General features: G+C 40.9%; 2 pseudogenes; both read left to right on the top strand.

Annotated features, from left to right (window-relative positions):
• The first annotated feature begins 21,185 nt into the window (after positions 1–21,185).
• LOC145391698 (store-operated calcium entry-associated regulatory factor-like) lies at positions 21,186–66,602 on the top strand (annotated as a pseudogene).
• A 528-nt stretch (positions 66,603–67,130) lies between these two features.
• On the top strand, positions 67,131–67,249 carry LOC145391786 (5S ribosomal RNA; annotated as a pseudogene).
• The last annotated feature ends 4,840 nt before the right edge of the window (positions 67,250–72,089 follow it).

Raw genomic sequence — 72,089 nt, 5'->3', positions numbered from 1 at the left:
TCCGATTGAGAGGAGATGCTAATAGCAGTGCAAGCCACAGGTGCTTGTTATTTGTGAATAAACAGTGAATAAACTGCAATACCTCGCCACTAGAACACACGGGAATTTACAGTGTTGTGCAGTGTTAAGAAATTAGAATTTAGAGTGCAGAGAATTAACTGTGGACTGCAAACTGGCGGTTCAAACCAGTCCAGGAGCCAGGGATTTGTAAGTATCCAGAATGTTTAATATTGTATAAACTCACCTCTAAAACCTAATTTTATGGTTCTTTTGCATTTATTTCAGTCTTTTATGTCCCTTATTGGTGTGATTTGCGTCTTAAATAGGTGCAGTGCATGTCCAGAGGGAGTTGTATAGGTGTTTTTCTGAGTTGGGGTCTATAAGTACAAGTCCAGGAGGCTGGGGCCCAATATCCGGACAGGATCACTATCCGGACATGCCTATGGCTCTTTTACGTCGGATATTGGAGGGATTACTTATATATATATATATATATATATATATATATATATATATATATATATATATATGCATAGAGAGAGAGAGAGAGGAATTACAGGTGAACAAGTTTTAACTCGTTATTCTTTGATCTTTTTGGAAAACAGGTATCTTTCTACAGTTAGAGATTAAGAGATTAAAAATATTTACCCATCTTACCCGAGGACGTCTTTAAAATCCAATTTTGCAATCCCCAAATCACTTTCTTCAGTTAGGAAAGTTCTCTGAAATAGCTGAATTTGTTTCAGACTTCATTAACCCCTTAAGTACGGGAGATCTTTCCCTAGTATAGCCTAATGATATCGTCTGACGGTAGTAAAATATTTTTGCGAAAAGGGATGTCAGTGTACTGAAATGCTTATGTTCACCTTGTAATTTCCATCAATTTTAACCATGTGATATGAATTAGTCGCATAAATACGCTATTGTGTGTGTGTGTGTGTGTGTGTGTGTGTGTGTGTGTGTGTATATATATATATATATATATATATATATATATATATATATATATATATAGGAAATGACGATCAGTGTTGAACGAACCACGTTTTTTACACTGGTAATGGTACAACGTATCAGTGTTTGGTTTATGTGCATTATTATAAATATCTCACAAGTCGATTGTAATGTGACTAGAGGCTGAACTAGCAATGTCCTCGGTAATTACTGGTATACTGGAAAAATTATGAATTACATATTACATTAACGTGGAATCCGGCAAAGCGTTACTGCCTCTCATCTCCTGAAATATGGTTAAGGAAATGTATCCCATATTTTATTAAGCGAAATGGAAGAAGGAGTAGTCCTTTCAATAATTCAGACATCGTCCTCTTTCCTTACAGCTATTGTAATTGCTCACCCTTGTGAAAGGGATGTGGAGAGGTTGCATTAAAACAACTAGACAATATTCAGAACAAAGCTGTTAGAATTAGTAATAAACTACCTCCCCTACAGGTAAGAAGGAATGTTGCCTCCCTTGCATTATTTTACAGATACTTTTATGGCAAATGCTCAGACAAAGTTGCATCCATTGTGTCACCTTTCCATGCCTTCCTCTGTGCTACACGGGCATTTGGTAGCGCTTATGACTTGAATGTCACATTGTCATATTGCAGAACTTCCGCCTATTAGAAATCTTTCACCGAACTGTATCTTTTTGAAACTCACTTTCCCAGAGTTGCTTCCCCCCAAACTTCAACCTACAGCTGTTCCATTTAAAATATTTTTTTGCCAATGAAGGACACCAGTAATCTGGTGTATGGATTATTTATTTTTTTTCATTTGTTTTTCCTTCCTCTGGTCTGTTACTTAAAAAAAATGGAATCCCAAGAATAAAGAAATAGAGAGAAGTGAACTATAAATGAAACAAAAACTGTATGACAAAATCAAACAAATAACATTAAAGTAAATAACCCAGGAAATAGTTTGATAAATGATGGAAAAAATAATGCATAGCTACCTGTATGATAAAACATGCAAAATCGGCTGATATCAAGCCTACACATAAGAGAATTCGGAGGAGTCTTTACATTTTAGGCTGATATGATATAAAAAATGGGGTTAGAATATTGATTGAAGGAAAATAATTCATGCAAAAAAGAGAATAATAATACAACACATAACATTGCATAAGGAGGCAAAAAAGCTTGTTAGATTTTTATATCATTATTTATAGAAGAATGGAGTCAGTAACATATCACTGACGAAGAAAGAATAGAAAAAAAAAATATGTGGGAAAATTATGTTAGATAGCTACAGTAACATGTACAATACATGCAAATTACAGAATAATTATTCAGAGAGAAAAATGCTATTTTAGAGACTAAAACAATACGAATAAATATTTATAATTCAAATATTTAGAATATAAAGGCAATGATATAAAAATGCTGGTAACACTGCATTGTGGAAAACTGAATGAAGATGGCGAAGACAATAACAATGATTATGATGATGATAATATCAATAATAATCAGAACAACAGCAACAGTAATAATAATAATAATAATAATAATAATAATCTTTTCATTCATCATCTAATCCTGTGTTGCCCCATGAGGAGCTTAGGAGCCCGGGGCTTGGCAGTTGGTCCTGACATTTATGATGTGAGTGACCAGCCTCACACATTCCTGATTGGCATCACGTGAACAATAAACACCAACCACTCCTTCGATATAAACCTACACATGCTCAATCCGACTGGAGCGCCTTAATCACCCATTAAACCACCAGGCGCCATAATTTGATTTTATGGTTACCACCGAGCGTAATGAATGGTTTCATGGAGTACAGGAAACCATATGCTTGTCATTCCACTCAGTGCAGAGTCACCAAAGCCAGTAGGATGTGGAAAAAATGAAGGAAAGAAAGACTGAAGCTGGAGTGTAATAATAATAATAATAAAATTAATAATAATAATAATAATAATAATAATAATTAGTATAATAATATAATAATAATAAAAAATAATAGTAGTAGTAGTGGTAAAAGAATGAAATAAAAAAAAACTCATTGCCTAATAAAACTAAAACATAATGCAAGATACATTTATACATATCATCTGACCTAGGTGAATCATATAAGCCTAAAAATATATTCAGATATAACTGGAAATAAGTTTACTAAGAAAAGGTTACAAAATGCCTTTAGGAAAATGACAAGTACGAAAAATGTACCTGGAAAATGGAAACTAAAACCTGCAGACAACGATGCGGTATGAAACAATCAAGTTAAGGAAGTCAGCCTGGACTAAACACCATGCAGCAGCCGAGTAATCAAATGTAATGAAAGGGTATGGTAAGAAAAAAAAAAAAAAAAAAGTCCCTAATCTGCACCAAACATTGCGTACAGAAGTGATAATATTTTAATTTTTTATTCGAGCTCTCTTCACTCCCTTGACTTACTTTTACACTATATTCCTTCTATTTACAGGTATTTCTTTCATATAAGCAAAGAATTTTTAATACTGGAGAGATTCCTAACCCTTTCAATGCAGGGTATTGCCACCTAAATCAATAACTTCGTCTGGAGGTAAAACGAATAAAACAAAAGGTGACTGGCGTGAAGAAGACTTCTATAAGATTTTTTTTTTTTTTTTTAACTATTATGCCTTCACTTACACGGCTGTCAAACACTACGCAATTAATATTTTTTTTTTTTTTAATTGACGATATACGAAAAAATGAAATTATCTTTGTCTATTGCCAGACGCCGTAATCACGTAAGGGGTGGCCACAAATAAATCGCCCCCATGTCGCACTGTCCCCTGCCATTTCTTTACCCTGCTCCCAGCTCACACACTCCTTTCTAATATACCTCTCCACTCCATCCCTCCATCTCATCCTTGGCCTCCTCCTCCCTCTCCCCCCCCCACCACCTCACTCACATACACTCTCCTCGTCAGTCTTTCGCTCTCCATCCTCTTCACATAACCAAACCACCTCAGGGTATTTATCCTAACGCTTCCTATCAGATCACGTCCACACCACAACGCTCCTTCACTTCCTCATTTGTCAGTCTGTCTCTCCATGTGACTCCACAGGCACCTCTCAAATAACTCATTTCCACTGCTCTCACTCTTGACGTCTGTTCCTCCAGCAAGGTCCAAGCTTCACTTCCATACGTTAGAGTTGGTATCACAATACTGTCATGTAGTAGCATTTTCACATCCATGCTCACTTCCCTGTTTCTTATCACTGCTTTCAAGGAACCAGCAACCTTTCTTCCTTGTTGTACCCTTTCAAGCACTTCACCCTCTAAACTTTCATCCTTACTCATCACACTACCCAAGTACTTAAACGCACTCACATTTTCCAATTCCTCCTCATCCAGCCTCACTGTACATTCAGTGACTTTACTTCTCTCGAAGACTATAACTTTACTCTTCCCTACATTCACCTTTAGATTCCGTTTCTTACACACTCTCCCTAACTCATCCACCAAGCCTTGCAGCTTCCCTTCGTCTTCACTTAACAGAACAGTATCATCTGCAAAACAACAGTACGGGGAGTTACCAAATACTGCCCTCTCTCATTAGGGCCGCTCCAACATTCACTGCCCTACCTTGTATCTCTTTCATAACCCCATCCATATACGCATTGAACAACCATGGAGACATGACACATCCTTCTTTCATTCCAACCTTCAAATTGAAAAACTCACTCAGTTCGCTATCCACATGCACTGCAGGATTATCACCTTCATACATACTCTTCACGGCCTTCAACAACTTCCCATCTACTCCATATATTCTTAATACTTTCCACAATCCTTGTCTATCCACCCTGTCATATGCTTTCTCGAAATCCATGAAGGCCACATACAACTTCTTTTGCTTCTGTAGAAACTTTTTCACTAAAGCTCTAAGAATGAATATCTGATTTACACAACCTCTTCCCTTCTTAAAACCTCCCCGTTCTTCTTCAACTGATTCCTCTGTTATTTTCCTAACTGTGTCAATAAATATCCTACCATATACTTTTCCTATTACACTAAAAAGACAAATGCCTGTATGATTACCACACACTTCTTTTTCCCCTTTTCCTTTGTACAGGGGAATAATTATACCTGACTTCCAATCCTCCGGGACTCTACCTTCCTCCCAGGCCAATTTGCACATCTTCCACATCCATTCTACTACTACCTCTCCCCCATGCTTCTGCATTTCACCACACACTCCATCAATTCCTGGGGCTTTCCCCATTTTATTGTTGTCATTACTTTCACGACTTCCATCCTGCTATTTCTTCCTGTCTTCTCACCTCCCTCCTTCTCTCAGCCATTCCCCAGCAACTTATACTTGCATTACTTTCATTCTCTGTATTCAACAATTCCTTAAAGTGTTCTCTCCATCTGCTCACTTTTTCTCCCCTCTCCATTAGTAATCTACCGTTTTGATTTTTCATTCCTCAACTAGCTTCTTTGGCGCCCTATCTAACTCTCTTTACCTCTTTCCAGAACATTTTCTTATATTCACTCCACTTTACACTCAAGTTCCTTCCAAATTCCTCATCCACTCTCTTCCTACTCTCGCTTTTAATCTTTTCACCTCTTCCGTCTCTCTGCTTCTTCTACAACCCCTGTTTCTCATCCATCATTACTGTATATGTCTCCACTGCAGCAAATTTTTATCACAAATAAAATTATCTGTAATAAAAATTTGCTGCAATGAAGACATATTAATACTATATATTGGTTCACATTCTTTATAAATACTTCTTAAGGTCTATAATTCCTTTGTATATTTCAGGCTGTGAATGAAACAGAGCATTCATACCAAATATCGTATTATTTATCATTGCTATTTTTATATGATATTATTAAGCTTATGGAGAGAAATCAGGTTGTGAAGAGGGTTAATAGAGGCTGTTTCTATCCCTGTCACAACAAACGCTACCTTCAAAACTTAACAAAATCATCTGCAGGCAGCTAGCATTAAAACGTGTCATCATACCGAAGGGGTTAAGCGAGGTTATATATTGTAACTTGTCGTCCTAATAACTCAAGGAAGTCGCAGTTCAAGCAAAGTAAAGAAAATGAAAGAGAATGGTCAGCAAACTATAGTTACTTCCACTTAACCTGGTGGAGATTTACGTCCTTATTTTAGGGTTAATCTCTTGCCACAGCCAGATGGCAGAAATACATCACTACACCTCTACTTTCTTTCCATAGCATTCTTCGTGACTAGCAACATATTCTAGTGTTAATCCCTCGGCAAAAATAATTGCAGAATAAGGCAACTCAGTCAATCGACATCTTTTCAATACTGCCTCTAAAAAGTTCAGGCAGTGAGATGCAGAAGGTGAGACAAGACTTCCGTGGTCAAATGTACGGTTATGAACATAAATACCGATCTATTCCTTAATGATAAATACCTAGGCAGTGATCAGTGTTTTTTGAGACGAAGAGAGAAGTAATTCGGGGCCCAACAAGGTTTCCAGATTTTCAAGTAAGGGTTTTGTCAACATTCATCGAAAAAATGGAACAAAAATATTGTCCGTACCATACTCTACATACTAAAAGATAAGGGTCTTTTAACTGTAGTCTGCTGAATCAAGTAACAAACTAGGCTGCTGAATCAAGTAACAAACTAGTCTGTAGAATCAAGTAAGTAGTCTATTGAATCAAGTAACTAACCAGTCTATTGAATCAAGTAAGTAACTAATCTGTTGAATCAAGTAACAAACAAGGTTGTTGAATCAAGTAACAAACTAGGCTGTTGAATCAGGCAACAAACTAGTCTGTTGAATCAAGTACCTGGTCTGTTGAATCAAGCAACAAACTAGTTTGCTCAATCAAGTAACTAATGAAAGAAAAACATTCAGGAGCCGAAGTCTAATCACCCGCCAGAATATGCTGTTGGCCAAGTCCAATATTTTGGCCATAACCTGATACCCTGAAGGTTTCATGTTGATAGCTCAAGCCGTTCATGAGGTACTATGGTGCTGAAGGTGGGCGATAAAAACTAGTTGACCTTTGGCAGCCATTTTGATAACCTTGACCTTGACCCCGAGTGCCCATTTTAGAATTCATCCAACGTTTTGGCCATATCTTGATACCCTGAAGGTTTCATGTTGATAGCTCAAGCCGTTCATGGAATATAATGGGAACACACACACACACACACACACACACACACACACACACACACACACACGCACACGCACACGCGCGCGCGCGGGCAAAAAAAACATTTTCAAGGCAGGCCATAACTAGTCTGTTGAATCAAGTAACTATCTAATCTGCTGAATCAATTAACAGACTGTTGTCGATTTACCTTAACCTGGCTCAGATTTTTGTCCGTTTGCAATTTAGTTCACATAGCTTAGTGCAAGAAGAAGACAGTGCTGCTTCTACATCTTGTCCAGCACACTTAAAAGGAACAGCATCAGAATCTAGCGCTAATCTATTGCTGCAATTGAGTACTGAGGATTCAGATATGGTAATTTTAGTCCAGGTTAAGGTAAAAAAGGTAAAGTTTGTTGAATCAGTAACTGTAATGCTAGGTGTTTTAGGATCGGCTTCCCCTCCCTCTAAAGCCTAGTGTGTAGCTGGGTTCTCTTCCTTGACCAGAGCTTAGACAAACAAGAGAGAGGCAGGACAAAAAAACTCAAGGCAATGACCTTACATGTGTTTTGCTAAATTCTACAAGTGGAATGGGTAGATGTCACAGGAGTAATTATACTGAACAATTATAAACCTTAGGCCTAGATTATTGGTGTTAGTATCACGCAGGATACTGCTTGGGACAAGGTCGGGTGAAGTGAATAGCAATCTAATCAAGAGTCTTAGGGCAGTGAGGCCAGACGCTATTACTTGGGGAAGTCTAGGTTTTGTCTATCAGGTGGAGTTTGTGGCACTGTTTTTCACTGTTGGCAGTCTAACTGGTTTGTCCGTCGTGTCGTTAAATATTGTTCTTACACTGTGGCCTCCGTATGATTTTAATGTGAGGCTATATCACTATATGGTAGCGTGTTTACTTAGACAGACGCCTATTTCACTGCCCGGCCATAATCACCATCTCACTGTTGCTTTACTTATTCCACCTTTCCTTTACACTAACACTGACGCTTTTATTTCTGACTTCCCATAATCTGATAATTCACTGTTCTGCCCTTACTTCACTGCATCACTTTCACTGTGGTTTCACAGTCATTCACCTTTGGGACTGGGTGTAGTGGCGGTCAGGTACAAGGGCAGCGGGAACAACTCAGCCTAACTACTGACGGGGATGAGTGCCGTCGGGGGCCTCCGTATTCAGGGGCTATGGGATCACGCGTAGGGGTGTCATCTCCCATCCGGGGCTGCTGGTGGTGAAGGGTCCCGCGCTCTCAGGGCTCAGGGTAGGAGTCTGGCCCTCTGGGCTGGGGCCGAATAGCTACCTGAATCTCTCGTTCAGGTGTCTGACGGAGGACGAGGGTCTAGGTGTAGGGATGTCCCATCCAGGGCTCCTGGGGGCGGTCCGGAGGTCCCATGGGCTGCAGTCTCCGGTGGTGGTAACGGGGCCTCTCCAGTAGTCCTCCAGGGTGGGGCCTCCCTCTGGGTCGTAGTCCTGTGTAGGGGAGTCAGCACCCGACGGAGGAGTGGCTACTGGCCTTCTCCTGCCATAGGGCCCGGCTACTGGCCGTGGCCTTCTAGGGGCACGGCTATCGGCTGTTGCAATGGTCCAGCTACTGGCCATGGCCTGGGGAAGGAAGCGGCTACAGGCCGACTCGAGGGCACCTTCAGAGCAGCTACCAGCCATCTCCTGATGAAGGCGGGAGTGGCTATCGGCCATCTCCTGGTTACCTCAGGAGCGGCTACCAGCCGTCTCCTGCAGGAGGGTCCAGCGACTACAGGCCGTCTCTGTTAGGGCACCTTCGAAGCGGCTACCGGCCGTCTCCTTATTACCTCCAGAGTGGCTACCGGCAGTCTCCTGACGAAGGCGGGAGCGGCTACTGGCCGTCTCCTGTAGGAGGATCGAGCGGCCACAGACCATCTCTTTAAGGGCACCTTCAGAGTGGCCTCTGGCTGTCTCCTAACGAAGGCAGGAGCGGCTACAGGCTGTCTCCTTATTACCTCCAGAGTGGTTGCAGGCCGTTTCCTGAAGGAAGGTAGAGTGGCTATCGGCTGTCTTAGGAGTGCTGACTGTAGCTAGAGTAATAGCCCCATCCCATGGTTGTTGGTGGTCGGCTCGCCCGGAAGGTAGTCTCGCTTTCCTGCTATGGTGGTGGCGGGTGAGCTCCGGGTCATAGGGGCACGCGGCCCGGGCGGACTTATGTCCCTGTCGCCCAGAGTCAGGTCGCGCTCTATCTGCCCCTCCGTAGGCTCTTCCTAGGGGTGTTGGGCTGTCTTCTGTGAGACTATACTGGCTTTCAGTAACTATGTTCTCTGTTGAATCAAGTGACTAACTAGTTGGCTGACTAAAATAACTAGCTAATCTATTGAAGCAAATAATTAACTAGTCTGTTGATTCAAATACATATCTAGCAAAAATGTAGACAGCTGGAGCATGTTTTTTCTGTAGCAGCACAAAAAGTATGGACGATTTATCAATCTCCCCCCCTTTCCTTTCCCTCCCCTAACTCTCCTCCCCCCTCTGTCTCTCTCTGTTGTCGAAAATGCAGGGTGCCGAATATTTGCCTCATAATCATAAGTCTGTCAGGAAAAAAAAAAAAAAAATCCCACCAGTGACACACACACATACACACACACTATATTTTTTTTCCCTCTGTCTGTCTGTCTGTCTGTCTCTCTCTCTCTGTCTCTCTCTCTCTCTCTCTCTCTCTCTCTCTCTCTCTCTCTCTCTCTCTCTCTCTCTCTCAATGCAATGTCCATGGCCTCCATATTTTTTATGGAAAAAATTCATCATTGTGCGTGATTCATCGTTAGGTTATGCTTAACGTGACTGCTGTTCCCGTAGTGTTTAATACACAGGGGGTCATTTTAGTGTTCCGGCTGAAGGAATGGCCTGAAACAAATGTGTTAGTTAATAAATGAACACACTGGTACACGGGTTTTAATGAATCACAAGCACATAAGCAAAGGCCCAAAAAACTATACTGGCGTAATTGGCACCGTAGGCTATCTGTGATATTTCAGTCAGACATATCACATTGCAACACGATATGTCATAGCAGAATATGATTAATTTATGGTACCAATAATGTTTCTAGTTAATAGATATACTGCTGGTACTACAGAATTATACATGAATTATACAGGAAGAGCAGATAACAGGAATATTTTTGCCATGTAACCAGGGTATATGCAAGGCATATTATGGCATGTTTTTGTAATGGGCAAGTAAGCACTGTGTACTATTTTTTTCATGGATTCGACTCCAGACATGGCTAGGAAGCACGTTCGCGCAGTCCAACTGCCCACGTACAACAAACCAACAGGGAGATGAACCTTGTAGCCATCACACATCACTGAGCACCGTAGTGTGCTATGCCACGATATGGCACATTCAGATCTAGTGTTAAGGTACTAGTTGGGGTGTTTTCATGCTGTGTCGGTGCAGCTAAATGAAGGACCAGTGAACATGATAATATTATCGAACGCGCATCCACAAACACTTACCTATAACAAGCTGCAGTGCAACCTGTAATCAACCAGCCCACCACTCCATCCACTTCGCCACCACCTCCTCTAATATTCTCGCCATAAATTTTAAATGGTTGCACTGACCCATCACTGAAGAAGTGAATGTGGTGTCCATATGTATATTAGCCCTTTCAGTCCAGTTATTTATTCCCTATTGGTTAATTTATACTGCCTGTAGACCATTTTCTTCATCTTAGCAAACATTTTTACAGCATAAACAGTGTAACCTATGTTGAGCTCCCTTCATTAAAGAAAATTATCTTGGAATAGAAAAAAAAAAAACACAAAGAACGTCGCCGAATTCACTTAGGTAATTATCAGCACAAAATGAAGAGATTCTCAGAATACCTTTCAGTAATTGTATTTGTAGGAAAATATCAGGAAGCGACTGAGTCTGATGTAGTGTTTATTCATCTCATTCCTATTTCAGCTTTCGCCCAAGTTGAATCAAAATAATCTGGTGGTAAGGAAATCAAAATGAACAAGTGGTGCCAGGCACAACAAACCTCGCCCAAAGGCAGTTGTCATATTTTAAACCGTTTTCAAGTTATAACCCTCTGAAAATCTGTACTCTTGCATCTGACCTTTCAAGATAATTCAAGTTCAAAAGTCATGGTGCCAAATGAAAATCCATATGAAATTTCTAATATCTTGATAATATACCTTTTCACATACTTTGACTCCCTTACTTCTACGATGGAACACATTCTATCCATTTCTCCTTCCTCTGAAATCTCCATTCTAGGAGATTTCAATGTTAACCACCACCTTTGGCTCTCTTCTCCTTTCACAGATCCTCCTGGTGAACAAGCCTACATCTTTTCTATCCTTAATGACCTCGAGCTGCATGTACAGCATCCTACCCGTATCCCTGACTGCCTTGGAGAGAGCTCCAACATACTTGACCTTTTCCTTACAACTAATCCTTCTGCTTATTCTGTTAATCTTTTCTCTCAGTTGGGTTCCTCTGATCACAACCTTATCACCTAAACCTACCCTATCGTTCCAGTACGGCCTGTGGACCCTCCAAACAAACGTTGTCTGTGGCACTTTGGACCTGCGGATTGGGAGGCCCTCAGGCAGTACTTCTTTGATTTTCCCTGGATGATTATTGCATCAACGGCCGGGAGCCATCTGAATGTGCCTTGCGCATTGCACAGGTTATTCTCTCGGGCATGGAAGCATACATTCCTTTCTCATATCCTTTGACTAATGCAAAAAAGCCTTGGTTTAATCACGCTTGTTCTAATGCTGTCCGCAACAAGGAGAGGGCCTATAAAAGGTACTGGAGCCAACCCACCCTTGAATCACATCTTTTATATGTTTCTGCCCAGAATCGTGCTAAGTCTGTTCGCTCTGCTGAAAATAATTTCATCTGCACTAAATGTTCTCAACTCTCCAACTCGAATTCTTCCCTTTCCTTCAGGCACCTTGACAAAAACCTTTCTAACAACTTTACCTCATCATACTTCCCTCCTCTTCTCTACTCTGATGGCTCTGTAACTATGTCTTCTACTGATAAAGAGGATCTCTTCGCTTAGACTTTCTCCTCCAATTCCACCTCAGACGATTCCGGTGCTGTTCCTCCATCACTTCCCCCCTCTGACTTCCTCATGGCTGACATTAAAATTTTTTCAGCTGATGTATTTTCTGCCATCACAGGCTTCGATATTAATAAGGCTTATGGGCCTAATGGAATCCCTCCAGTTGTTCTCAAGAACTGTGCTTCTGTGCTTACACCCTGCCTAGGCAAACTCTTTTGCCTTTATCTATCAAGTTGTGCCTTTCCTTCTTGCTGGAAGTTTGTTCTCATTTAGCCAGTCCCAAAGAAGGGTGACCATTCCCAACCCTCTAACTATCGTCCAATTGCTTTAACATCCATTATCTCAAAAAGTTTTCGAGTCAGTTCTTAAAAGCAAAAATTTAAATCATCTTTCCTATCACAACCTTCTTTCTGATCATCAGTATGGGTTCCGTCAGGGACGCTCCACTGGCGATCTTCTCACCTATCTTTCAGACTCCTGGTCATCCTCCTTTCGGGACTTTGGCAAAAGCTTTGCCATTGCACTTGACATATCAAAGGCTTTTGATCGAGTCTGGCAAAAATCTTTAATTTCCAAACTGCCCTCTTACGGTTTCTATCCTTTTATCTGTGCCTTCATCTCTAGCTTCCTTTCTGGTCGTTCGATAGCTGCTGTTGTAGACGGCCATCATTCTTCTCCTAGATCTATTAACAGTGGTGTTTCTCAGGGCTCAGTCCTATCACCAACTCTCTTCCTTTTATTCATCAATGACCTTTGAACTGTACATCTAACCCTATCCACTCATACGCTGATGACTCCACCCTTCACCTTTCCATTTGGTTCCCGCAACTTCCATCTCAACAGTTACTTCAGCAAACAAGGAATGAGGCTATGACACACCTAATGTCTGACTTGGCTCGTATCTCTGACTGGGGTAAAAATAATCTGGTTGTTTTTAACCCGCCGAGTCCCGGAGACGTGAATTCACTGTCCTCACATGATGTGCACTCATATGCCGGGGACGTGAATTAACGCGGCAACATTGCAAGGTACCTAATTTGCACAATTTTCAATTTTTGTGAGTGATTTTTGGCATGTATACACGGGACACCTTCCTCAATTCCTCTACAAGATGCCAAGCAGGGACAATGCCTTACACCGCATAACCTTTCCCCCCCCCCGTGCACGCCATTGTCTCAGCAATTCACCTGTTACAGGTGACCTTGCCAATAAAGACATTCAGGGCCAGAGTGATTCCCCGATCGATGACAATGTGGAGGACAAAGTTTACATAGCATTAGATGAAGAAACAGTCAGAAATGATGATCAGGTAATGTGGGAAAAAAAGGTCATGAATGGTGATGAGTTAGTGAGTGAAACAATGCTTATAATGCCTATATTATTGTATGAAAACCAATATACTCTTGTACTATATATAAATTCATACCAAGTAAATAAATAAATACTGTTTATGAGTGGATAAAATGGTTGCCCTCCCATAGAACTCGTTTTCTTTGGTGCCAGCCTGTTAGAAAACCCAGTCAGGTAAGGAGGTACTCGTACCTAGATCGAGTATTTTAAACCTCAGGTGAGCGATTTCTCTATGAATTTTCGATGTTTCTCACCAAAAGCGGATGTTTGAGCCCAAAAAAAAAAAGGTCCAAAAATGTCGGGACTGGGACGTACCACTGCCCAGAAAACGTCGAGATGGGGCGGGTTAATGCATCAAAGACTCAGTTTTTACACCTATCAACCCGACAAAATCTTCCACAGGTATACCCACTAATGTTTAATAATATTCAGCTAAATCCTGCATCATCCTTGAACATGCTTGGGGTTTCATTTACTCTGGACTTATCCTGGAAAGATCATGTTACATCTTTTGTAACATCTTTTATAAAATCTGCTTCCAAGAGATTAGGTGTGCTAAGCCGACTCCGTTCCTTCTTTACCCCTGCACAATTGTTGACTCTATACAGGGGATTTACCCGCTCCTGTGTGGAGTACAACTCTCATGTGTGGGGAGGCTCCCCACATACAGCTCTTCTCAATAGGGTGGTGTCAAAGGCTTTTCATCTCAATAACTCTCTTTCTCATACTGACCCCCTTCAACCTCTGTCTCTTTGCCGAACTGTTGCATCTTTATCTCTTTTCTATCGCTAATTCAATGGTCACTGCTCCTCTGAACTGTCTGCATGCATTCCTCCATCTCTGCGATGGGCGCGTAGCACCCGTCTAGCAGCAAACTCTCATCTCTTTTCTGTCCAACTCTCTAATGCAAGAATTAACTGTTACTCCCAGTCCTTCATTTATGCAACAGGTCAACTCTGGAACTGTCTCCCTCTGTCTGTATTTCCTGCTTCCTGTGATCTCCAGTCTTTCAAACGCAGTGTGTCCATGCATCTCGAAATGATCGGATCTTGAATTTGGCTCTCTCTTGTATTTTGTTTTTCTCTTGGCAGGAACAATTTTGCGGGCTTGCGGCCTTTGGTTCCTTTTTCCTCACAAAAATAAAAACTTGTTGAGATATAGTTGTATACCTACATGACATACCTCAAAACTGAATGAGAGAACATTTATCGAGTGACACTCTCACATATCTATTCTAACAACCTAACAAAAATGACTGACATATGTTATGAGATTGAACGAATTAAACACCACACCGACTGTCTGCTTAATGTTTGAGATTGTACATGCTGCAGGTTGACACATTACACACTATCCATTCTTGTATTGTCACTGTCAATTTATTCAGTGCTTAGTCAATTATTATATGATCAAATCATCTGTCAAACCATTTTGTTACAGCATCACTTCAGTGCAGGGGAATGTCAAAAGATGGAATAACATGTCTTGAATTTCGTTGACCTGTCTGAAGTGTTATGTGAAATGGTGTTGTATATATTTCTATCTTCAACCAGTTTCGCGTTATAGTCCCCTGAATATCCGTAGCCTTGAGTTTGGTGATTCAAGGTCACAGGTCTTGGTGCCAAATGAAAGCCCATATGGGAGTTCCTTAATACTGATGATGGTAAATATCTCCATCTTCAACCGGCTTCAAGTTATAGCCTTCTGAAAATCTATGACTTTTATTTTGACCTTTCAGGGGTCACTCGATTGTCTCCGAATTGTAATCACTTTTCGGGGGGACCAGTACCCACATATCCTGTATGTTTCATGTAATTTCTTTTAGCCGTTTTTCCATAATGCTGCTAATAAACAAAGAAATTAAGAAACAAAGAAACTACTAATAACAATACCTCGTCGGACTCCGTCAGGGCGAGGTAAAAATACGTTCTTTTACCGATTGGTTGAAATTAAAGAAAAGATACTGAAACACCGGACTTACTGAACAAGTATTATCTTCTCGGTAATTAAGTGATTACCTTCGATGCCCAAATATTCGTCTGTTCTAGCTCACACATACCCGTAGAAATAAGGAAAAATCATTATCATCATCATCATCCTATCTGTTTCGAACTATTACATGTTGCGGGTGACATACTCGTAGAAAAATAAGGAAAAATCATTATCATCATCATCATCATCATCATCCGCTCTCAATCGAACTATTACGTGTAGCGGGTGAGAGTAACAAAACGAGAAAATAGAGTAAATAAACGCTGAAGTAAATAAACGAAATTAATTACTGAATAGAAATGCTGAATACTTCATGCAAGATAGATATAACCTCTGTCATCAATCGCGTATTATCTAGTACAATATTCCTGTTTGTGCAAGATGATTTTATTCAGCCAAGAGTAAGTTAAAGAAACCTGAGAGAGAGAGAGAGAGAGAGAGAGAGAGAGAGAGAGAGAGAGAGACAGAGACAGACAGACAGACAGACAGACAGAGAGTAATGTCCGGGATGAAAAGACAAGGAAATGCATGATGGAAAGGAATTTTGATAAGGTTGTTGCTGGAGAGGAAAATCATGAGACAAGCGCTGCAAAACAATCAAAACAGGAAGATAATTGAAAACATAAAAATAAAAACCACAAGGGAAATAGACGTGATGTTGAGAAGGAAAGGAAAAAAACAAAAGTGGATGCTGTAAATGACAATGGAAAATACTCAGATGCAGAAATAGAAAGAGGAAAAAAGGGAGAGGAATCCCGGCAACTGAAACAGAATTGTTAGATCTTGAAAGAAATATTGAGATGGTTGCGGAAAGGAATTAGAAATAAATAAATTAATGGAATGCTGAAAGAAATGAAAAATGAGACAGGAAGCTGGAAAAATATATGTGGACATGGAAATGGAAAAATAGGGGCAATGGAAAGGAAATAAAGATCGTACGAAGATTAAAAAAAAAGGGATTTGTGGAAAGAAAACAAAAACATAAAGAAGTTTATGCTGAAAAGGAAAGAGAAATAGAAGTAAGTGGTGGAAAGGAAAAGAAATATCAGTTGATGCTGGAGAGGAGAGGAAAAAATACAGAAGGTGGAATGAGTAAATGAATGAATGAACGAAAATGTGACATGACGGCGCAACAGCAGAGGTCATAGACGCCGAACATAAACATTAAAAGGTAGTTAGAATAAATAAGAAAAAAACGATAAAAAACAAAGAGAAACGATGCATAAAACAAACTAACAGTATAAAAGAAACAACCAAAACTCAAAACATGGTGGAAAGATAGAGGTTAAAACTAGAACATTGTCATTAAAACACAAACTAAAACATGGTAAAGCCCTACAGCTTGTGGAGAAGGCCAGAACTTAACACAAAGGAAAAGGTGCCTCCATTCATAGCACAGGCCTCTTCCCCAAGCATCAACGAGAGAAGGTATGATCCGTTGCTGGCTCGGCACCCGGAAAGGTACCGCCGACGAAGGTCCCCAAGACTGGGGCATTCAACAAGGAGATGCCACACAGTCAACGGAACCAGACAGTCATCACAATAGGAAGGGGGTGCCCTCTCCATTAAAAAACCATGAGTCAGCCTCGTGTGGCCAATCCGATGATGGACCAAAGCTGTTTCCCACTGTTGGGACAGCCCCACGTACCCCCCATCGCCCAGGTTCCAACAAATGCTGTGGAGTTTGTTCACCCCTGCTGCATCCCACCTCCTCTGCCAGCAGAAACGGACAGCCTCCACAGTGGCAGTACATAAATCCTTGGATGGAACACGGTAATGAGGAGAGGAAGGGCGAGAGGCAGCAGCTCTAGCCAGAGTCTGCATGCTCATTGCCCATGCCCCCTTATGTGCAGGGACCCAACACAGTTGTAAAGAGTATCCTCGCCTACATAATAAGAAAAGCCACTCCAAGACAGACAGGACTAGGGGATGTGATGGGGAGCCAAGAGACAAAGCTTGTAGAGCACTGGCTGAGTCGCTAAAAATTGTAAAAGAAGCTGAAGGAAAACTAAACATCAATTCAACCGCGACTAAAATGGCAGTAAGTTCAGCAGTAAAAACATATGCAGAAGGAGGGAGACTCTCACCATCGCTAAAATCACGAAAAGTGACACCAAAGCCTGTCCCCATGCAGGATTTAGAGCCATCAGTATTTACGGGGATCGAGTCACTGCGAGCAGAGGCATGTTCTTAAAAATAATACAAAGCTGCCTGTGAGGAAAGAGAGGCCTTCCTCTCCTGCAAGTAAACACATGTTTGTACCTCTTGGAGAAGCCAAGGAGCCACTCGAGGGACACGCATCGGGCAAACGGAGAGGACTGGACACCCAACTCCCCGATGGCAGCCTTTGCTCTGTACCCAAATAGGGTGTGGATTGCGAGGGTGGGTGTTATAAAAGGGGAGAAAAGCGACCTAAGAGAATCCTTACAGCTCAGTGAGGCCGGAAGACAGTGAAGGTGGTGCCAATACTGCATCATCAAGGACTACCAGTGGAGATCCAGTGGAAGTTAGTTCACATCAATCAACAGACTTTCAATCGAGGAAGACCAGAAAGCCCCAGCTGACAAATGAATCCCAGGATGATGAAATAAATTTAGTGGCTTCAACCGTGCCTCAGTAGCAGAAGAGTATACCACATACCCATAGTCCAATTTGCTCCTTACTAAGGCACGGTAAAGTCAGAGCAGGATGGTTCTGTCAGCGCCCCAAGACAAGTGAGATAGGGTCTGTAGGAGAGATAGGGCATGGAGGCAAGATAGTCGTAATGAATGGCTATGAGGTACCCACATCAGTCTCCTGTCAAAAACAAGGCCAAGAAACCTTGTCTTGTCCACACATCACACCCTGCGGCCATATAACTGAAGGTCTGGGTCAGAGTGAACTCCTCCCAAGCTGCAGAAATGCAAGACCACTTGTTGGGGAGAAATGGAAGCCATGCATGGTGGCCCACCGAGAGACCCTGTCTAGAGCAAGCTGCATGTGATGTTCAGCCATGGACACTCAGGAAGCAGCATACCATAGAGCCAAATCATCGCCATACAGTGAGGCCAACACCCCCTCTGGAATAGAGGACACAATACTGCCCAGTGCTATAGCAAAACGAGTCACACTGAGGACACTTCATTGAGGCACACATTCCTCCTGAGAGTATGAAGGAGACAGGGTGAAACCAACCCTGACCCTGAATGAACAGTCACGCAGAAAATTTAATATAAATAGGGGTAGCTTGCCACGTACGCCAAAAAAATGGAGCTGTTGGAAGATATCATATCGCCATGTAGTATCATATGCTTTTTCAAGGTCAAAGAAAACAAACACCAGATGCTGCTGTCTAGCAAAAGCATCACATGCTGCAGCCTCAAGATGGACAAGTGTATCTGTTGTTGAGCGACATTTTCGAAAACCAGACTGACACAGAGAGACATTCATTCCTTTCAAGGAAATATATTAGGCACATGTTGATCATTTTCTCAAATAATTTGCACAAGCAAGATGTTAAGACAATTGTCCGATACTCCAGGGGACTGTAACCTGCTTTCCCCAGCTTTTGGAATGGCAGGACAGTAGCCTAACACCAAGATGTGGAAAGAGAAGATTCCCTACAGATTCTGTTAAAAAAGGCTGAGGAGATAAGACAGTGCATCATCATCCAGGTGTCAAATCATTGCGCAGGGAATATCATCCAGCCGTGGTGAGGTGTCATGACAGAGGGAAAGGGCAGACTGGAGTTCGTGATATGAGAAAGGAAGGTTGTAGTACTCCACATTCCCTAAACAGAAGTCCAGCACCCTTGCCTCCTCTATCCCCCGCTGTCTGGTAAAAATTGGTGAGCTAGTATCTCTATGACTACCACCGCAAAGGCTGATGTTCAGCCACAGCTGCAGGGTCACCAATAGGCTCACCATTGGACATCAGCACGGGGGACCTGACTTGAGTGAATTTTCCTGAGACCTTTCGCACCCTCTTCCACACCTGAGACACTGGCGTCTTTGAGTTTACAGATGACACATAGGCCATCCAAGAGTCCCTCTTAGCTTGTTTGAGTACCTGACGAGACTTAGTCCGCACCCTTCTGAACCCGACAAGATAATGCTCAGTCCTGCATCTTCGACAGTGGGAGGATGCTAAGTTCTTATTACATACAGCAGCACTGCAACTCTTATTCTACCATGGGACAGGCCGATAGTGATATGTGTCAGAGGTTTTAAGAACAGCCTGAAGTCCAGCAGAATACAGAATGGATGTAAATAACGAAACAGCATCATCAATATGCGGAAAGGCTTCAACTGAGACATCAAAAGAAATCAGAGAAGAGGAAAGGGACCAGTCTGCCTTATCCAATCTCCACCTCAGTAGATGGGAACAGGGACTAAATGCTGCTGCAGTAAGGAGGATGGGAAAATGATCACTTCTGTGGAGAGCTTCCATAACCTCCCAGGTAAAGTCTAGGAGATAGTCAGGAGACCAGACAGAGAGGTCAATTGCTGAACCAGTTTGGGGGTGAAAATGGGTAAACGCCCCAGTATTGAATATGGCAAGTTTCTCGTCCTCTAATAAGGATGACAACGAACTCCCACAATGGTTAATAAGAGAGTCGCCAGAGAAAGGGTGGCAACCATTAAAGTCCCCCCCAAAGAAGAAATTGCATAGGTAACTGACCAAGAAGGTTCTCAAGTTCCACCCTTCCGACTGCTGTGTTGGGCGGTAAATAGACGGAACAAACTGTATACCAGCAGCGGGCATACAACCGCACAACAACACACTGGAGGCCAGACTGAAGGCGGGCTGGCTGATGAGGGATGTTAGCTCTCACCATAACAGCACTACCTCTAACAGGACCCTGGGTTTGTGCTGAAGGAAAAGCATTGTACCCAGGTGGTGCATGAGGAGTGGCAAACCCTACAAGAGTTTCCTGGAGACACACGCACAGAGGGGAATAAGAGTGTCCATAGCTCCTCCCAATTACCACGCAGCCCTCGACAATTCCATTGCAGTATACTGGCTGAGAACGCCATAGTACCCACAGTGAAGGAATAATCAGTTTAAGGAACGAGACAGTTTTGCCCCTGACAAGCAACCAGATTTAGATTGCTGCTTAGAACTGCCCTTAGAAAAGGACTACTTGGCACCGTTATGGTGTATAATGTGCCGCCCAGCTGAAGATAACCTGAAGCAAGAAGATGAGGACCAGACAATACTCTTCTTGTGTGGTGGAGCAAGAGATGGCTTGGCAGGGGCACTGCAAGCTGCCCTAGCCACAATACAGCCGGCAGTGCCACCACGAGAAGGAGACCGATCTGCAGCACATCCCACACTACTGGAACCCTGAGAGAGCAAGGCCTCATGCAGCTGAGCAGGAGCATCGACAACCTGGGTATCACCGTCTGGTGGTGGCTGGGTTGTCAGCGAAACACGATCACCAGCCTGCACTCGCCCCAACCCCTGAGCATCCCGAGCTGGAGGAATAGTGGGCTCCACTGCTGAGATCTTTGGTAGCAATGTTTTGATCTGAGCACTCTGAGGAGCCACAGCGATGCTTAACATGCACGGGAGGGACATCGGGAGTTTTGGATGTGTCAAAGCAAGGTGCAGCATTGACACGGGTGTTTGTCACAGGGGAAACTGGAGGAACTGGGATGGGAGAGGCACTCCCAGATGCATGAAGCATCACCCCAGAGGGGACACCCTCAGAGATAGGAGACACCTCCCCAGAGGATGCACAGCCGCTCACAAGCTGCACTCCTGCAGTGGAACCCCCTGGCCAAGAAGGCCGGGAAGTAGAACCTAAGAGTTTGATGGGGCATTGTGTGATAGCAGGGGCATCTGCTGGGTAGCTTTAGGGAGAGACAAGGCAGCAGCAAAGGTAACCCCAGGGCGAAAGAACCTCTCTCTTGACCTGGCCTTTGCATCAGGAAAGGAAATTTTTCCTTCGTTCAGACAGAAATATTCCCATACTCAAACTAGTTTACTCTGCAATCCCTTGAGGAGCTCCTCCACAGTTCAAACATTTAGAGGGTTGAAAACAATCAACTATACCATGAGAAACTCCACCACAATTTCCAAAGATCTTAGGAAGGCCAGATGCTTCCCGCCTGCAAGAACGGCAAACATGATCAAACCTTTGACAATAATAGCACCTTCTAGGTCGGTGAATACAAGTTTTAACCTTAAGTTTCCACCATGAAGCAGTGACAACCTCCGGCAAAGTAAGGCGATCAAACATCAAGGTAAGAGTGGGCATTGGGGTTAAAACCCCACCGACTTTCTTCATAATTCTCTGTACTGCTACAACTCCCTGAGAAGCCAGCCCTTCCAGGAGGGAAGAATCAGAATATGAGACCAAGTACGAAAGTACACAACCCCACGGGACTGATTTAGGACCAAGTGACAAGAGATAGATACTGAATAACCGGCAACCATAGTAAGAGACTGGATATGTGAACTCTCCTCTTCATTCCTGGCTTCTAGCAATAGAGAACCATCGCCCTGTAAGGAGACCTTAGGGATAAATCCACATGCTGGAACTAGCCCACTGTGAATATGAAAACAGTTCAGGTTCCAGAAGGAAGTACCATCAGCTGTTTTGAGTACTATGTACTTTGTATAAGAGTGTTTCACAAAGACACCAGGTAACAGCTCGACAGAAGGGACATCTGAATTCGCAGTTTGGGCAGATAACCTAGGAGGTACAGGGTTGTCAGCCAGAGAGTGACCAGGTGATGCTGACTAGTGTGGCTGATCACCAACCACACGAGTGGTTGTAGATGTGTTTGACGTATCCATATGTATATTAGTGAGAGATAAAATGGCACCGGGAGCCAAGGGAAACCACCTACCAGGGAGCACGGTCTGATGGGAGCGGGGTACCTCGTCCTTACAGGGTGACCCAAAAAGGACACCCTGTGATGTGAAAGTTCACTCCCTCCAGTGCAAAGACCCCCATCTCCAACACCCCCAGCCCAGACACCCAACCATCCAACTCAGGACATCACAAAGGTGACCCCTGTGGCAGGCGGCACCGATGACCCATACAGGTAACTTATGTTTCGGGCAGCACTTAGTCAGACCCATCATCCACAACCCCACCCGCACGGGAGACCCTGCCAGATGTCGTTACATCCATGGGATCACTGGGGCATGCAAGCCCCACTACCACGACAAGGTGGCTGCCCACAGGGGGAAGGTGGTGGAAAAGCTGTCTTCCTAGGAAACAAAGAAATAGGAAAACTAGAATTAAAAAAAAAAAAGGAGATGGACAAGGATGCTGGATGGGGAAAAAAAATGGGGAGGATTGGTGGAAAAGAGGAGACAATACTGATGGTAAAAAATAAAAAAAAAGAAAAAGAAAAAAGAAAGGGAAAGAATGGGTTCTAAACGAAAGAAATGAAAAAACAAAAAAAGATGGCATGGGTTGGAAAGTAATTAAAAAGATGTGGACGCTGCAAAGGAAAAGAAAAAAAAGATTGTGGCTAGATAGTGGAAGAAAGGTGGTAGCTGTATGGAAGAAGAAGAAGCAGAAGAAGAAAAGAAGATGGATGCTAGAATAGAAAAAATAAAGAATATAAAACAGAAGAAAAAAAAAAAGGTACTGTAGACGATGAAGAACTGGTAAATAATGGAAAAAATATAAAAAAGTTATCACTTCCGAAAATGAGAGAGAAAAAAAAAATCTCCTCAAATGTGCAATCCTTAACCCGTCACGTCCCGAGGTTTTCTGCACCTATGACATCCCCCAGTCCCGAGCCTTTTTGGAAAAAAATTTTTTATGCTAAAACTTCCGTTTAGGTCGAGAAACGAAGGAAAATCACAAAGAGAGTGGTTCCCGCGGTCTATAAGTGGTCCGTACATGCGCGGTTCCCCCCCGCAGGCATGGTGTTCTGTAATGGGCTGGATATGCGTTTACGTTTTCTATGGTAAGGAATAATGGGAGAAACAACACACAACACCTCTATATTTATTGAATTTGAACTAATAAACAATAACAGTAACAATATAATGGATTTCAGACATATATATATATATATATATATATATATATATATATATATATATATATATATATATATATATATATATATGAAGAATAAGCATTGTACCATCGCACGAGCATAGCGAGTTTGGTCCGAGTCGTAACATGCTATATGCTAAGTGTCTGGTATGAGTCAACCTATCATTTTTTCTACTTGTATATTTCTGTTTCAATGACATTTTACCAATTACAACTGTTTGTAAGTGTTTTCAGATGTTTTCATTCATTATGATGACATGCAGCATAAGTATAGCGCACATCAGCTTAGTAAGCGCACTCGCTATGACTCGTATTTCAACATACCAAATTGTTTTATCACTTTCCAATTATTTTCCCCTTTACATAGAACCTTTCCTCCACCACTGTAAAGGTTTTCAATTATTTTCATTCATTACGAGGGCATTTAGCGATATGCTAGCGCATATTCACGTAGCAACCACGATCTCAAACACTCGTGTTTCATCATCTACTTTATTTATTCACTCCACTTATAATTTCCCACTTACATTACACACGTTTACACCCCTATAATGCACTGTACGTACTTACTGCCATTATTTATTCAAGTGAGCGTGAGAATATCGCCTGAAAATACCCTCGCAAGGAATGTTTCGACACACATAATACTCACACACTTATATACTAATTCATTCACACACTTATATACTAATTATTCACTTTATCACTTGCTGACTTTTATTTTGACCAATACGTGCCTTATTCATTCAACTGAGCGTCAGGAAATCGCATCTCTATACACACGCTGTGAATATTTGACTTAGAATATATATCATCACTTACAATAATTTGAACTTATATTATACCAGTAAGAATTTCCCATAATAATAATTATATAATTACGGGCCGTATTTATTGCACTGAGCGACAGAATATCGCATCATAAAACCCTCGCTATGTAAGTTTCAACTTAGAGCAGATTTATATACTTACATACAATGTTTCCACTTATGTTCTACCTGTATGCACTTTATACTAATATTTGGAGATCAACATGACTGATAATTTCACTGAGCGTCTGTCTGTCGCATTTACCTCATAATTTCAGCGTCCTTTCGGATTCACACCGTACTAAAATTGCATCAACGTGTGATATTCACTAAAACATGGGTGAATACAGAGACCCACGTCACACTGCACGCACTCATAGCGGGTGTCCTTCCTCTGTGTCGTGAGTCTCACCTGGGAATTACTGCACACGTGACACCTGCGTTGGGGCCTAGGTCTGTTTGGCTGGGGAGGGATAGGAGTGGGAAAATGGCGGCCGGATATTCTCTGGGGAGTTTGGGCAATATGGGCAGTGCGGGTGCGATGTTGGGGCCTTTCAACAGCATACTTTACAAAGATTTCTCTCGTGAGCTCCCTCACAAACCCTTCAAATGTTTCCTGAACTCCTGTGGTCATGGCGTGAAGGTAGTGGCAATTCAGAGCAGTGATATCTAGCAAGTGAAAGAACAGTTTTTTATACCACTTCATCGTGGTCCTGGCACACTCTACCGTCGATATCATGGAGTCTGACTGGTCCACGAGGCGCATGTTTATATTGTAATCCATAACACACCCAGGTTTCCAAACACGACACCTGCTCTCGCTACGGTAATCTACTGAATCAGTACGGTGCATCAAGGGGCGGTGAACCGTGGACAAGAGGCTTACTTCTCTGTTGTGGTTCCACATTGTTGCAAGGATGTTGTTGGCTTTGAAGAAGACAACCTCATTCCTTGCAAGTTTCTGCCCTACCTTGGTCATGTGACGCCGGTTCACCTTTACGGTTCCACAGACTCCCGTTTCATGTGTGTGAAGATAACGAGCGAGAAGAGGGCTAGTGTACCAATTGTCGAGGTAGAGAACGTGACCACGATGAAGGTAGTCTTCTATCATCGTCTTTATCACTGCTCCCGACAGTCCAATACTCCGATCTTCTATTATGTCTGTCTGTGCACCGGTGTACAAGACTATGTCTTGCACGTATCCAGTCCTACAGTCACACATAACAAAGATCTTGAACCCAAAACGGTGCCTTTTGCTGGGTATATACTGTCTGAATGAAATATTGCCTCTCCACAACACGAGACTCTCGTCTATGACGAGGTCTCTATAGGGATAGAATGAGGAACGAAAGGTTTGCCTGAGGTGATCAAAGACCAACCTAATTCGCCTCATTTTATCAGTGTTGTTTGCATTTGCAGGGTCATGAGCATCATAGAAATGGAGGCGACTTAGAATTTGTTGAAACCGATTACGGCTCATCACTTGACCAAATATGGGGGTAAACATAACAGGGTCCCTAGTCCAGTAAGCAGGAATTCTATTCTTTCTTATAATACCCATCAAAAGGACCAGGGCAACAAATAAGAACATTTCTGGAAGGGAGACAGGGTAATCATAGATCATAGAATGCCTACTCCTTGTTCCCAGTCTTTCACTCTCTAGGCGCTGGGCGCTTGCAAACAGGTTTGTTTGGTATACAATCTGATCAACAAATGCCTCACTGAAAAACAGGTGGAAAAAATCCAACCTGGTGGAATTACGGTGAATTCCTGGTGCAATGCAGCAAGATCGCCCCTGCTCAGTGAAGGGGTGAATGAGGGGAGAAAAATCGCTCCCATCCTCCCAATCCCACGACACAAATCCCTCGTCCCCATCAGCCCCATCACCGCCTTCGTCTGGGTGGGGAGGAGATCCTGGTTGGGGAGGTGGGGGAGAAGGAGTGTGGAGGGCTTCCCCACTGTCACTCCTCTTCCCTCTGCCTTTACCCTTTCCCTTTCCCTTACCCTTACGGTCTTGAGGAACATTAGGGGGCTGTGGGGATGAAATAGGGGAATATTGGGGAGCAGAAGACGTGCTGGAGAGTGGTTCCTCCCCACCTTCCCCCTCCATTACAACACCACGTGCTTTCTCACGCACCCTAGCTCGACCACGTGTTAGGGGATATTGGGGAGCATAAGATGTGCTGGGGAGTGGTTCCTCCCCACCTTCCCCCTCCATTACAACACCACGTGCTCTTTCACGCAACCTAGCTCGACCACGTGTTAGGGGATATTGGGGAGCATAAGACGTGCTTTGGAGTGGTTCCTCCCCACCTTCCCCCTCCCTCACAACCCCACGTGATAAGGAACGCACCCGCACTGGCCCACGTGATCCACTACGCCACCTCACACTACGTATGGAGAGCAATGACTCACTCACGTCACTCTCACTTTCCCTAATCCTCCCTGGACTTTCCCTTTCACTCCCCACTCCCTCCACTTGACTTCCTAGCTCCCCAAACAAAATGCTAGGCCCATACCTGCTCACACGACGTGGCGTGCGTTCTGGGCCACGATGTGTAATCACCTACCGTCCATACCAGGTGGCAGCACGTCCCACGGCTCCATCCTCATCCTCGTCTTCGAATTCTGGTTCCAAATCACGCTGCGGATAGGGATAGGATATTGCACGTGCCTTCTTTGCCTCCTGCCCCTCTCTAGCAGCACGGTAAGTCATGTACTGCCGCTTCCTGGGAGACGGAACTTCCTCGTCACTGCTGGTGGTTTCTTCCTCCTCTGGCTGCACATAATCCTTGTCAATATCCTCGTCATCCAGTGGGGAATCACTGTCGCCGGTAAAGGTGTCCAGGGCGACTTGAATTTCGCTGTCTGAGAGACCTCTCTTAGCCATGTCTGAGCAGGACCGTGGCTACCAGGTGAGTGGACGAGTGGTGGGCTAGCGCGGGTCGCGCGGGGCTGCCGAGTGTCCCCGCCTGGTGGCAGGTAGAGGAAAGTCATGCGAGGGTACGTACCGCAAATGAAGCGCGAATTTTGAAAATTGTCGAAATTATGCAAATTGCAATTGCACGACGTACTGGTACGTCGCCGGGACTGGCAAATGCAAATCGTTGCAACGTACCCATACGTCGACTGGACGGGGCGGGTTAAACAAGAGCGTATTTTGTACTTTTTTGGATGACATTACTGAGGCACAAAGGGAATACAGAAAACTGACTGGACCAAAAATAAAACATAACTAGGAAGGGAAAACAGTAATGAATAAAAAGGGAGAAGGAGGAACGGAATGAGCCTGTCAGAAACTTCTACGATAGTTGGACAAAATACAGAATGTAGTAAGGAACTTAACTGGATAAGACATAACACACTAAGAATAAAGATGATAATACTACACACAGGAAAGGAAAGGAAAGGAAAGGAAAAATTAGAAAATAAAAACAGAAAAAGAGAAAACTAAAACGAGCAAAAAGTATGACAAAACATAAATAGTAAATAGTCCAGGGAATAATTAGATAAACAATGAAAATATTATGCAGAGCTATGGTAAACACACAAAACTGCCTGATATCAAACCTAAACATAAACAGAAATCGGAAGGGAAATGGACCTTTATAGTTTTGGATGATATTAAATAGAAAAAAAAATAGTTAAAATCTTGATGATGATAATAATAATAATAATAATAATCTTCATCATCATCATCATCATACTACTACTACTAGTAGTAGTAGTAGTAGTAGTAGTAGTAGTGGTGGTAATAAGGTAATGAAATAAAATAATTATATACAATAATTTGACAATGAAAATAAAAGATAATGAAACAAGGATTACTGTATGTTCATACTTAATATCGAACCTAACTGCAGTATATAAGCAATAATTCTTTGTCTCTCTCTCTCTCTATACATACTACATATATATATATATATATATATATATATATATATATATATATATATATCGATCATCTAATGCAACATTGCACCATGAGGAGCATAGGAGCCTGGGGCTAGGCAAGTTGGTCCTAACATTTAAGATGAAAATGAACAACCTCACTTATCCCTGAGTGGCATTACGTTAGCAATAAACCTCAACCACCCCTTGGATATACGTAAGCTCAGGCGATTCTATGCAGATCTGCATGGACTTTTGTTTTTTTTTAAGTTTCATGGGACATGACGCGCCAGCTTTTCTCTCCTCCCCCACTGCCTGCCTCATGCTCCAAAAATGTGTATTCTCGGCTTATTTTCACTGCCCAGTCATATTTATTTTGTCACAAAACCCACAGATTCCTATTTGTCGATGTTTTTTCAACATGATAAGCAAAAACACACACACAAAAAAACACACAATACGTACGTTAGGGCCGTGTGAATAAACTTTCAAGAGCATACATTTCACTTTCCAACATCAGAAGTCGAATGTTTACTAATCAATCTCTACACGTTATACATCATTGGAAAGAGAATTTTATTAGCTTTCGAATGCCAGAGGTCCCAGTTTGATACAAGGTATGGTGTTCGAGTAATAAGTGAAAAAGTAAAACCCATTTCCGACGGACAACAGATTTTTTTATTCAGGGAGCTCTAGTGAAAAACTTCTTTTGCCATTGTCATGTTTTTATTTTATCATCCTATGCAGAATTTAATTGACTTTTATTTGAGCCCACAACATTGATCCTAGGCCTCATGGTTTTCAAGAAAAATGCAAAAAATTACGGTGCACCCATGGCGTGTTGTGACCGTAGGACAGTTTCCTGCCTTCCTCTAGGCTACTGCACATATTTCACCTTTTTTTTTTACACTAGATATGCACACTCTATTTACATGATTCACTGTCACTATTATTATAGCTGAATACTCACATTTGGTGCAGGTTAGAGGCAGTATAGTTGATTAGAAACAGAAGCACAATCTTCATTGGGCCAGTGGCTGATAATGACCAAGATTGCTTCACAAACACCAAGTTTCCTATTGCAAACACCAAATCTAATCACAACAGTGCCCAAACACTATACGCAAGCACTACTGGTATTGTGAAATGTGTTGCACAGCCAGGACAGAGGTAAGAGTGGAAATTTAAAGGGACAGAGCAGTGCAGTACCTTCCCCACTCACAGCTCATTTGGTACTGAACAACCTGTCCGCTCTCTTGCTGGTATTGGGACCCACAGTTGCCAACTCATTACTTTTGACGAGGACCAGGGAAGCTGTGACGCCTCCAAAAATGATGCTGATCGGCCGAAAACTTTTCCTCTGACGAAAGTTTTTATGCTATAATGACGCCAAAAGTGTCAACGAGTATAGTCGCAGCCACACCCATATGATGACAAACGCATCATCGTGCACGGAGGGGTTAATCAATCAAACAATGAAACCCTGGGAAGAATTAAGTATAAGTATGTTCAATCCATATTATGTGTATAGCCCAGCTTCAGTTGTCTTAATAATCTTCTCCATTGTATGTAGTATATTTCTATTGGCTATGCACAGAATGCAACGAAGGAGTGCAAATTTGGAATAAGTATTTACGGGAGGATCAATAATCACTCCAGTGAGACCCGCTGAGTAAAATGTTTATGCTATGTAAATATTGTAATTATATGTACAAAGAAAAAAAAACTAGGAAAATTATGGGATAACGGATTATATAATATTAATCTAACTATGCATAAATGATAAACTGATATACATATATCCATTTTATATAACAATATTAATATGTCTCATATATACATAGATATATATATATATATATATATATATATATATATATATATATATTAATAGGTACATTACATTATAAATGATTCTTACTATAGTCTTGGGATGGTACTGCCATACCATTACCATTGTATAATTGCATATAAGTATACATTATCACTACAATGCAATGTTCTGTGTTCAGTTTTTTACTACTATGTACTTACTCCATATAGTGTTGTATGGTTCTACAATATTATTGTGTTTATTCTATTTTGTGATGCATACCATTTATTAATAGGTTATGACAGGGCATGTATATACATTGTTAATACCTGCTGTTGAAGGTAAATCAGCTGGGCGTGACTGAGTGATGTCAGGACACTAAAATATCATAACACACTACATAATAGCTATTAATGTATATACTGTTAATATGTACTATAAAGGTTGGAAGAAAGTCGTGCCCAAGCTCGAGAGATCTGGAGGAAACAGCAATGCATATTCTAGATAGGGAATTTCGCACACAGCACAGTATGACACCGGATGAGAAACTTCCACAGTCGTGGAAAGTTCCTTGACACATGCCCTCGTGCATGACCCAATCAGTCATATACAGGGAAAATTGGAGAGACAGGACAGAAGGGGTTAGGAGAAAGAAGAGGCATGGTGGGAAAACCAGGAGGAAAGGGCACGGAGTTAGTAAGCATAAACCACTCTCGCTCAGTACTGCTCTTGTGAAGATACTTCATCTGGAGAATAAAACTGCAGTCAAACCCCAGACTCATCTTTATCTTTCTCCTGCCATCCACGACAAGAACAACGTGAACATTCTATCCTAAATCTCTACAATCTAACACATTTTTGGAAACGCTCGGGAATGGCTAAGATATAATAATAATAATAATAATAATAATGGTATTAATAATAGTAATAATAATAATGATGATGATGTTTGAGGTGGTGATGATGATGCTGTTGCTGTTGATGATGTTGATATAAATGCTATTATCGTACTGACAAAAAAAAATATGAAAAGAATTTTACTTACATGTAGGAGTACGTGAAAAAAAAAAAAAAAGTTCCTAGTTTTAGAAAACATGGGTGGTAATATCCTCTAAAATGTGTGACGTGAAAGTGTAGAAAAAAACGAGAGAGAGAGAGAGAGAGAGAGAGAGAGTACGAAAAAAAAAAAAGAAAAAAAAAGAGAGGAGGATGGTGAATGAGACAAAGTGGGCAGAAGACGGCGTTAATAGAAATAGGAGGGAATAAAAAATTGAGGTAATGTTAAATATATCACAATGAAGTTGGACATGTGTGAGAATGACAAAGGAAGATGCAGAAAGACGGAGACAGGCGAGAAAACTGAAAAGAGGAGGAGGAAAGACGAAGGGTGATAAGGAATGATGAAAAAAAAAAAGGCGAAAGAGAAAGACGGAAGGTGGAATATAGTGGAAAAAAAATAAGTATGAGGAAATATAACAGATAAGGAGAACATTAAAGAGAGTGAAGGAGAAAAAAGAGGAAGATTGTAGGGAAAAGCAGATGGAAAGAATAAATAACAGCGAGAAATTGAATAATAATAAGAAAACGAAGTTGCAAATACTTGATAGACTATAAAGGGGATTGGAAAAGAAATACAGGAAAAAATGAAGATGAGAAAGAAATTGAAACTAAATGGAAAAGGGGTAATGACAATTATACCATAAAGCTTTAAAGGGAGAACAAAAGGAACGGGGAGAAAGTGAGAAAGAGAAAGATATGTAGTAGGAGAAGAATTAAGAAGGGGTATGAAAGAGAGGAGACGAGGATGAAAACATATGCCCATAGAGTAATAGTTGGCGTTATGTAGTCGAAACGATCAATGTAAGAAATGAGAAAAAAAAAAAATCATGAAATCAGGAATAGGATATGGGTAAGTTTAATGGAGTCGTTGTGGCAGCAGTCCTATTACATTCTAGGAGTAAATTAACTACCAAGGCCACTATAACTTCGTTCATCAAATTGTAACTTCTTTTGTTATAGAAATGCCATCAGTAATAATTGTACTGTCTGGGAGGCCTTTGGGATGTTGTTATACTCGTTTAATTTGGCTCAGACTTTTGTCTCATTGTAGTTTATTCACTTACCTCAATTGCAGTATAAGACAATACTGCTGCTTTACATCCTTTCTCTAGCTTTTTATCATAATTTGTACCATCTTCTAGTGTTAATCTCCTGTTAGATCTCAGCATTTAAGATAGCGAGGTGTCAACTTACGGGTATGACATTAAATACTGTACACAGTACCATTAACGTCCCACTCTTCTCAGTGTCTCCTGTCTTAATCAAGTATAACATGATCACTTGCAATAAAGTTGAAACAAGGCACATTATTAGGGGTCATTGCATCAAAACAATACATAATCACAAAACTAAAAATCTTATACTTCCTACTGTTAAGAAGCGAGATTTGCCAGTAAGGTAGTCATGGAGCATCTCGACGTTTCTCGACGTTTACAGTTGTTTCGGTACGAGTCAGTGTTGCCAGTCTTCCTGCTGTTTGTAAGCGTAGTTATTTCGTAAGTTATGCATTAATTTCTTTGTGCTCCTTTTCTCAATAATGTTTTATTTATGGGGTTGACAGAACACTTGGCAAAAAAATCTAAACTATTTGGAGTTAAGACTTGAAACTTCCCAGATGAATAAGCACTTATATTACCTACACTGTGAGTGAACACGAACGATATACATATACATATATGAATACATATACGCATATACATATACTGAATCTTTACATTTCGTACCGGGATTAATACTCAACCAATTCTCTTCATTATTTGGCTGCGAATAGTCATTTGATATCTTTATCACAATATGCAAAAGTTCTATAAAAAATTTCCCATACATCATGGAATGACGCCATGTCATATTTCATGTGTGCTGAACGGAATGTAAAATCCGGGTTTTTGGTGACTTTCTTCCCCTACTGTACTTAAATCCTTCACATTTTCGATAATGTCTTAACATAGGTGGCTAGCTCCTATCAAAACTAATATTCCCTGGTAGTCCCAAGTAAATCTGATTGATTTTCGAATTTCTGTGATTTTTTTTTTTTTTGACAAAATTTATTACACGGAGATATGGCCTTTTAAATTTTGAAATGGTTGTGTGTCTTACTTCTTTCCTGATATGAATGATATTTGCATGTCTTACTTATTAACATACAGAGATAATGTACGCTACAAATCATCTAAATATTCTAATAATAAGTAGTATGAATATTCTAATAATAAGTGCTATATACTGTAGGAATACTTACAATATGCATCACAAATGTGGCACCATCCAAAAAATCTGTTTTTGCACCTTTGACTTTTTTTTTTTTTGTTTAAATCAAACCTCGCTGCTGGGGGTCCTCAGAGTGCCTAAATCATTGGAAAGAGGTTTATTTTAACCAGCAGTGGGTGCCTTCTCTTTCCTCATTAGACATCCCTCACCATTATGTCCAGGATGTAATGGTGCACCTCCTGCCTCATACGTCCTACCTTCTGCTCGCTTCTTTCTCTCTTCTTCCTGTATAGCCTTGATCCTTTTCTTTTGTTGATTTCTTGAATAACATTTTGATACTTATAGTAGGTTTTATGATGCTTCATCTTCACATTCAATGCCTTACAGAACTTCTCAACAGCCACAAATCCATCACCACAATGCATGCATGCACCACCACCCTATGATGCACCTCATATCCTTCTTTCCCTCTACTAGCAGAAGTGCACCATGTACTTTTTTCAGAGCACATTTCGTATTTTACTTCAAATATCTTTGCCATTCCACATTCACTTTTCACTTTCACTGTCATCATTTCACCACACTCGCATTGGGCAAAGGAATTTATCCACTGCAAAAAGCTGTTTTTCTCTACCAGCATGAATTCACATTGATTTCCACATTCACTGTGTTCCATTTGGGCACTGATATTCAGGTTTCTTCCTGAAGCTGTCATAGATGAGGAGCTGCTGGTAGAAATGTGTGGTGGTGAAGTTGTGATTTGTGGTGGTGATGTCGGTGGTACTGGGAGTGGGGAAGTGTCAGCTGATGGTTGTGGCGGTGGTGTATGTTTATTTTTCCCTTTCAGTTCCTTCAATTGTTACTTTCTTGTTTAATGAATGTAGTGGTAACACACAAAGGGTGAAAACAACACGGACGGTATAACAAAGCTGGTAAAGCAAGCCAGACTCAGGAAATAGACAAGCGTACTTACACTCTGAACGTTCGTCCGCACTGAGTACGGCCGCGTGGTTGCTCATTTTATTTGGCTAGAGTTGCTAAAGGCTATCATGAACACAGAATAAAAACAACACATCTGGTGCGAGAATTCAGTGAAAATTTGCCTTAATTATCTGTGTACACTTGGTCCATTTACTCCACATGCTTCCAACCTTTGTCTCTTTAAACTCTCACCCGGGCATTTAAATTTGGTGCCGGAGGGGAAATACTGGTCGGGTAATATGTAATGATAGTTTAGGAACATTTTGAGATAGGTTTTGTAATATTTATATGAATTTTATAATATGTTATTCTTATGACCCCATGACCCCCCCCCCAGGGGTCGCATACCCCCTTATGTGACTGCTTGTTAAATTATGTAATTTAATGTAAGTTTGTATGCTAAATAATATACAGTGTTATGTAATGTAAGAAAACTCTGGCATGTTTTGATGTCTCTTAGTTGGTAATTGTTAACTGTTGCCTCATCAAGTCTGTGCTAGAAGTTTCTCAAGCAATGCAAGCTTATATAAGGATGGATAAGAGATTAGAATGGGTTCAGTCGGTTTTCAGTTCAGTTTGAGTGTAGTGAAGTGTCAGTGAAGTGAAGTTTGTATATTTTCGGTACTTGTAAGAACAGTGAATGGCTACTGAAGTTTCTATAGCATCGGTACTTGTAAAAATAGTGAAGTGTTGTCAAACATTAAGTGCAATTGAAGTTCGTAAAGTTTGTTTAGCTCCAATGCTTATGAGAACAGTGAAATGAAGCTGGAAAACATAAGTGTAATTACTTGGAAAGTAAAGACAGTGAATTTAAGAAGCCAGTGTTTATTTTTGCCTCAGCTGATTTTGTGTGCTGTACACCGAAAGGCTGACCAAACCAAGAGCAACTCAGTGGGCAACGTCCTTCCTATATTGTACTACTGCTGTTGGAGCCTGTGGCAGTGTGGGGTGCGGACATAACACTGGTGTCAGGAGTGTGGATTCTTCAGGGCTGCAGTGAGTCTAACCTTCATGAAGGTATTGGAAGCACGAAGTGTCCAACTACAGGCACTTACTGAAGGACAGAAAGAACTCAAAGAACTATTACAGGCATGAACTGTAATATTGAGGGCACATAGGGAACAACTAGAGGCACAATGTGAAGAACAAAAAGGACGATATGAGCAATATCAAGAGGTATCAGAGGAGCAACAGAGGGAATTACAACTGAGGATACAAGGACAGCTAGATGCTTTCATGGGGGAAATGAAGGAAGAACAAAAGCTTGAGGAGGAAGTAGATGCCAAGCTAGAGCAGCAGAATTATGAGAGGGCAATGCAGCTTACTACTAGCCTCTAGGGTGCTGCATTGGAAATGGGCCAGATGTCAGTAAAGTAGAGAATGCAAAGGGAGGATGCAGATTTACAACCATTGCTAGAGTGGCTGCAGCTGAATACAGTGCAACCATCTTGGGAAGAAGTTTCCAGGTTAAGCCCTGTGACCAAGAGCTACTGGAGTCAGTGGGACCTTCTTCATTGCAACGGATTACTGGAGCGTCAGTGGGAGACAGCCGATGGCCTCTGCAAGCATTGGCAACTGGTGGTTCCGAAGAAGATGAGGTCCAAGATCTTGGATGAGTCCTATAACCAGATCACTAGTGGGCACCTGAGAGTGAAGAAAACTCTAAGCCGGCTGCAACACAGGTTCTACTGGATTGGCATGCATCAGGATGTTGAAGAGTGGTGTTGGGTCTGTGATGCGTGTTGTGCCAAGTAGGGACCCAAGAAACGTGGTTGCGTCTCTCTTCAGCAGTACCAAGTGGGTGCACTGATGGAAAGAGTCATAGTGGACATTGCTGGACCTCTGCCACTCACTGAGAGAGGAAACCGGTATATATGTGTTGTCACTGACTACTTCACAAAATGACCCTAAGCCTATGCTATCCGTGATGAAAAGGCTGCGATGGTTGCTCAGGTGTTAGTTGATCAATTTTTCTGTCGTTTTGGGATGCCACATGAGTTACACTCAGACCAGAATAGAAACTTCAAGTCTGCTGTGTTCCGTGAATGCTGCAAGTTACTGGGGATCAAGAAGAATAGGACGACCCCACTAAGGCCACAGGCAGATGGGATGGTGGAGAATTTCAACTGGATCCTAGGTCAAAAACTGGCCAAGTACTGCATAGCTGGACAAACAGAATGGGACCAAAAATTATCTGCATTGCTGATGACATATCGGTCTTCATCCTGTGAGTCTATATGAGGCTACCGGCTACACTCCTGCAAAACTGATGTTGGGCCATGTGTTATGCATACCTGTTGACTTGTTAATGGGAAGACCACCTGGTGAAGAGCTGCCTACAGACACAACTGGCTATGCGAAGCACCTTCAGGAAAGGCTGGCTGAGGTACATCTTCAAGTGTGAGGAGCCCTCAAGTTTTCAGGAGAGGTGATGAAGTGCAAGTATGATGCCAAGGCAAGTGAGGTGAGCTTCCAGGATGGTGGACAAGTTTGGTTATACAATCCTCAGCGAAAGAAGGGACAGTCACTGAAGCTGCAGAGCCCATGGGACAGGCCTTACACTGTGTTGGACCACCAATCAGATGTAACATATTGGATTCGGGGAGGCAGCAAGTCTCATCCAAAGATGGTACACGTGAACCGTCTGTGGCAGTACCATGGGCCAGGACAGCATAGCTGGGACATCTCCGAGGGATCATGCTCTCCTGCAGCCTAGGATGTTGAGGAGGACCAAGGAACTGAAGTGCAAGAGGATGGTGACAGTTTCGCAAGAGAAGAAGCGAATCAAGAAGAGGACCAAGACATTCCTGGAGAAGTGGACTGTGTGGAGGAGCAAGGACGCCATCGGAAATGGAATAGAGGAAGACCTGATAAGTTGAAGGAATATTTTGTGTATAGTTAGAGGTTTCTTTAGGATTAAGGTTTATGTTTGTATAGGATATACTGTGTAGCTTTGTTGGGATAACAAAAACTAGGAAGGGGGTAGTGTCAAGAAGCGAGATTTGCCAGTTAGGTAGTCGAGGAGGATCTCGAGGTTTCTCGACGTTTACAGTAGTTTCAGTATGAGTCAGTGTTGCCAGTTTGCCTGCTGTTTGTGAGCGTAGTTACTTCGTAATTTATGCATTAATTTTGTGTGCTCTTTTTCTCAATAATGTTATATTTAAGTGATTTCTTGCTTTAAGATGTGAAATTTAATCTAAGTTTGGATGCTAAATAATTTATAGTGTTATGTAATGTAAAAAAAAATCTGGCATGTTTTGATGTCTCTTAGTTGGTAACTGTTAACTGTTGCCTCAAGTTTGTGCTATAAGTTTCTCAAGCAATGCAACCATTGCTAGAGTGAACTTAAGAAGCCAGGGTGTTATTAAACAGCACCAACAAACTTAAAGAATAAATCCCTTATTGAAAAACAAAATCACGTTATTCTATAATGATATCCAAAAAAAATGAGCCAATGATAAGATGCAGGACGTGAACTGAAAACAGTGAGTGCTGTCCTAAGCTGAGCCTAGGGATACTCTGTACCAATCCAAATACTGGCGCCTCCTCCTTCACCCCGTCTCCCCCTCCCCTTTCCTCTTGTTATATCCTAAGTCTACTAATACCAAGTTGGTTCACTTTCCATCAGCACGCAGGGAGGCGTGGCTTGTGTGTCGTCAGCTGGCTTAAATAACAGAAAATGTATTAAACAGCAGACTCAAATTAAACATTTATGATAAGGGAAAATGAAGAAGGGGAAGAAGTGTGGACTCGTTTAACCCTATAATATAGCAGTAGATTCCCTCACACCCCTACACTTTCCCTTACACATTTCAGTCCCTTCCCTCACTTCTCCGGACTGAAAATATGTCATTGATAAGTGGAGCAAGTATACACTCACCCTCATGGTCAGGAGTCAACTGAACACTGGGGTTTCATGCCAGAGCCAGTCGACGTCACTCCGATGCTTCGCCCCCTGCGTGAGCTTGGAGTTGTTTTAGAAGGAAGTGATCTGACTTGGTATTAGTAGACTTAGGTTATATTGGCGTACTGTCCATAGGTATGGTCGAATGATGATAATACTGTACATAATGTTTATGGTGGTGTATAAGAAATGAAACATTGTGTCCTTGAACAGTTTATTTAATACTGTAAAACATTAATTACATGGCCATTAAAATGATTGTAATAAATCTTGGTATAGTATACAGCACACAGTTATGACCCAGTCACCGATGCAGATATGCTATAATTTCCACATTAACTCTAAGCTTTCTGATATCAGCATAACATTCAGTATGGTAGCAAAATAAATGGATTATGATTATGAAAAATAACAGTCGGTGCTTCTTGCAGTCTCAGTATCTGTCACTGAGGAATGATTTTGTTAACTGTATCATAATGTACGACATCAGGGTAATTTAACAATCCAAAACAGACTCATGTACATATATTACAACAGGTGTTCCACCTGTATTCCTCCACCTTCAGTACATACACGGCATCACCGAATCATAGACTGCCGCACACGCTCAAATGCACGTGGTGAGGTATGTACACGATCGCATGTAGCCTGTATTCGTGGGAGTAGTTCATCCATGGTGTCAACAGACGTTTCATAAACTCTGATGTTAGTGGCCCCACAGGTTAAAATCATTGGGAATTAGGTCAGGGGACCGTGCTGGCCAGGAAATGGGACAGCCATTTCCTCTCCACCTGTTGCGATACTGGACATCGAGGTATTCCCGTACAGTCATGCTGAAATGCAAAGGTGCACCGCCGTGCATGTATCACATCCTCCTGCGCCTTACCGTAATGACGGTAAATCATGCTCTAAGAAATCACAATACATAGGGCCTCTTAGGCGATCAGGAAGTACATGTGGACCTCTGATACAATCACTAATTATGCTGCACTATTCAATTATAGAAAAGCGATGCTGATATCCTCTCCGCCATGTAATATGGAGATTGGCCTCATCCCAAGCATGCATGTTGTGATTGTTAAACATCCCTGTTCTTGTGAAAGATGCCTCATCTGTGAACAGCATCATGCTAGAAAAATCTGGAGCGAGTGCTGTTTGGTCTAAAAACCACTCATAGAAGTTTGAGCGTGTGAACAGCATCATGCTAGAAAAATCAGCATCATGCTAGAAAAATCTGGATCGAGTGGGATTTGGTTAGAAACCACTCACCGAAGTTTGAGCGTCGTGGAAAGTTCTCTGGGAGTAAATGCTGAACTCTCTGTAAGTGGTAGGGGTGAAGGAGCTGTTCGTGAAGTACATTCCCTACGGTAAAATGACTGACCCCCACATCACTTGCCACACCGTGAGTGCTTGCTTGTGGATTCGTTGCAACTGCCTCAAGGATCCTCTCTTCAAGCTGGGGTGTGCGAACAAAGCGTTGTAGTCATGTTTCTGACAGATTGCACCTAAAGTTTCCTGTCTCCCTCAGCCTTCTGTCTATGGATGGGATTGTAGTGTGATGTTGATGCTGCCACTGGGGGGATCATTCTGCATAAAGACGGGCAGCTTCCCTACCATTTCCGTGAGCAGAACCATAGGTCAGGTGCATATTTGCCAGCTCCATATACGAGTACTGCTGCATCCTGTTAACCTGGGGGAACCATGATAATCCGATCAGCAAGACAACGTAAAGAAGAATATTGTATCTTTAGCTCTCACGCAATGGACAGATTTTGCAGCTGTAATAAAATAGTGCTGCGTTATCAGCTCGAAGTTTTGGCATTAGTGAAGAAAAGCCAGAATAATCATCTGGCTTCAAGGCTTTATCACACGCGATAAAATAGGTCGGCCAGTTATGTGAATAAGAGTTGCTTTATTGTTACCGTTCTTGATAGTGGGTTACGTTTACAATAGTGCACACGTGTAACATGCTGGTTAAAGGTAAAATTCTCAACGTTATGACCTAAATCAGCTGAATGATAGTGTAGTGCATTGTAAAATGTACACATACATCAAACCTTACATGCACATAGCACACTGATATATGAATGATCAAGAAGGCTTTAGCCAAGTTTGCTGGCATTCGTTACCATATACTCGTGTGGATACAAATCTCGTTAACACACACACACACACACACACACACACACACACACACACACACTCTGATACACCAAGACCGACACACATACACACCACCTCCCCACACACCCATAGTAACAACCCCAGCACACACACACACACACACACACACACACACACACACACACACAATGATACGCCAAAACCGACACGCATACACACCACCTCCCCACACACCCATAGTAACAACCCCAGCACACACACACACACACACACACACACACACACACACACACCTCCCCAGTCACCCCTATAATCACAACCCTATATCAACCATACACACTCACACAATTTTACTCACACCCTAATATAGACACCGACTCATAAATTTTAATATACATGTCATACCCGATACGTCTTACCAGTTTACGCTGTGTTATTGTATTATTGCATATTCCCTTCAAAGTAGTTTCTGTGTGGGTAGACTTATGTTTCAGTGCTTCAGTTTCTGGTCGAATCCGCTCGAATGTCTAAGGACTGTATGTCTTTGGTTCGTATTATTGCAAGTGTGTGAACAACAGTATGTGTATTTATTTGTGCAAAATCGTACTTGAACGAGCAACACCTGAATGAAAACTACAGCTGCTCAACCATGCTCCATGACCAATCGACCGACAACCTGCAGTGTTCGGACACCTGACACAGACTTTGCCTTCAGTAATACGATCAGTGAACAGTGTTGCAAATGATCGACATTGTCTCTCGCTGCGTTCGCTCAGGCACGTGGTAAATTCCTGCTAAACGTATTATATCAGCAACATATCGTAACACACATGCATAAAATGATTCAGAACATGGAAATAGGTACTCATGATACCACTACTGTGTATTATTTCACAGTGCAACTGTTACGTCATGTGTTTGATGGTTAGCGCTGTCATGGCTACTCTGTTGCGCTATATTTATTATTAGACGTCTCTCTCCGTAATTAGGCATTTCTAGTGAAAAGGGTATAGAATAATATTATACTATTTTCCACCATACAACTGATCCTCAAAGTTTGTCTGTGCCGTTCAGTAACACCTTGTATAAGGGTGGATAAGAGACTAGAACGGGTTTAGTCGGTTTTCAGTTCAGTTTGAGTGTAGTGCAGTGTCAGTGCAGTGAAGTTTGTATATTTTTGGAACTTGTGAGAACAGTGAAGGGTTACTGAAGTGTGTATATCATCGGTACTTGTGAAAATAATGAAGTGTTGTCAAGCATTAAATGCAATTGCAGCTAGTAAAGTTTGAATAGCTCCAGTGCTTGTGAGAACAGTGAAGTTAAAAAACATAAGTGTAATTAATTTCTTGGAAAATAAAGACAGCGAACTTAAGAAGCCAGTGTTTATCTTCGCCTCAGCTGATCTTGTGTGCTGTACACCGAGAGGTTGACCATAGGAAGAGCAACTCACTGGGTAACATCCTTCCTACACTGTAGCCTACTACTGCTGTTGGAGCCTGTGGCAGTGTGGGGTGCGGACGTAACACTATACTGTTTTGGCTTGACTGTACGTGTATCAGTATTTGTCTTACCATGCCACCAACTGTACAGTGGAGTCACAAAGTATCGGTGCACGGGAGGTCCAATGCCTACCAAAATTATTCGAACAACTTCTGGTGTTTACCAACGTCTCATTGTGTCTGAACAATGTTTATATAAACATAACATTTAGCTATATGTTTGCAAGAGGATATTGCTAGTTGGCGATATATGACAACTCCCAACATCGTGGCTACCAACGTGCGGTAGGTCGGACACTAATACAGTATTTCAGTGACCTTCGTTCTGTGTCCCAAATGTTTCGAGCATGTTGGTCACCGATACTTTTGTGACTCATAGCAAGATAAAGAGAAGAGTATACTGAGACGTAAGTACAGCACCCCCGAGCCGCGCAGATTCTGTGACGTCAAAGTTTATAAGAGAGAGAGAGAGAGAGAGAGAGAGAGAGAGGTGGGGGTGGTGGAAGAAAACGGGAGCGTGACAGAAAATCATCTGTATGTATGGTATGCTTTTGTATTATGAATGTTCACACGGGTCGCTACTCAACACACTCACAACTTATGTATATTCCTCACGTCATCATTATCTGGGACATGTGACTGGAGGAGAATTACGAAAATTTTGTTTCATTGATCTATAATTATAATAGGTAAACTACATAATGATGATATATCAAAAGGGATAGCAAGTAAATACAGCTTGAGCAGGAAGATGATTATGGAAAACATCCAGAGTTGAAAGTTACACAAGAACCTGGAAGCAGAATTGGAGCCCAATCCTGAGGAGACACCTGAAGGCTTTGCAAGAATGTTTTCATTTTTTTCCCTTTGTGATTTCCCTTTAGGCTATAGGGAGACTTAAGATTCCCACCTCAAGTGCGGCTGTTACTTGTAACCCTTAATTATATACCTTAACTGTTGGGTGGAGATAGTACACTTGCATCTCTCACAAGCTTACATTCAGCAAAACATACCAATATCATTTTTTGCCTTGCAATCAGTTAAGGGGAAAAATATAAGTAATTCACATAATGTCTTATTCTTTATTTACAATACTTGTATCCCTTACCTGACATGCTTTCTTAGTTTGGATTTCAATTTTTTACTCTTCTAAACCTCTCTATTCAGAATCCTTATTCTAAAATATAATCTGCATCTAACAAAGTAGTGTACAACATCTTCAGGCAAATTAACATGTTTACATATTAATCTGGTTAAGTTTTTCATGCATTTCCTTCCAGATCTAAGTGATTTCTTCCCATGATAACATTCAAATATTTTTTCCATTATTTTCAGCTGTTCAAACAATTCATTTGATGGTGTCAGCAGCTTGCCTTTATTCCTACAAACCTCTCCTATCCAGGTCCTATCATCAAGTTTAACATTTGTTCCAAGGTATGAATATATTTGAAATTTGTGGGCAATAAACCCACCAACATACCTTAGGTCTTCAGTTTTTATGCATTCCTCTAATTCCCCTTTTTGGACAGTGGAGGATACTGTACTATCATTCTTGCCTCCAATATCACAAGCTGTTTCCATGGCTTTATCAGTCCTCTAATCATGGCACATTGGACACTACGTTTTGGGGCAAATAAAGTGTCATTTCCAATGTCATATGACCAATCCTGAGCAACTGCAGTCTCATCAAAAGGAAGAACACATAGTCGCTCATACTCAGACATAGTAGAAGCTTGATGATGCAAAAAGTTAATTACAGAAAACAAAATTCTCGGCTTCACAGCAAATTTGGACACCCACCGACTGATTGTGGCAGAAGAAGGCAGAGGAAATTTCCACTGTTCCCTTAAAAAACGATAGGCTTTAGGACTTAAGGTTCTTAGAGTCAGAGCTTTACTAATGGCCTCTTCCTGCCACTTTCCTACGTGGTTAGATGATAAAAAATACTGAGTCTGATTTGATGTAAAAGTTCTACTTAAAGCTTTGGAAACATCTTGTTGGCATTGGCTTTTAACATTCTCTAATTCATTCCTTAAGGAAACTAACAATTCTTGATATTTAATGTTTAAGGCACGTAAATAGTCTCTCTCTTTAGTGACTGACCTAAGTTTTTTTTATGAAGATCATTATTATAGGAAGACATGCGTTGAATGAACTTAAGCAACTTGTTTTCCTGGGGTACAGAGGGTGCGCCTGCACCTTGATAATGTGGCTCATCCCCAGGAGGGAGTGTCTGTGTTGTCCCTGGCCGCTCGTCACTTGCTGGCTGAGAGGAAGCTGCAAAATTAAAGACACAATAGTTAATTAACATTTTATTAAGATAAAACCTTACATGTGTATTTGTTATCATGTAGTGTTCGAAAGTCACTGGATTATTGAGTAAAGGAAACTGCTTTGACATGGTTTGTGTATATGGAAAGATTAAATGGAGGACGAATCGTTAACTTGATATATTCATTCATTCATTCATTGCCAGACGCCATGTATCCCGGACGGGGTAGCCAAGGGCTTAGAGTTAATTGTTTTACAGGGAGGGGCACTAATCCTCCACCAACCCCACTTGACGTAGGGATGCTGTGAGGGTTTATTATTTACCTTTGACACCTGTAGGTCCAGCGATGGGGGGAGTCAACGCACCTTGATTAAGTGGCTCATCCTCAGGAGGGAGTGTCTATGTTGCCCCTGGCCGCTCGTCACTTGCTGGCTGAGATGAAGCTGCAGAATTCATGGAACATTATTTATATATCTGAGTGGGTACACAAAGCACATGATATTTCAATCCTGAATTTTCCTTATTTAACAGTTGTGTTATAGATAGCCTTCACTTGATCTAAAAAATACACATTTACAATGTCCCATGATATATATATAGATATATATATATATATATATATATATATATATATATATATATATATATATGAGAGAGAGAGAGAGAGAGAGAGAGAGAGAGAGAGAGAGAGAGAGAGAGAGAGAACTGGATAAGCATGTCACAATTAAGGATCAATTCAATATTTTACTTTTGCTTTATTTAAATATCGAAATCGACTTCAGCAACACCTAACTACACACGTAATTATTTCAGTAGTTTTTATACTCTAGGGTCTCTCTTCATCCTAATTATTGACAAGAAAGAATGTTAATAATTTCTCTTGTTGCATTTATACAATATTGGTACACAAGACATCTTTATGCATATTAATTCATAAACCACAAAGAGGACTGGATACCTTTTGGTATATGTTTGGTATATGTGTGGAGAAGGCAGTAAAGGAGATAAAAACAGGGAAAGCTGCAGGTATGGATGGGTGTGCTGTGGAATGCCTGAAAGGTGGTGGAGTGACCATTGTTGACTGGTTAGTAAGATTGTTGAATGTGTGCTTTGTGAAAGGTATGGTGCCAATTGACTGGGCAAGTGCTTGTGTGGTCCAGTTGTATAAAGGCAAGGGTGATAAGTATGAATGTACTAGCTTTAGGGGTATAAGTCTGTTGAGTGTTGTAGTTAAGGTTTATGGTAGAGTGTTAATTATGAGAGTTAGAGAGGGTACAGAGGGAGTGATTGGTGAAGAGCAGTGTGGCTTTAGGAGAGGGATGGGATGTGTGGATCAGGTCTTTGCTGTGAGACAAGTGTGTGAAAAGTATTTAGCGAAAGGCAAGGATGTGTTTTGGGCATTCATGGATTTAGAGAATGCGTATGATAGAATTGATAGGGAGGCTTTGTGGACTGTTTTAGGATTGTATGGACTTGATGGTAGGTTACTAAAAGGGGTGAAAAGTTTTTATGTAAATAGTAGAGCGTGTGTAAGAGTGGGAAATGCTGTGAGTGACTGGTTTCCTGTGAGAGTGGGGCTGCGACAGGGATGTGTGATGTCGCCTTGGTTGTTTAATATTTACATGGATGGTGCTGTAAGGGAGGTGAATGCAAGAGTTTTAGGTGGAGGTCTGAGTCTGGTGAATGTTGATGGTGGTGAGTGGAATCTGAAGCAGCTGCTGTTTGCAGATGATACTGCACTGGTGGCTGATTCAGAGGAGAGATTGAGACAGTTGGTAGAGGAGTTTGGAAGGGTGTGTGAAAGGAGGAAATTGAAAGTAAATGAGGATAAGAGTAAAGTGAAGTGTATGAGGTTGGTAGATGGTAGGGGGATGAATATATCTTTGAATGGCGAGTTGCTTGAGGAGGTAGAGTGTTTTAAATATCTAGGGTCACATGTTGCTGATGATGGAAGAATAGATGCAGAAGTGAAGTTTAGAATAAATGAAGTAGGAAAGGTGCTGGGAGGAATTAAAAAAGTGTTTAGATGTCGTTCACTTAGAATGGATGTAAAGAGAAGGTTGTATGAGGGTGTTGTGGTACCGACTGCATTATATGGGGCTGAAACATGGAATATGGGTGTAGCAGAGAGGAAAAGTTTGAATGTAATGGAAATGAGGTGTCTGAGGAGTATGTGTGGAGTGACGCGCATGGATCGAGTGCGAAATGATGAAGTGCGAAGGAGAACTGGAGTTGTTCGGGAGATAAGTAGAGTTGAGCAGAGGGTGTTGCGATGGTTTGGGCATATGGAGAGAATGGATAATGAGCGATTGGTGAAAAAGATAACTAGATCTGATGTGAGAGGTGTAAGGCTGAGAGGAAGACCACGAATAGGATGGATGAACAGTGTGAAGAGAGCACTGGATGCGAGAGGGATGTCTGTTGAGCAAGGAAGAGTGGCTGTGCGTGACAGAAATAAATGGAGAGAAATTGTGAATGAATAAGTGATGACGCAGCCCTGAGGGGATATTCTCCCGCATTTGGTCTGATCAGCTAGTCAGGTCAGATGCGGGTAAGGGGATGGGTCTGTTATGATGTGGCAGGGGTAAACCAGCTCTATTGTCGGGCCCTGCTGCGGATGTCACTGATTGCATTGCGCAGTTGACCCTTGAGCGGTGTGGTGTGGTGAGGATCTGTCCGTTCTCCCCTTGGGGCTAAGATGCGAATGAACGTGTTTGAATGGATGAGTAAATGGGGAGTGTGTCGTCCTGTCTCGGCTAGCTCCCTTTCCTTGGGGGAAGCAGCCTAGGTATATAGATAGAAGATACTGTAATAACAACATTTGTTTTATGACACAAGTGCGAGTGCTTGGTGCATAAAAGTATCATATACAAGTTGTAAGACAATACTAAAAAATTAAAAACAAATGAAAAAAAATGTTGTGTTGATATTAAAAACTAATATCATATAATAAAGTTCTTGCTCTACAAAACACACATGTTAAATGGCAACACTTGACCTCCATATTTTACTTGTTACACAGTAAAGGAACTTACTTGTAAAACTCGGTAGTTGAAGAGTAGGCACTGCTCCTTTCTTGAATTTCCTTTGTCCTGGAGGCACTGGTAAACCAAGCAATTCATACTTAAGGTTGCGTTCAAAGGCAGTACTCTCAAAATGACGGCTGCATACAAAACCAGATGACCGATTTTTCTTTGTGTCACATAATTCAATCCATTTTTTTCTAAGTTCTTCATCTTTCGGCAGTGCATGAAAATGTATTCACTTGTCACCTTTCACATGAATGGATTTGCATCCACGAACTATACAAATTGTTGGCATGTTCACAAAATTATCTGTATTGCCATAGCCACCCCTAAAAAAAGAAAACGGAGTACCTATCCACAGGCAGGTGTGTGTGTGACTGACGTGTGTTGAGCACGATGAGCTGCAGTCTGTATTAACTATGACGTCATCGCAGACCGAGACGCATTTTAGCTCCCCCTCATCCCCCCATGAAACTACCTTTCATTCTCTTTACCTTGACTCATAGTACAGTTGGATCAATACGAGTACATGGATCATGGGAATATATTTCGTAACTGAGTTATTATAATTGGAAAAAAAAAAAAAAAAAAAAAAACTACTGATACACTTTTCTTCAGCAAAGTAGTGTAAGAACATTAAATTCCTTCCAGTTCATAATACATCATTGTAGGTAGTTTATATGAAACAAAAGCCTAAATTGTCACTAGAAACTTTTCCATTATTACGAATAAATACATTACTGTGTTATTGTGTATATTTTGATAGATGATTGGTAGTAATTAAACTGAACATTTATTATCTCGGCAGCAAAATTTAATATGAAGTAATAATCCATCTATCCGTCTATCTATCTAACTATCTATCTATCTATACATATACACATGTATAAAATAAACGGAAGTGGCCAGGTCATGAGTACCAATAAAGGATAACCGATGGAGCGAGAAGCTGACTGACTGGACTTCAGTGATCTTCGTTCTGTGGTCTCAAATGTTTCGAGCACATTGTGCACCGATACTTTTGTGGCCCATAGTACATTTGGGTCATAGCATGAATCATGGAAATATAATTCGTAACTGAGTTATTATAGCTAAAAAAATTACTGATACACGTACTTCATTGGCTAAGTATTGTAAGAACATTTCCTTCCAATTTGATTACCCTAGGTCTTTTTTATTCAAAAAAAGCCTGAACTCTCACTAAAACCTTTTCCATTATTACAAATAGTTCAATTACTGTGTAATTTTGTATAATCTGATAAGTGATTGGCAGGAATTAAATGGAACATTTTCTATCCCGGTAGCAAATTTCATTTGAAGTAATAAGCTCTATAAGTCTATCTGCCTATACATATATACATGTATAAAATAAATGGAGGGAAGGTCATGAGTACAAATAAGGGATAACTGATGGAGCATGAGGCTGATTGACGGGACTCCAAGAGACTACAAGCGTAGCAGAACAAGGCCAGACAGGAGGTTGAGAGATGGGATGGGGAAGTTTGCGGGCATAACCTGGCAGAAATTGGCTCAGTCATACAATTCGTGGAAGAGGCTGGGCAAGCCCTTTGTTCATCAGTGACTTGCAATGGTCGAATATATATATATATATATATATATATATATATATATATATATATATATATATATATATATATATATATACATGTATCTACATATATCTATCTATATCTGTCTATCTATCTATCAATCTATCCATCCATCTATCCATCTATCTATCTATCTATCTATCTATCTAGAGAGAGGGAGAGTCTCCCTAAAATACAGTTTCCCTCCTGGAAGACAGAAAATGCGAACATTTAACACAAGAAGGCAAAAGTATAATATTTTATTCAAGTAGGAATAATCTGGCTTCTCCGCTGTCTTGCCATAATGCCTCATGAGAAAGTGTGTTGTCTTGGTAATGATCGGGGTTTGAAGGTTGGTGGGAGGAATGGCCTCTGTATCGTTACACAAGATTTATGCTTATGTGCATCTTGCAAGCACTGGCTTTTTTCATTCATTCCCTCTGTCAGTCTTTGTTTTGTCATGCACTCTCTAACGACACCGAAGGCGTAGCAATTGGGACTAAGTCGGTTTCTAGATAGTCAAAGGTCAAACGTACGTTAATGAGTTAAGGTCAAAGTTCTGGATCTCCAATTATCTGGCAAATGCCTGACCGGAATTGCATAAATATTCGCAAACATAATCTATGTGGGGCTGGGAAGAAATGATGTGATTTTTTTCTTTTATCAAAGGTCAGGATCACAAGACAATATTTTGGTTCAACGTCTGGACAGTCTTCCTTCCCTCCCTCTCTGCCTCCATCCGTCCATTCTTCTTTTCAATTCCTTTCTCTTTTTCTTGCTTTATCATCTATCCCATACACTATTTCCTTCCTCCCGTTGAATTTTCTTCCTTCTTCACTTCTTCTACCTCCCCCACCCTCCCTCTTTGGTACGCACTCATACATGGTCTGTATATCTTTACACAAGAAAGTTGATCAAGGGCACCTCTCTCGCACCGTTTTTACTTCTTCCATCCTTTATTTTATTATTATTATTGTTTTTAGACAGTTTCATTCCTAGCATCTTCCATCTTTCATTTCTTTTGTTTGTTTTCTTCTTTCCATCCCTTCATCCTTCCTTCCATCTTTTCTTTTAATTCTTCTCTCCCCCCTGCATATTTATTTCCCTAATTTCGTCCTTTTTTCCATCCTTTCTTTCTCATTTTTCCATTCATCCCTCCAGCCACAACTCTCCTACCAACTTTCGTCTCTAATTTCACTTCCGCTACCACTGTCCGTCAAGAAGCTTACTGTTCCTATCTCCTAACAAGATGAGAAAAGAAAAACTTCGGCTTACAAAACTAGATGATTGTATCTAGAAGTTTCAGTTATGATATAATGAACCCAATTACCTTAAAAAAAAAAAAAAGGAGAAATATACATGCTCGCATATTCCCGCTCCCTTATGAAGCAGATGACTGACAAACACACAGAGACAAAACTCTTGGTCTGTAATGAGAAAATATAGTTTCTCACTCCACAAACATAACACAGCCAGCAGTGAAGATATTTTGGTGTATCCGTTTTGAAAGAGAGAGAGAGAGAGAGAGAGAGAGAGAGAGAGAGAGAGAGAGAGAATGGGAGAGAATAGAGGACCGGAAGGATATAATGAAAAGGTGAAGGAGAAAAAGGGTTTAGGAGGAGGGGAAGTGGAAAGGAGGGCAACTTTGGACATCAGCAGGTAGCTGAGGGAGTTAGAACTGTGAAAGTGGAGTGGTGGGCTAACTTAAAGCCAACTTTATGTCCTGCTCGATGGACTAAATTTGACTCAAGTTTACCGGAAGTGATTTATAGATATTAAGCTGCAAAATGACCAGCACTAACGTTACCAATATGATCATCTTCTTTATTCATTACCACAATACCACCACTACCACTACTATCACTCCCAGGACCAGCACACTATCACAAACACCAGAAAAGTGCGCTTTGTGGGCACGTGACAAACGAGCAAACGTTTGTACATAAGCCTTTCATCGTAATTTCATCTTGATGTTAACTTTCAACATTTCTGGTGAGGTAATCGTAGACTGTAGCATAGAGGAGTTGACTATAGCACCAGTCGAGCAGGGCAGTACTCCCAAGGTGGATGGAAAGCTGATGACAAGGAGAGATGGAGCTCCTGTTTTATCAGCCCTCAGGACTAGTTCCTCACCATCCCCCTTTGCTGAACTTTTTCAGTGTTTCAGTAACACAGAGTAGGCCAGCATGCTCTCCAGTACAAGTTTCTCTAACTGTCAACACCAATCTACATGCACAGTGGACACTACACATCCTTTTCAAAATTATAAAAAAAAGAGAAATGGAGCACCAAAACCATCCCTCGGAGTCCCGGGGGGGGGGGAAGGGGACCATAAATGCCCCCATCATCTGCCCCTCTCCAGGTGATGACTCTATGAGCTGCCTGGAACCACTGTCTGACTCACTTTTTCATTTCTACAACATTCGCGGTCTTTCCTCTAGCTTTCTCTCTGTTGAACACCACCTCTCCTCCTCTAAACCTCACCTTCTTTTACTTACTGAGACTCAGTTGTCTGAGGTAACTGACAGCAAACTCTTTTCTCTATCCTCTTACTTTCTCTATACTCATTTTAAAGCCAAAGGTGGCTGTTGTGTATATGTATGCAACGACCTATCTTGCTCTCGTGTTCCTTAACTCAAGTCTTCTGAATTTTCTACTCTCTGGCTTCGGCTTTCCTGTCATACTCTGACTAAATATATCTGCGTTGTTTACTTATCCCCTTAATCTGCTGCCTATCAAAAATTCTTTGACTGTCTTACTTCTTTGATGGAACATACAGGTATTCTATCCATGTCTCCTTTGTCTGAAATCTCCATTCTAGGAGATTTCAATGCTCACCACCACCTTTGGCTCTCCTCTCCTTTCACTGAAACACCTGTTGAACAAGTTTACATCTTTTCTGTCCTTAATGGCCTAGAGCAGCTTGTACAGCACCCTACCCGTATCCCTGACCGTCTTGGAGAGAGCTCCAACATACTTGATCTCTTCCTTACAACTAATCCTTCAGCGTAAGCTGTTAATCTTTTCTCTCAGTTGGGCTCCTCTGATCATAATTTTATTACCTGTCCTATCGCTCTGGTACAGCCTGTGGACCCTCCAAAGAAACGTCATCTGTGGCACTTTGGAGCTGCAGATTGGGAGGCCCTCAGGCAGTACTTCTTTGATTTTCCATGGAATGATTATTGCATCCACGGCCGGGAGCCATCTGAGTGTGCCTTGCTCATTGCGGAGGTTATTCTCTCGGGCATGGAAGCATACATTCCTTTCTCATATCCTTTGACTAATACAAGAAAGCCTTGGTTTAACCATGCTTGTTCTAATGCTGTCTGCAACAAGGAGAGGACCTACAAAAGGTACCGGAGCCAACCCACCCTTGAATCACATTTTTTTTATTTTCCTGCCCAGAATTGTGCTAAGTCTGTTCTTCGCTCTGCTAAAAATAATTTAATCCGTACTAAATGCTCTCAACTTTCCAACTCGAATTCTTCCCACCCCTTCTGGCACCTTGACAAAAACCTTTCTAACAACTTTACCTCATCATACTTCCCTCCTCTTTTCTACTCTGATGGCTCTGTAACTATGTCTTCTACTGATAAAGCGGATCTGTTCGCTCAGACTTTCTCCTCCAATTCCACCTTAGATGATACCACTGCTGTTCCTCCATCACTTCCTCCCTCTGACTTCCTCATGGCTAACAATAAAATTTCTTCAGGTGATGCATTTTTTGCCATTAATGGGCTCAATACTAACAAGGCATATGGGCCTGATGGAGTCTCTCCTGTTGTCCTTAAGAAATGTGCTTCTGTGCTTACATCCTGCCTAGGTAAACTCTTTCACCTCTGTCTTTCAATTAGTACCTCTCCTGCTTGGTGGAAGTTTACTCTCATTCAGCCAGTCCCAAAGAAGGGTGACCGTTCCCAATCCTCTGACTATTGTCCAATTGCTTTAACACCCTGTGTCTCAAAAGTTATCGAGTCTATTCTTAGCTGAAAAATTTTAAAGGATCTTTCCTCTCACAACCTTCTTTCTAATCGGCAGTATGGGTTCCATCAGGGACGCTCCATTGGCGATCTTCTCACCTACCTATCAGCCTCCTGGTCATCCTCCTTTCGGAACTTTGGCGAATGCTTTGTCATTACACTTGACATCCCAAAGGCTTTCAATCGAGGCTGGCATAAAATCTTTAATTTCCAAACTGCCCTCTTATGGTTTCCGTCCTTCTACCTGTGCCTTCATATGTAGTTTCCTTTCTGATTGTTCTATAGCTGCTGTTGTAGACCACCATCGTTCTTCTCCTAGATCTATTACCAGTGGTGTTCCTCAGGGCTCTGTCCTATCACCAACTCTGTACACCTAACCCTATCCACTTGTACACTGATGATTCCACTATTCACTTCCCCATTCGGTTTCCGTAACGTCCATCTCAGCAGTTACTTCAACAAGCAAGGGATGAGGCTATGGCACACCTGATGTCTGACTTGGCTCGTTTCTCTTACTAGAGTAAAAATAATCTTGTTGTTTTTAATACATCAAAGACACAATTTTTACACCCATCAACCTGTCAAAGTCTTCCACAGGAGTACCCACTACTATTTCATAATATCCAGCTCAAACCTGCATCGTCCTTGAAGAATGCTTAGGGTTTCATTCACTCGGGACTTATCTTGGAAAGATCATATTGCATCTCTGGTAAAAGCTGCTTCCAAGTGATTGGGTGTGCTGAGCCGATTCTGTGCCTTCTTTACCCCTGCACAGTTGTTGACTTTATAGACGGGTTTTATTCGCCCCTGTTTAGAGTACAACTCTCATGTGTGAGGAGGCTCCCCACATACAGCTCTTCTCAATAGGGTGGAATCAAAAGCTTTCCGTCTCATCAAGTCTTCTCCCCTTACTGACTCTCTTCAATCTCTGTCTCTTCGCCGCAGTGTTGATTCTTTGTCTCTTTTCTGTCGCTACTTCAATGGTCACTGTTCCTCTGAGCTGTCTCCTTGCATCCCTCCACCTCTACGACGGGTGCATAGCACCCGTCTAGGAACAAACTCTTATCTCTTTTCTGTCCAACTCTCTAATGCAAGAGTTAACTATTACTTCCAGTCCTTCATTTAGCAACAGGTCAACTCTGGAACTGTCTCCCTCTGTCTGTATTTCCTACTTCCTATGATCTCCAGTCTTTCAAATGCAGTGTGTCCAAGGATCTCGAAATGAATGGATCTTGAATTTGGCTCTGTTTTGTGTATATATATATATATATATATATATATATATATATATATATATATATATATATATATATATATATATATATATATATATATATATATATATATATATATATATATATATATATATATATATATATATATATATATATATATATATATATATATATATATATATATATATATATATATATATATATATATATATATATATATATATATATATATATATAATTTCCTTGGAAGGAACTGTTTTGCGGGTTCCTTCTTCCTCGCATAAAAACAAGCAAAAAAAAAAATAACTGAGTCATATTTTCTTTCTCGTTTCTGTCTGTCTGTCTGTCTGTCTGTCTCTCTGTCTCTCTCTCTGTCTCTCTCTCTGTCTCTCTCTCTCTCTCTCTCTCTCTCTCTCTTTCACACGCACACACACACACACACACACACACACACACACACACACACACACACACACACACACACATACGCACACACACGCATGCACGTACGCGCGCGAGCGTAATCATCATATGGAAATCAGAAACAATTCATACCTCGCATATGTCACTTTCATAATGTTTTAAATCGATTTCATAGTGGAGCATGTCATTTGAAGCCCTCGGTACATTCCCTTGGAAAGCTGGGATTCCAGGGGGTTTCTTTGGTCTCATGAGTAAATATACAGCTAAAAACAAATTTTATTGAAAGTATCTACTACGTACTGACAGAAGCTCTTCTTTATCTCACATAACAGAAAAGTTATTAGCCACCGAAGACCATATCAGTCAGGCCGCGTCGCGTCGGGCCTGGCCTTGCCACTCATTTCTTAGCTGATGGTAGAGTATACATGGCTGCGCTTGCTAGCTCGTATCCATCATTATAACTATGGAAAAGAGTACCAACATCCCCACTCCCATCATCATCATCATCATCATCATCATCATCATCATCATCGTTGTTGTTGTTGTTGTACTGGGGATTAAACGTCGTTAGGCTTTATGTTTTGATTTATAGACCTTCAGCAGCAAGCTAATTGCTACCATCACCTGTTCTAATCCATGTACAACCATAACCATTGTCAGATTATTGCATTCAGCTTGGATAAGTTTATTCGAACCGGGGAGATTTAATATTCGGTACGATACGGTACTTGCTTCACATTAACTTGAATTAAAATTGTCATCTATTCTTGTTTAATGCTGAGATGAAACAATTAATTAGCACTAGAATATGGCGAAATTCATGAAGTGCTACAAAGATGTAGAGCCATAGCATCGAGTTTTTATGTCACTGAGCTAAGTGAATTAAGCTTCCAAAAGATGCAGATCCGTTTCATGTTAGGGTGAAAAGGGCATTGGGAGGAATTCCACACTGATGGAAAATAGTTTTGTGGTGGCAGAAAATAGAAGACGTCACCATGCAGGAGACATACTTGTTAGTTTCTTTTTTTACAATATGTAATATTTCAGTCCTCAAAGAACATACAGAACACCACCATAACTCTTTTCACCTTAACTTGGTTCCAGTATTCGTCCTTTCTGCAGCTTATTTGACGTAAATTTTTTGCAGATAAAGACAAAACTACAGCTTTACATTCTTTCCAATAGAGTCATTCGCCTACCTTCGTATTGTTGTGTTGTTACAGTATGTTGCTGCTACTCATCATTCAAGATGAACAGATGGAAGTTTAATGTCAAGTCAGTTACCAGTTTGTACCATACTCTCTTGCTATGGGTACTGGAGTATATAGTTTTCATAATATTTTGACTGTAATGCAAATGTAAGTCATGTTCTAGGAGTGTGTGAAGGGAAAAAAATCAGATATATTTGTTCTACCCCAGACTATCGCCACAGATAATGACAGGAAGAGAAGATGGCATGATTTTCGCAATGTGTAAATTTTATAGACAGTAAATAATCTTTCCAGTGCAACACGTCGTCAATTCCTTTTTGCAGAATAGCTCCAAAAAGTTTAACTCTGCAAATGATAAACTTTTCAACCTGGGGGGAGGGGTTACGTACTGAGTTCATCTCTTCGCAACAGGATGTCTCTTCTAAGTCTTAAAGAGAGAGAGAGAGAGAGAGAGAGAGAGAGAGAGAGAGAGAGAGATGGTAGTAATGAAGGTTGAAAAATGTCATGTTTGCCATGGGTTGATATTATATATTTTATTTTTTTCCTTTAAACGCGTGACCATTGCAATACGGACAGAATTACTATTTACGCCACTCACAACGATTACGTACTTTTACTTTATTATATCAGTTTTATTTACTTTATAGGGAGACTTCTTGTGACAAAAGGGGTTAATGAAGCCTGTGTCTAAACCCGTCGCTACCACACTTGGTGGTGGAGTGGGACACCTTCATGTGAGGACACAGATATACCCGGATGCTGGAGCTGCCTGATTAAACAAATGTCCCTCACCTCCCCCCTTATCCACTAACACTGGAGGATAATGGACTGCTAGAGAAAGACAACCCCATAATCAGGTAAAACTATAGTTTCTACAACAACAACAACAACAACTACTACTACTACTACTACTACTACTACTACCACCGCCGGCAGTCACTCACAATCTGAGCCATATCGTCTGCAGGTAACCGGGAAAGATAGGGTTAAAACTTATAAATTAATGTCTGATAAGGTCCATAATATCACCTGATGGCGTAGGAAGCCGAGGCAAAGCTAACGTACACTTCAATATGAGAGGTGTAGAGAAACACGAGTCTGTGACAGAAGTTTCTTCCTGACTAGTTTCGCACAGCGGCTTCTTCAGACTCGTGTTTCTCTACACCACTCATATACATCAGTCATAATGTCTCAAGAGCAGACTTGAATATATCTCTCAACCGGTATATGAATATCTGTTTCATGACACAATTGCTTTAATGGGTGACCAAACAAATTGATCCACTGGCATTTCTGTTCCACCTCAGTAACGTACCCTCTTCCTGACAGAATCCTACCCTTGCATAATCTCGTACTCTCTCCATCTCGTTTCTGGTCTCCTTCTCCCCAAAACCTCATATTTATAGTCTACAAAACTAATTCAACTTGTCCTAAAATCGATATCATATTACACTGAAGATATGAATAGTTGAGTATGTGCAAGTCATGAAAAGGGTGTTACGACAGATGCCGAGCTGTAGTGTTGTCTTATTCTGGCAATGAGCTAAGGGAAGAAAACATCAAGTGAAAGACAGAAAAGTGGCGAGACGTATGAATGGAATGGAATGGAAGTACAGTAGTTAAATGAAAGAATGAATACATAAATGAACAACTACAGCATTACTGTCTTCACGATACACAAAATTCGAGAATATATGTAGCCGAAAATAAACCTAAAAATATAATACAGTACCATAACACTTAGAAAGGGTTAATGAAGGCTGTAATTTATCACTGAATAATATAGAACATTCAGTCTAATCTGACAATGGGCCTGTACTCGTTTCAGCTCAATTGAAACCCAAGTGTAATCACAATGAAGAGTTGATCTGATTAGTAACCAAGGAGACCCATTTCAACGTTATACTAAGGTTCATCGAAGTTTGTACACCCACAAGTCAGTCATCACGGGGTGGAAGTGACACGTTGCCTCGCATGGGAACAAACCGGCTGTACCAGACGAATTTATTCCTCAGGGTAACAGGCATATAGACAGCCTCTACTAATCCCTTCACCCCGATGATATACACTGCATTTCACCACCCAATATATATGCCATTTTTGATTCAGTCTGTCTGATAAATGTTTTAAATAAATTTCTTGCAGTGAAGGGTTAGTGAAGGCTGCCCTTAACTCCTCAAGTCCAAATATTCTCTCTGGTCGTGAATAAAATTGATTTCAGATGCAAAGAACAAATAAAAAATGCACCATCTCGATTTCTCTTTTGCAGCAAATTACGAACTTCTTGCCTTATTCTGACTCCCCCTAGACGATTTACCTGGCTCAGGAAAACCCACATCACTAATGTGCTCAAAGACTATAACTGTAGGTTCACCCTCAGGCTGCTCACAATTACTCTAATTTTTTATTGACTGGCAACATGATATTTTTAGCTCAGAAAAACTACGTGCAGTTTGAGGGTTCACATTAAGCATCCTTGAGAAAAATAAAACTCAACTTCAACCGAACACTTGCAGAGATGGCAACAACGATTGTCTCTCAAAGTATAGTTCTTTCACCCTAACTTGGTAAGATTTTCTTCCTGTTGCAGCCTATTTAACGTAGCCCAGTGGTAGAATATGGTAAAACTATATCTTTAAATCCATTCAGTAGCACTTCAAGACTCATAATTAAAAAAAAAAAAAAAATCTAGGTTACCTTTCATTCAAGACGGAGAGATTGCAATTTTAGGCTATGAAGAAATGGAGAGTTTAGGAGCCATATCCTCGTTGATTAGGAGCCTCCCCCTTGCACCTGTTCCATACCAGTTTATATATTAATACTGTACGGTACATTACAGCAATATTGAATATATATATATATATATATATATATATATATATATATATATATATATATATATATATATATATATATATATATATATATTTTGTTGCCTTAGCACATGCAGAACATACAAGAGTACATATATTGAGATGTAATAAGTAAAATTAATTAGAAAGAAATACAATAGTGCTACTGGAGGCGATGAAAATGAAGGTTTTTCTCTATTCTAGTTGACATGGTGAAGAAAGTAAACCCGCAGTGTTGGCATCAATATCAAACTTCACGATGGAATGCAAAGCTAGACATCAAGACCTCACAACATTTTATGTTATGTAGAGTGAGATGTTAATTTAACCATTTCGTGTCCTCACTGGTGTTTTATAATTGACAACAGTGAAGGAAAGGCTTGCCGACACTATCATGTACTCCGTTTTAATTTTCTGATTCTGCGGCTTTAAGATAGTAATGTCACACTGCCAAGGGACTCAATCCCAACAACAAGTAAGTGAGCTTCCCCTCCAGAGTGAAAGTGGATGAACACAAAACGTGATTGAGGAAGGGAGGGAGGAAGCAAAACCTCGGAAGGGAGGAAGAAAACCTCGGGAGGGAGGGTGTTAAACACGGTAGAATAAGGGAAATGGGGGTAGGGAGAAATTAAGACTCGCAGGAAGGGAGGGAAGGAATCAATGAAAACGCAGGAGAGAGAGAGAGAGAGAGAGAGAGAGAGAGAGAGAGAGAGAAGAATAGGTAAGTGTAAGGATTAAGAGACAAAGAAAACAAGAAAGGAGAAAAGAGAAAGAGAACAACGTACACGACAAGTGAGGTGAAGAGGGAAAAAAAAGACAGTGATGAAGGCAAGATGTGAAACTGAAAAAATGGGTGCGAGGGGAGGGAGACAAATACTAAGAATGCAAGGACGGGAAGGAAAGGAAACGCAACAATTACTCAGTTCACGTAAGTACAGTATTCCCTTTCTCTCTCTTTCTGTGTGTGTGTGATATATATATATATATATATATATATATATATATATATATATATATATATATATATATATATATATATATATATATATATATACATATATATATATATATATATATATATATATATATATATATATATATATATATATATATATATATATAGTGTATATCATCGTCATCCTGACCTCCTTTCCCACCGGAGGGGCGGGGGAGGAGTAGCAATGTCCAGACAGCCCAGATTTGTCCAATCCAAAGGACCACGCTTCCATTCACTAATCATCCAAGCCCCCGGAATCATAGCTCTATCCAAACGCCAAAAACATTCACCACGTTCTGTAGCTTTACATAATCGTATCTGATAGTCTATATATATATATATATATATATATATATATATATATATATATATATATATATATATTGTTACATAGCCTATGATTTCATCATCCTTTGTGTAATTCTAACGTACAGTGTGCTGCCTGTTTGATCACGAGCGTGTTCTGCCTCAGTCCCCCCCTTCTACCGTTATAGTAGAGTAAGTCGTCCTTTCTGTTGTTCAGAGCGGGATTGTCAACTCTTTGTCCCCATGGCTTCATTTGCGCGTCCTTCTTACAAGTTGTATCAAGCTCTGCTGGCCCCTATATAATGAGCTCAGTCTTTGCATCATTGCCACTTAGATCTGCTCCTCATTTTGTTCACATCTCTGTCCTCCCCTGTACATTTATTGTTGTGAGTGCTCAGGAAGTCTCCAACCATCTAGCAGCTGTGTAATTTGAGTATAACTGTTGTTGCATTTTTTCTTGTACTGTGTAGCATAAGGTTAGTTCTTAGGCCTAGTAAGGTTTTTGTAATTTATGTAAAGTTCTTATTCTCAGCCATTTTTGATAATATTTTGTATCTGTAATAATTTATCTTGCATTAACTGAGCATTACCCAGTGTATTTTCATTTTATCAGGGCTGACTTAGATAAATTTACTCATGCTAATTTCGTGTTAATAGAGGCTATTTGCAGTTATCCATATATTTAACCTGTTTTTTTGCCATTACATTATCCTTATGAGTCCTGAATGTTTTGTTGTTAGTTTGAGCATTAAACTTTAAATTGTAATTTTACCTAACTCTTTTGTTTTGAACCTGGAACTTTACGGGACAGTAGTGACTTTTAGTATTCTCACTTAAAGTGTACATTATCTTTCTCTGTTCCGTAACATAAATTTGGCGACCTCATATCAGGATATTCAGGATATTACCATAAGGATATTGCTTGATATTTTGTGACTGTGATTTATTCATGATGTCTACTATTACTACACTTGATGAAGCCAAAGATTTTTTGTCAAATGTGCAAACAGTGTGTGATGTAGAAAACAGAACAAAGAATGAGCTTAAGCTTGTTGCTCAACAATTGGGAATTGCTGTTCGCTCTCATCATTTTGAAGATCAAATTGTTGACATGATTAATGAAAGCTTGTTTAATGTAACTCCTCCAAATGAGCAAACGCAGATTGAATTAGCTAAGTTACAGCTAGCCCTGCAGGAGGCTCGTGTGAAGGAAGCTGAATTTCAAGCACGTGCTAAGGAGACTGAGTCTCAGGCTAAGGAGGCTTGTGTTAAGGAGGCTGAATTTCAAGCAAATGCTAAGGAGGCTGAATCTCAGGCTCGGTTTCAGGAGGCACAGATACAGGCTCAGGCACAAATTGAACTTGCCAGGATTCAGGCAGACCATGAGTATCGCATGAAACAAGGTGGAACTGGATCATCTAGCTCTGATGATTTTGATGTGGCTAAAAATGTTAAACTTGTCCCTCCTTTTAATGAATCTGATTTAACAAAGTATTTTCAGTTGTTTGAGAGGGTAGCTACAGGTTTTAATTGGCCCAAAAAGTATTGGCCAGTACTCCTTCAAACTGTTCTCACCGGTAAAGCTCAAGTAACTTATGCATCTTTGCCTCAGGATCAATGTGATAATTATGATGTAGTTAAGAGCTTGATTCTTAAGGCCTATGAGCTTGTTCCTGAAGCCTATAGAGTAAAATTTAGGACAACTTACAAGCAAGATAAGCAATCCCATGTTGAGTATGCAAAAATCAAAGTAGATCTGTTAGAGCAGTGGTTAAATTCTAAGAATGTGGATTCTGATTTCGGTAAATTTAAGCAGATGATTTTCCTGGAGGACTTCAAGAGGTGCATTTATAAAGATGTAAGCCTATATCTTGATGAGAGAAGAATAGATAATTTGTCTGATGCTGCAGTTTTAGCTGATGAATATGTTCTCACTCACAAGAGATATTCTAGAGAAAAAAGGAAAGCTGAGAGTAAGTACGTTGCCTCTACTCAGAGTACAGGTAACAGGAAAGAGAATAAAGATGATGTTTCTCAGGAAGTAAATACCAGCTTCACCTCTAGATTTCAGAAAAGTAAATGTACTTATTGTAGTAAGCTTGGTCATACTACGGAGAAATGTTTCAGGAGACAGCGTGATGTAAACAAAAAGGAGTCTTTAAATATTCAGTCAATTGGTCTAGTGTCCACTCTTGAGAGTTCCCAGAATTCTTTAACTGAGTTAACTGAACCTGCTTTGAGGGGTAACTTAAATTCTCATGTTGGAGCTCCTCTTTTGAGCAGTAACGTGGGTGACACTCTCAAGAGTTCATGTGCTAATTTCCTGTCTGATGGTTTTCTCAGTCCTCTGGACAGTAATGACAGGAAATCAGTTAAAATATATCGTGACACAGGTGCTTGCCAATCTCTTATGCTGACCAGTGTTCTAGGCTCTAATGTTAATTCCTCTGATGAAACTGTAATCTTACAAGGTGTAGGGAATAATTACTTCTCTGTCCGTCTGTGCAGAGTGAATTTAGAGTCTGGTTTTGTTAATGGTTCCGTTATGGTTGGGTTGGTTGAGACACTCCCAATGTCAGGTGTAACTTTCTTACTTGGAAATGATATTGGTGGAAGTCAAGTGTGTCCAGCTCCTCAGTTGTCTAGTGAGCCAGTGGCTGCGGCCCAGGATTGTGATGTCCCTGATGTGTTTCCTGCATGTGCTGTCACTAGGGCTAAGCCTAAAGTTACTGGTGACTTAGAGGATAATGATGATGATGATGTTATCCTAGCTGACACTTTTCTTGCTAATTTGGACCACTCACCAGATGAGGCAGTAACCCGTGGTGTTGATAATTTGTCTCGTCAAGAGTTGGTTGAGTTGCAGGTTGCTGACCCTGAGTTGAAAGGTCTAGCTAACTCTGCTTGCAGTGAGGAGGAGTCAGCTGGTGCTTCTACTTGTTATTATATAAAGTCAGGAGTACTTATGAGGAAGTGGAGACCCCCAACAGTATCAGCCGACTGTGAATGGGAGGTTATACATCAAGTTGTCATCCCTCGTGTTTGTAGGCAGGATATCATTAGAGTGGCTCATGATTCCAGTTTGGCAGGACACCTTGGAGTGAGGAAGACTGTGGTACTCATTTTGAAACACTTCTACTGGCCAGGTATCTTCAGGGATGTTTCCTTGTATTGTAAGTCTTGTCACACCTGTCAATTTGTGGGGAAGTGTAATCAGACCGAAAAGGTTGCACCTCTAGTTCCCATTCCTCCTTTTGAGGCGCCTTTCACCCGTGTGTTGGTGGATATTGTGGGCCCTCTTCCTAAGACTTCTTCAGGATTTTCTTATGTGTTGACCCTGATTGATATGGCTACTCGTTATCCTGAAACCATTCCACTTAGAAATATCTCAGCAAAGAACGTGGTTAAGGAAATGCTAGGGTTCTTCACAAAGTTTGGTCTGCCCAAGGAGGTACAGTCAGACCGAGGAAGTAATTTCATGTCAAATGTTTTCAAGCAGTCTCTGAAAGAGTTGGGCATCACCTAGATCACGTCTTCAGCTTACCATCCCCAGACCCAAGGAGCGTTGGAGAGATATCATCAAACACTCAAATCGATGCTCAAGAAATACTGTTTGGAACATCAGAAAGACTGGGATAAAGGTCTTCCATTTGTTGTATTTGCCGCAAGAGAATCTCCAAATGAATCACTGGGCTTCTCACCTTTTGAACTACTGTTTGGCCATGAAGTAAGAGGACCCCTTAAGTTACTCAAGGAATGCTGGCTGTCGGAGGAAGATGACGTCAACCTGCTGGAGTATGTGATGAAGTTCAAAGAACGGCTGTCCACTGCTTTACAGCTGGCGAGAGAGAATTTAGGAGCTGCTCAGGAGAAGATGAAGACTTGGTATGATAAGAAGTCCAGGTTACGCCACTTTCAGCCAAGAAATCAGGTTTTGATTCTGCTATCAGTTCATGGGCAACCTCTTCAAGCCAAGTTTAGTGGTCCTTATTTCGTGGAGAAGAAACTCAGTGATGTCAACTATGTCATCACCACACCAGATCGTAGAAAGAGCAAGCAACTATGTCACATCAACATGCTAAAGTTGTATCACAGGCGGGACGAAAATAATCCAGTCTGCACTGTAGCTGTTCCACCCGAGTCTGCAAGTGAAGCTCTCCCATGCAGTATGAGCCTGAGTGATAGTTTGGGGAAGAATCCTGATATCATGAATGATCTCCAGACTAAGCTTTCTCATCTACCTCCCGAGGAAAGGCAGGAGTTTTCGGCATTACTGCAGGAGTACCCGCAAGTGTTCCGTGCCACTCCAGGAAGAACCACTGTGTTGATGCATGATGTCGATGTTGGAGATGCAAAGCCAATTAAATTGCCTCCTTACCGTGTGAACCCGGTGAAAGTTCCTCTCATCCAGAAGGAGCTTGGCTACCTGTTGGACCACAAGATGATTGAGCCCTGTCAGAGCGAGTGGAGTTCTCCTGTCACTCTAGTCCCTAAGCCAGGGGGGTCACAGCGGCTTTGCATTGACTACAGACGTGTTAATCAGATAACTAAAACAGACACTTACCCTCTCCCTCGTGTGGAAGATTGCATAGACAAGATCGGAAAGGCTAGGTACATAAGTAAGTTTGATTTGTTAAAGGGATACTGGCAAGTACCTATGACTGAACGTGCTAGGGAGATCTCATGTTTTGTAACACTAGGAAAGACTTTTGCATGTTCCGTAATGCCATATGGTATGAAGAATGCACCAGCCACATTTCAGAAGCTCATGAATGTTGTAACAGAGGGTTTGGCAGGGTGTGTTGTTTATATTGATGATGTATTACTCTTCAGTGACAACTGGAAAGATCACCTATGCCATGTCAGTAAATTTCTTGAGCGTTTATTTCAGGCTAATCTTGTAGCTAATTTATCAAAGTGTGAGTTTGGTCAAGCTAAAGTTCAGTACCTTGGGTATGTAATTGGTGATGGACATGTTGCACCACCAGGAGCTAAGGTTCAGGTTATAAGTGATCTTCCCAGACCTAAAAGTAGGAAAGAGCTACAAAGATTTTTGGGAATGGTAGGTTATTACAGGAGATTTGTTCTTAACTTTTCTATTCTTGTATCACCACTTACAGACCTACTGAAAAAGGGAGTTAAATTTGTCTGGACCGATAACTGTGAATCCTCTTTCAACAAACTTAAAGCTATTCTATTAAATCAGCCAGTGCTCGCTACTCCAAATTTTGCTAAGCCTTTTAAGATGGCTGTTGATGCAAGTGATACAGGAGCTGGGGCTGTTTTGCTGCAAGAGGATGATCAGGGTATTGAACATCCTGTATCTTATTACAGTAAGAAGTTCACTCCACCTCAAAAGAACTACTCAACTAGTGAGAAAGAGCTTTTGGCCTTGATTTTGGGTTTACAGCATTTTTCATTTTATTTGTGTTCTGGTTTTGACCCCATAGTCATTTATGCCGATCATAACCCACTGAAATTCCTTAGTAAGTTTAAAGATAAAAATCAGAGATTGACATGATGGAGTCTACATCTTCAGGAGTATTCATTAGACATACAACATGTCAAGGGGAAAGAAAATGTTATTGCAGATTGCTTATCTAGACTTTAGACAGATTGTTTTTGAGTAATAAGAAATTTCCTTTGTTAATTTCTTTTTCTTTGTGGGGAGGTGTTGCATAGCCTATGATTTCATCATCCTTTGTGTAATTCTAACGTACAGTGTGCTGCCTGTTTGATCACGAGCGTGTTCTGCCTCAGTCCCCCCCTTCTACCGTTATAGTAGAGTAAGTCGTCATTTCTGTTGTTCAGAGCGGGATTGTCATCTCTTTGTCCCCATGGCTTCATTTGCGCGTCCTTCTTACAAGTTGTATCAGGCTCTGCTGGCCCCTATATAATGAGCTCAGTCTCTGCATCATTGCTACTAAGATCTGCTCCTCATTTTGTTCACATCTCTGTCCTCCCCTGTACAGTTATTGTTGTGAGTGCTCAGGAAGTCTCCAACCATCTAGCAGCTGTGTAATTTGAGTATAACTGTTGTTGCATTTTTTCTTGTACTGTGTAGCATAAGGTTAGTTCTTAGGCCTAGTAAGGTTTTTGTAATTTATGTAAAGTTGTTATTGTCAGTCATTTTTGATAATATTTTGTATCTGTAATAATTTACCATGTAGTGCCTTCCAACCCCGTGTGGTTCAGTGCTACAACAGAGGCTGGGACGGCAGTGATGTGCAGTGGGAATGTAAGACAGACATGCCTAGAGATTATAGGTTTGGAGAGATTGATGTGTCATGTGAAGGGTACAACTACCGTGTGGACCCCTATGTGTTGAAGGGCTCATGTGGCTTAAGGTACTCCATAGACTACACCGAAGAAGGCAGTAGCCATCACAGCTACTATGGAGACTACTACAGCAAGGGCAAGGAAAAGCTGTCAGGCCATACTTGGTTTGCAGACATGATCGTGTTTGGTGCTGTGTGTCTGATGTGTTGAGCATTCTACATAACCTGTGTATCTCCCCGGCACTCCCCTGAAGATGCACGTAGCACCACCAATGATGACTACCCACATGGTGGTGGTGGAGGAGGTTATGGGTGGTTTGGTCAAGGTGGTCATGCCCCCACTGCTCCACCTCCTCCTGGGTTCCGTCCAGAGTACACAGATGACGCCTCATGTGGGAATGCCACACGACGAGCAGCAGCAGGAGGAGCTGGGAATGGGGGTGGAGCTGGAGGCTTTTGGACAGGGGCATTAACTGGTGGTTTCTTGGGCTACATGCTAGGCAACACTGGCAGACGCGGTTATGATGGATACAGGCCTTGGGGTGGTGGAGGATGGAGAGGTGGAGGATGGGGTGGCGGAAGTTGGGGTAGTGGTGGAGCAGCCCACCGCAGTGGTGGAGGAGGGGCTGGAGCAACATCAGGGTTTGGAGGTACCAGCCGACGTTGATCTCCTTAAATTCTAAAACAAGCTTTTTATTCCATTGTTATATAGTATTTATTCTGGAGACAAGGCAACTTCACTTTCCACTGCTTCTTTTGCAAGCCACTGTATAGTTCCTGTTATGCAGGAAGCAAGCTAGATCCAGGTACAGGTATATCCTTTTCCATTTAATTCAAATCTCTCCAAACATCAGAGACCCTTAGGTAAGTTTCCTTAATTCCCGCCTTGTGTTAGCTGTAGAATTTATGAGTGTGATCCCATAATATTTATTTATATACTGCCTACCAAATACTGTGTTCACCCAGCATTCATATGTGATGGTGATATGATAAATACTGTCAGTACCATCATATTTCCACTCTTTTCATGTTATACAGTACAGTACTATATTCTCCTTCACATCTGTACTATGTTGTGGGTAATGAATTTGTTGAATTTAAGGTACAATAACAGACAATGATGTCACTTCACATTTTAGTTGAGGTCACAAAACTTGATTTTCTAAAAAAAAATTTTGGGCTCTGAGTATTGTATTAATGGGGCCATACCACGTTGAGTACACTGCTTCCCGTCCGATCAGCGAAGTTAAGCAACGTTGGGTCTGGTTAGTATTTGGATGGGTGACTGCCTGGGAACACCAGATGCTGTTGGCATAATGTTCTTCCTACCTGTCAGGTGGGGTTGGTGGAGGATTAGTGCCCCTCCCTGTAAAACAATTAACTCTAAGCCCTTGGCCACCCCGTTTGGGATACATGGCGTCTGGCAATGAATGAATGAAAAAAAAAAAAAAAAAAATTATCTTGCATTAACTGAGCATTACCCAGTGTATTTTCATTTTATCAGGGCTGACTTAGATAAATTTACTCTTGCTAATTTCGTGTTAATAGAGGCTATTTGCAGTTAACCATATATTTAACCTGTTTTTTTGCCATTACATTATCCTTATGAGTCCTGAATGTTTTGTTGTTAGTTTGAGCATTAAACTTTAACTTGTAATTTTACCTAACTCTTTTGTTTTGAACCTGGAACTTTACGGGACAGTAGTGACTTTTAGTATTCTCACTTAAAGTGTACATTATCTTTCTCTGTTCCGTAACAATATATATATATATATATATATATATATATATATATATATATATATATATATATATATATATATATATATATAATAATTTTTATTTTATTATTTTATTATTTTTTATTTTTATATATTTTTAACCTTACATTATTTATGAACAAAAATACCTAATCTAAAGACCTTAAAACTAATCACCTAACAAAGAAATCGCCAACCTATACTAAATCCTAAGAGACAAATAACTAGACCTACATTGATGGTAAAAATACCTCGACCAAGAGAACACCATCGACTGCAGATATGTAATGCCTTTCTACATTACATACCTGCACTCATCACCTGGCGACTGTCAGTTGAGGCACAACCTAATATAGGAGACATCAATATATGAAAGAGAACCAGACGAGTCAGGAACATTTCATATACATCAGCTGTCGGCCCTAATTAGGACAACTTAAACAAGATGGTAGAATGTATTTACACAGTATGTACAATAAGTGAAGGACCTCACCCAACAGATCACCATCGACTACAAATGCCCAATACCTTTTTATATTGCACACTTGCACTCATCAGTTTGTGACTGTCAGACGAGGAGCAGGGTTTAATGTAAACGACATCAATATTAGAAACAGATCAATGGGAGGAGGAACTATTTCAAATATGTCAACTGTCAACCCTAATTAAGAGGACAATATATACAAATTTAGAGTCGATAAAAACCAAAACCACACAGTAAAAAAGTCACATCACTCTGATCAGTCCAGTCTCTCTCAAGAAAGCCATCAAATTGTCTGTCATAACAATGTACCCATCACCCAGTATGGTGGAAAGGGTGAAGGGGACGTCTGCTGCGCCGCAGTAATTTATAAGTTAAGCGCGTTCACGAATAAATCACCGACAGCGCAGGATGATATGACTGATAGATAACACCGCATCTCAGATGTCACAGTGCGGTGGGAATGGTCGTTCCATATATGGTTTCATATGAGTTAAAGCGGTGGCATTGAGCCGTATTCTTGCCAGTACTTTTTCTTCAAGGCGGCTGGGACGGTTGGCAATGTCCCAGTCGCCCAGGTGCGGCTTACAAGTTGGAATATTTAGTCTGGTCCACTGACCTTGCCACAGAAGATTTATTGATTTCTTTCCGAGTGAGAGACTCGACCGTAGATCACGTGCAACGTCCCAAGTCTCCTCGAGCTCTACAGCCGACTTTGCAAGTAAGTCAGCCTGCTCATTGCCGTAGATAAGACAATGACCAGGCACCCAGATCAACGAGAAGGACTTGTTGCATGAATGCAAGTTATTAACGATGCGGCCCTGGATCTCGTGAGAGTCTGTAGTGCAAGATGCAATTGCCTGAAGGGCTGATTTTGAATCCGAAAATATGACAAATGAGTCATGCCTAGAATTGGGAGCATAGTCTATAGCTTTGTCAATAGCAAAAAGTTAGGAGGTAAACACAGAAGTGTGAGTCCCCACTTCGGTAGGAATAGTCAAGTCCTGCAGTGGACCCTCAAACGGTTGATATATATATATATATATATATATATATATATATATATATATATATATATATATATATATATATATATACTGCAGATATAACTGTTAGACTATAAATCTATCTATCTGTCTGTATAAAGATGGATAGATAAAATAGTGATGGTCTGAATATTCACTTCGCCTTCGCATTTGCAATATTCGCATAGTTTTCAATATTCGCATTTGCATTTGCATATTGTCGTGTATTTTACAAATATTAATAAGGTAAATTAAAAAAAAAAGGGGTTTATAGAAAGTCAAGTAAAGAAGTAAAAGTCTGAGCTGAGCGAGTGTTCTAGGCTAGTGTTACCAATCAAACAGTTGCGCCAAGCTAGCTAGGGCTGCTGCCACATCATGCAATGTTGCTAGATTCCCAGAAAAGTCTGGATTTTCCAGATTTTTTGCCTACTGACAGATTTTCAGAATTTCTCATTAACAAGTGGGTAATATCCATATTTTCAGCTCATAACCAGAAAATGTACTCCAAATCTCAACAATTTCTTAACCCCTAAACCACGGGGTTGTTTTGGTTAGACTTGAGTGTCCTGCAAGGATACTCGTGCTCCAACAGACTTTCTACAAATATTTGCTAAAAATCAGTTATTAGACCTAGAATTTTATAATTAAATATGCATATGGCACATACCTTCAGCTTTCTCCTGGGAGGTTTGTTGAGCCTTCGTCAAGTACCGTAGGACTTGTGGAGACTTCTGAAGTTGGGGAACGAAGTCTCCACTTTACACTTCCCGATACCCCATAATATGGTTACCACTGCCTGATATTATAACTACAAACAGTATTCTATGAATTTCAAGTAGTTTGGAATCCATATTCCAAAAAAAAAAACACTGTGAAAGCAATGTAAATTACAAGCACATACGAGCTTTCTTCCAGTGCTGGTTCCCCGATGGTATTCTGAGGCGGAGCTGTCATTTATTATTTATAAACACACTCACACTTTATATTCCTAGTACTTCATTACACTTATTTATATATACAATATTTATCTATAAGTTTCTTTCAGTACTAGTAGTTTATTTTCACTCCAGGCATTCAGTTTCTCATTCTGTATACTAGCGTTGAGAGCGAATCTGTCACTTCCACTTTCACTTTCATAACTCATAGTATTCATACATGCTAGAGTGAAACTTTCACTTTCATTACTCCTAGTATATGTACTCGTATTCTTATATTACAACTCATTTACATTTCTATTTTACATTCTCTATTTTATTTCCATTATTTACATTTCTATTTTATTTACACTATGTTATGCACTGTCACTTGCAGTAAATTATAAAACTATTTTCCACTGTTCACATATATTTACATTCATTGCTTTCACTTGCTGTTTACACATTATTCACACATTATTTACATTTTCACTTGTACTGTTTTAGTCACCAGAAAGATCGTAGTCACTGTCCATCATTTTTATTGATAAATTAGCCAGTTCACGTTCCACAGCAGTCAATTAACCCTTTACCCCTTTCCACACGAGGTTTAGTAGGGGTAGAGGTCACATGGCCGTTTGCATGGGGCTAAAAAGCAGTGGTATTGGGCAGACGTGAATACGACGTGCTTTCACCTTGAAAGACGACAATAAACCGAATGTTGTTGCCTAGGGGCAGTGAAGGGCTGCCAATGTCAGCGTGGTGACAGCTGCTAATATATACGCTATGAAATGATCGGCATGAAATCTAGACAATACATAAGAAATTAGGTAGTTCCAGGTGAATGTAAATATCACTTAGGCTTCTCCCTTCCTTTCTTATATGTATTTTTATCATGAGAACAGGTCATACGGCATATTTCAAGGGGAAATAAACAGGGAAAATTAGCGAACGAGTGTATGTGAGGTGTTGCCAGGTGATAATTAGCCCATTCCAGATATATGGCAGTATCAATTACCTTTCCTCTTTCTTTTATACATTATTTTGTATAAGAATAGGGCAAAGGGCACATTTCAATGGATAAAATGAGTGGAGAAATCCGTCCAGCATTTGTGTAGCACAGCGCAGCTGGTCAGGCAGGAGGAGAGGGTAATGGAGGGGAGGAAAGGATGGGGGAGTCAAGGACAGGAGAAAAATGGCTAAATTGTCAACAGTGAATGGGAGTACAGGTGACATTAGCAGAACTGAGTATAGCTGGACACTGGTAGTACTGATAGATGATACAAGCCACCACTTGAAAGCCCAGGCGAATTCAAAATAACACAGAATCACAAAAGTGATGCCCCGTGGTATGATCCCTTGCTCCCAAGTGTCACGAAAGTGACGCCCCACGGTTAACAGGTTAAAGAGGGAGAGAGAGAGAGAGAGAGAGAGATAATGCCTGTCTGACTTGATGTGTTCAGGGTCCGTTCGAAGTTCGTCCACGAGGCGTCTGATATCCCCAAAACGACGACTGCTAGATCAGTGTGTGAACTGAGTTACACTTACCTCCGACTGCACCGAGCCTCTGAGGTGTTTGTTGCGCACGTGTGTGTGTCTGGTGTTGCCGTGTCTCGCACTTTCCTTGTCGTTGATAGCTTAATACAAATACAGAGCAGCCATTACAGAGCCTGACTGAAAAGTAAGGATGTCAGGAACAGTAGCATAATGATGTCGTCAAGCAAAATGTGGCAGTATTATGAAAATGTGTACAGATATTTCAAAGTGCAAACTGAATAAGGAAAACTAGTCCAGAAAAGGCAGAACAATATCCAGTCCCAGAAATCATCTGAGTAGTTATCATCCAGAAGCAATAATGTTACGCTAAACAAAGAGGACGAGACCAAGGAAAGCATGAACAGAAAAGCATCTCTGATGCCATTGGAGAAAATAAAATAGTTAACTTTAGAAAGCTGCTTTGAGAAAAAAAAGAAT

This window comes from Coenobita brevimanus, chromosome 19, assembly GCF_032717465.1.
Source record: "Coenobita brevimanus isolate Jiangsu-jjx chromosome 19, ASM3271746v2, whole genome shotgun sequence".
Taxonomy (NCBI): Eukaryota; Metazoa; Arthropoda; class Malacostraca; order Decapoda; family Coenobitidae; genus Coenobita; species Coenobita brevimanus.
The sequence above is the reverse complement of the archived record's forward strand: the minus strand, read 5'-3'. Positions and strand labels throughout refer to the sequence as shown.